Source organism: Sarcophilus harrisii, chromosome 1 (assembly GCF_902635505.1).
Source record: "Sarcophilus harrisii chromosome 1, mSarHar1.11, whole genome shotgun sequence".
NCBI classification, from domain to species: domain Eukaryota; kingdom Metazoa; phylum Chordata; class Mammalia; order Dasyuromorphia; family Dasyuridae; genus Sarcophilus; species Sarcophilus harrisii.
Genome location: NC_045426.1, coordinates 356,491,829 through 356,563,917, shown reverse-complemented (window position 1 = coordinate 356,563,917; position 72,089 = coordinate 356,491,829). Strand labels below are relative to the sequence as shown.

The window sequence follows — 72,089 nt, the reverse complement described above, 5'->3', positions numbered from 1 at the left end:
CTGATATATTTGATGCAAAAATTTTTCCTAGTTGAGTTTTTTTAATCCTATTTGTATTAACTTTATTCATGCAAAAACTGCTCATTTTTATGCTATCAAAACTGTCTACTTTACTTTTTATGATCACTTCTCTCTTGTTTAGCTAAGATTTGTTGCCATGGCTATAGTTGTGCAGGAAATTGCTCTTCATTTTCTTTTCTTTCTTCCTTCCTACCTTTATTTTTAACGCTGTATTTAGAACTTGCAGTAAATGGCATAATATATATCATACATATATACAAATACCATATAGATAGGTATAGAAGATCAATATTTTATATCATTTGCCATAAGTATATAAGCGTGTATATACAAATACATCCAAATGCATATGCAGTCAAAATGCTTTCAAGATTTTCCAGCAGCTCTTCCTAGAAAGGAATTGCAGGGCAGATAGAGAGGCGATCTTTAAGTCAGGAAGACCCAAGTTCAGGCCCTGCCTCCCACACATACTGGCTGTATAATATTGACCTGAATTAATAGAAGCCTCTTCAGACAGACGTTTCTTATATCAACAAAATCACAAATCTAGTCCTATTCCAATTTTCTAAATAGATGTTCCTTCCCCAAGTAATTGAAGTTTTTGGATTTATTGAACTCTTGGGTGTTCAACTGTCCCTGAATATTGCTTATCTTGTTTCCCTTGTCTGCTTTGATATGTTTGAACCATTTTGAAGATTATTACATTACTATATAATTTGAAGTGAGAGAATGTTTTCCTTCTCTTCTTTCCATTTCTGTTTCCTCTTTTTCTTGAGATTTTAGACCTTTTGTTCTTTTATGTGAAATATTTTGTCTGGTAGCATAAAGTAAACTCTTAGTCCACTATCTTTTTTTCCTCTCAACTTCAAGCCCAAGTCTTAGTGATTTCCCCTTCAAGTTTTAAGCTGCTGTGCTTTTCTGTGATTCCCCAAACTCCAGATGTATTGCAGAAGAAAGAATACAAGGGTTTCCACTGTCTCCACTCTTCTCTACTACATGGTAACTAAACAATAATTGCTTAGGTTACTTAAAAGATTTTCTATAAAGCACTACAAAAATCATAACATATGAAGATGTCATGGACTTGGGAGAAGGAAGGTATTCAAAAACACAGAAAAAGATAAACATTTAAGTTTGTAAATAGTTCATGTATTTTAATCTTGGTTCTCAATAAGTGCCAATTCTTCCTAGTTCCTGTCTAAATTTTTTTCAAGATCAAGGCCTTGATTAATTCAAACCCATTTTTATCATAATGGGATTATCTGAACTGGTAATTATAGGCCTCTGGACTCTGTAAAGTCCTAAAAGGACAAATACAATTCTGGAGCCTAGAATTTTTCTCTTCTGAGGACATGAGATTGACCCATGGGCTATGTTTTCCATATACCAATCAATCAACCAACAAGTATTTATTAAGCACCTACTGGCACACAAAACTGGCATACAGAGCTCTGTTTGCTCTAGCTCTTCTGGGGACTGTTCACACTCTTCTTTCAGCTCATTTTTCTGCCCTAAAGCAGATTCTGCAAGCCAAATTTTTCTTTTGGCATTTTAACCAGATGGCTCAGTGTATATTATTAGAACTAAAGCCAGGAAAACTTGTTTGAAATCTTGTCTTAGACCCTTACTAGCTGTGTGACTCTGGATAAGTCCCTAAACCTCACCCTCAGTTTCCTTACTTATAAAATGTGTGCTATGTGTCCAGTCCAAATCCTCTTATAATCACAATGTTCTTGAGCTTTTTTATGCCAATCATATTTTATGCACAGTTTTTTGGTGATATGCTGCAATCTATTGAAAACAACTATGGAATTTTCATTCCCACCTTGTACCATCTGCAATTTTGATTTGTTTTGAATTTGGGATAAAAAAAAAAACTGGGTTCAGACTCAGGGTTTTAATACTTATATAATTTGAACAACTTTGGGGAAGTCATTTAGTGTCTTTAAGCCTCAGTTTCCTTATTTGCAAAATAAGACAATTATACCAGATAATCCATTGCTAAATCTATGATTCTATTTAGTGACAAGCTTTAAGTCATCATAATCAACCATTATTGTTTGTTTGAGAGATAATTGCACAGCCACTGGTTTTTTATGAATAAACAAATATGTATTTTTACTATTCACTATGGACTTTCATTGTAAAAGTGAGAATGAGAAGGATGGTGAAAACTGTTAGAATCAGGATCAAGAAATACTGACCAAAAACCCAAAGACTATTCAGAAGCCTCATGCATAAACATTTTGAATCTATTTTTTCCAGTAACATTCAGAAAATGGTCACAGATATAGCAATTATTTCAGAATTTGATAGCCATTAAATAAATGAATTAATACATTACTAAAATGTGACAATATTCCATTCATAATGAAATAATATATTACCTAGCATAGTAGGTTAAATATTAACTAAATTTAGTTAATTGCCTCAAATAATAAAAATTTATTCAGAGAAATTATCCATTTATAAGTTCACTTACAAAAACATCAATAATTGCATAAGAAATAATTATGCTCCACTTGTTGAAGTATTTGGGTTTTTACAAGTTCAAAAGGGAATGTCATTTGCAAGGTATAAAAGATGTAGTGAATTACATAGTAACCTAATTAAAGTAAGTTCCTTATGCAAAGAAAAATTAGCCAAAGGCTCAGTGAAGCACAATATACAAACAAATCTAGCAACTATACCAAAAAAAAATGTGGTATGTTCACTTGCACAGAATTGTTTCAATTTAAAAACAAAATGTAATTTTATATTTTGTTTTTCAATGTATTAAAACCAATCTATAATCATTAAGTCAATAAGCATTTGTTAATCACTTGCTATAGAGATTGTTTTTGCTTTAAACACATATGTATAATTTTCTGTACTAAAATGGAATGTTTAAAATATTTCATATATTAAGAATAAAAGGGGAACTAAAAAGAAAATGTTTTATAAAGTTATTAATTGTCTACAAAAGCAGAGTATTTGAAAAGAGTATTCTTGGAATATTACTCACTTTTAGAAAAAATCTTCAAACTCTTCAGAATGAAGTAGAGCACAAAAAAGCAGATTTAATAATAAGCTATTGTCAAAATCTCCAGCAAAATTCACTTTGTACACTTTGTAACCCCACAATAAAACAAAAATCAATGAAACTAGATAGTAGAAAGCAATTATCATTTCTGTTGACAAAATGTTCAAAACTGAACTCATTTTTCTCCTTTAAACTCTCCAATCTTCTTACATTTCCCTATTAATTTAAGGGTTTCTACTGTCTTCCCAATCACCCAGGCTTGCAACTTGGTATCATTCTCAGCCTCTTATTTTCTCTCAACCTCCTTTCTCTCAATATACCCAATCAATTACCAAGTGGTGTCATTTCTACCTAAGGGAACAGTATTACCCTCTACAGTAAAAGAGAAGGTAGGTGAAGGGATTTGAAAATTATCCGCACAGAATTGGTAATTAAATCCATGGGCACTGGTGAGATCATCAAGGAAAATAGTATAGAGGGAAAAGGGGAGAGGGTCCAAGACAGAACTTTGAGAAATACCTACAGTTAGAAGGCATGATCTAGAATGGAATCCAGCAAAGGAGCCAGAGAAGGAGTGGTCTTGAAAGAAGAGAAGTGCTGTCTTGAAAACCTGGATAGAAAAGAGTGATCAACAATGTCAGTCCATTTTTCCATGTCTACCCCGCCTCACTCCCCCATGCCTAGGATGCTGTCCAGCCTCATCTTTACCTCCAGGCTTCCCTAGCTTCCTTCAACTATCGGCTAAAGTCCTACCTTCTATAAGAACCCTTACCAACAAATTGTAAGAACCTTTAAAACAAGGACCATAATTTAAACTTTTGTCTCCTCCTCACCACCCAGTATTGTGCTAGCCTCATGTAAGAAATTCAATAAATAACTGTTGATTGTCATTCCCTTAACAGAGGATGTTATAAATAATCAATACACACAGTGCTTTGAGGTTGTACAAGTGCTTTCTATGTATCACATTTGATTCTCACAGAAACCTTGGAAAGTAAGTAGTGAAGCAGATTACTGCAAATGTGCAACCAGTAATGAATGGGCCCAACCTCAGTGAAGGCTGAGTTGAGGACTGGGTTTGGGGTGAGGATTTCACCAGATTCACAATCTGGCTCTGGCCTATTTTTCCTGAATAACACACTCTTACACATCAGGTACTCTGCATTCCAATCAAATTAGACTACTTTTTATTCCACAATTTGGCATTCCACTGTGAGCCACCATTTCTTTTCAAAAGGAGAAACACTCTAAGGAAATCCTTAGTGTGACTTACACTATGTTTGTTATGCATAATTTCCAATGATAATTGATAATATGGTAGCATATGTATAAATCAAAAGGCAACATGATGAAAAAAGAACTAGTTTTAGACTCAGAATACCAAATTTTAAATATCAGCTTGTTCTGCCTCAGTTTCCCTGAATTGTTCTACCTCAGTTTCCCTGGTGGCAACCCCTCTTTCCTGGCCATTAGAACTGAGATAATTAGCGCTGTGGAACTCTGCCCATTCTAACATTCCAAAGAGTCATAAAACTCCAGATGGAGTATCTCAAATGCATGAGCTGCGCCCAAACTTCCTGTCTCCTAGCTTCTTTACTCCCAACTTATCAGAATTTATGATCCTTCCTTCTTCACCCCCAACCTGTCAGAATTAAAAAGTTATGGCCCTTCCTGGAGTTTCCACTCACCAGTTCTCGGCTCCCCCCTTGCCTTTGTTTCCCTGATCTTTGGAGCCCTATAAAAGTCTCTGAAATTACTCGCTTATCTCTGAGTGCTTTGAGAGAAGAGTCTGATCCAGCTGGTTAGCTATGGCTATGGTTAGTATGGCTGCCAGTCCAACTTCTCCACTATTACAATATTAAAAATCTCTAATTTCTGTCTTGCCTCATTTTCACCAGCATTACAAGCTGTGCTATGTGGATTCAAAATAAGCATTTATATGGCACCTACTACGTGTCAGACACTGTACTAAGTGCTTTACAATTATCTCACATGAATAAACTATTCCCCAATTGATAAATGGTCAAAGAACATAAACAGGTAGTTTTCAGATGAGGAAATTTAAACTATACATAGTCATATGAAAAAAAATTACTCTAAATCACTATTGATTAGAGAAATGCAAATTAAAATAACTCTGAGGTACCACCTCGTACCTATCAAATAGACTAATTTAACAGGAAAGGAAAATGATAGATGTTGGACAGATGTGGGAAAACTGGAACACTAATGCATTGCTGGTGGAGTTGTGAACTGAGCCAATCATTCTGGAGACAACTTGGAACTTTGCCTAAAGGGCTATAAAACTGTGCATACCCTTTGACCCAACAATGTCAGTACAAGATCTATAACACAAAGAGATCATAAAAAGGGAAAAGGACTCCACATGTACAAAAATATTGTAGTTCTTTTTGTGGTGGCAAAAATTTGAAAATTGAGGGGATGAGTTAAAGATAAAGTTTTGGAGATTACTAGTATAGAGATAAGAATTGAATTTAGAGGCAACTAGGTAGCTCAATACTAAATTGAGTACTAGACCTGGAAAATACTCATCTTCCTGAGTTAAAATTTGGCCTCAACACTTATTAGGTTCTTTGTTCTAAATAAATCACTTAACCCTATTTAACTTTGTATTCTTATCTATAAAGTGATCTGGAGAAGGAAATAGCAAACTACTGCAGTTTCTCTGCCAAAAAACAAAACAAAACAAAACAAGAAAATGCCAAATGGGGTCAGACATGACTAAATAACACAACATCTAAATATTTAATCTGGAAGAATAACTAAAAAAATCCAATCCAACAAGCATATTATTAAGCATCTGCTACGTTCAAGGCATTATTCTAGTTCATGGCAATACAAAGATAAAATGAAAAAAAAAAAAAACCAAAAACCCTGCCCTTGAGTAGGCTTGCATTTTATATGGAATGACAACAATAACAATAATAGTTAACATTATGTAACCCTTATTATGTGCCAGACAGTGTGCCAGACAGTACTTTATAATTATCCCATTTGATCATCAAAACAAGCCTGGGAAGTAAGTGCTATTATTATCACCATTTTACAGATGAGGAAATTGAGGCAAAAAAAAGTTAAATGATTTATATATGTCACAGAGCTACTAAGTAATTATCTGAGGTCAGGTCTGAACTCTAACATTCTTGATTCCAGGCCCACCACTCTATCCGCTGTGCCACCTAGTGCATTTTATTTTTTAAATGTTATTTTAAGGGGAAATGTGATAGAGAAATGTAACTCACCAACTAAGGAGAAAAGGAAAGGCCTCTCAGAGGAGATGGCTCATAACCTCTGAGTTTTGCAGGAAGCTAGAAGCAAAGATGATCAGGGAGTACATTCAGGTATAAGAAATGGAAGCCATAGATCAGATGATCATTTAAGCCAAATTATATTATGAGTAACTGCATATCCTGAGCTTCCCAATTCCCACAACTTTGCTCCCAACATTCTCTCAAGTCTGAAATATCCACCTTCTCTAATTTCTAAAAGATGAAATAGTTCTTATTTTCAAAGTTGCCTTATATTTCATGACCCCTTAGCTAAAAGTGACTTCTGTCTCTAATCTAATAGAACTTGGTTTATGAGCTTTTTGAACTTAATCAGCCATTCTGTTTTATTTTATTTTTTTTAATAGCCTTTTATTTACAGGTTATATGTATGAGTAACTTTACAGCATTAACAATTGCCAAACCTCTTGTTCCAATTTTTCACCTCTTACCCCCCCCCCTCCCCCAGATGGCAGGATGACCAGTAGATGTTAAATATATTAAAATATAAATTAGATACACAATAAGTATACATGACCAAAACGTTATTTTGCTGTACAAAAAGAATCAGACTCTGAAATATTGTACAATTAGCTTGTGAAGGAAATCAAAAATGCAGGTGTGCATAAATATAGGGATTGGGAATTCAATGTAATGGTTTTTAGTCATCACCCAGCGTTCTTTCTCTGGGCGTAGCTGGTTCAGTTCATTACTGCTCCATTGGAAATGATTTGGTTGATCTCATTGCTGAGGATGTCCAGGTCCATCAGAACTGGTCATCATATAGTATTGTTGTTGAAGTAATATAATGATCTCCTGGTCCTGCTCATTTCATTCAGCATCAGTTCATGTAAGTCTCTCCAGGCCTTTCTGAAATCATCCTATTGGTCATTTCTTACAGAACAATAATATTCCATAATATTCATATACCACAATTTATTCAGCCATTCTCCAACTGATGGGCATCCACTCAGTTTCCAGTTTCTGGCCACTGCAAAGAGAGCTGCCACAAACATTCATGTACATACAGGTCCCTTTCCCTTCTTTATGATCTCTTTGGGATATAAGCCCAGTAGTAACACTGCTGGATCAAAGAGCCATTCTGTTTTAGTTAATTGTGCACCTTTTCTTAGAACTTCTAAGTAATAGACATGAAAATAACTAGAAGAAATGTCACTAAATGTCAGAATAAAGGGACAGAGAAGGTTGCAATTCACACAGCAATGAAATCCACCATCATATCACTCATTGTCAAGTGTGTGGATTCATTTTGTCTTCTACTAGATTTTAATCTCTTAGAATATAGAGATTTATCTTTTAGTTTGTTTTTGCATATTTATTATGTATCTATTTATCTTTGTGTATTTCTTGAAATGTTTATTAGTTTAGATTGCCTATCTTTTTCTGACCCTATGGTCCCAAAACAATAAACACTGATTATATTGTAGAGAGCTGGAAGGTTTAAATTCTTTTTCTGGCTCTTCCTTCATCCTAGCTCTGTTGGCAAATCACTCTTACTTTTTGCTTTAATCATAAAAATAAACTTTTAAAAACCAAAGCCTGTGAAATCTCAAAGAATTTCCACAGTGCCTATATTTCCTTTGTGTAAAGAAGATGACAAAAGGAAGAAGAAGAAACATTTTTTTTTAAAAGAGGAAGGAGAAGAAGAGGAAGAACAAAAAGAAAGTGGTTCAGCGAAGAAATGGGAAAAGAATGATGAGGGGGAGGTAGCTAATTCTTATTTTGAAAATTTCCAGAGATGAAAAATGCTCTCTTAAGGGGCTAAATTTACCTGATGTAGAAAAATCAGAGCTAGAGCTAAACTCAAAAAGTAAATTTGAGGCAAAGGTATAAATTTATCATTTAAACTCAGAGATTTATAAAAAAAGAATCCCAAAGAAGCAATAAACTGGGAAAATATTTTTACAGTCAAAGGTTCTGATAAAGGACTCATTTCCAAAATATATAGAGAATTGACTCTAATTTATAAGAAATCAAGCCATTCTCCAATTGATAAATGGTCAAAGGCTAGGAACAGACAATTCTCAGATGAAGAAATTAAAACTATTTCTAGCCATATGAAAAGATGCTCTAAGTCATTATTAATCAGAGAAATGCAAATTAAGACAACTCTGAGATACCACTACACACCTGTCAGACTGGCTAGAATGACAGGGAAAGATAATGCAGAATGTTGGAGGAGATGTGAGAAAACAGGGACACTGATACATTGTTGGTAGAATTGTGAATACATCCAGCCATTCTGGAGAGCAATTTGGAACTATGCTCAAAAAGTTATCAAACTGTGCATACTCTGTGATCTAGCAGTGTTACTACTGGGCTTACATCCCAAAGAGATCATAAAGAAGGGAAAGGGACCTGTATGTGCAAGAATGTTTGTGGCAGCCCTCTTTGTAGTGGCCAGAAACTGGAAACTGAGTGGATGCCCATCAATTGGAGAATGGCTGAATAAACTGTGGTATATGAATATTATGGAATATTATTGTTTCATAAGAAATGACCAACAGGATGATTTCAGAAAGGCCTGGAGAGACTTGCATGAACTGATGCTGAGTGAAACGAGCAGGGCCAGGAGATCATTAGATACTTCAACAACAACACTATATGATGATCAATTCTGATAGACCTGGCTATCCTCAGCCATGAGATGAACCAAATCAGTTCCAATGGAGCAGTAATGAACTGAACCAGCTACGCCCAGTGAAAGAACTCTGGGAGATGACTAAAAACCATTACATAGAATTCCCAATCCCTATATTTATGCCCACCTGCATTTTTTATTTCCTTCACAGGCTAATTGTACAATATTTCAGAGTCTGATTCTTTTTGTACAACAAAATAACAGTTTGGTCATGTATACTTATTGTGTATCTAATTTATATTTTAATATATTTAACATCTACTGGTCATCCTGCCATCTGGGGGAGAGTGTGGGGGGAAGGAGGGGAAAAATTGGAACAAGAGGTTTGGCAATTGTCAATGCTGTAAAGTTACCCATACATATAACCTGTAAATAAAAGGCTATGAAAATAAAAAAAAAGAACCCCAAAGCTAGATATTATAAAATAAACTGTCTTATCTTTTGACACAGAAGAAATAGAAGTGCTTATGGGCAAAGACAAAATTGATGCCAGTGGGTTCTTCCACATAATTGTTACTTGTCCTTCCTTTTTGAAGAGAACTAATATCATTACCGGATGATGTCTGGACTCTCAAATGCATTAGTTTTAAATGAAACAGAGTTGCAAAAGTCATAAACCTCTCTCTTCCAGAGTCATCAAAGTCAGTGGCAAAACAAAAATCAAGATAACTAGCAATAACCTGCAATGTAGTGGAGGACCCTGTTATCTTCAAAGTATGACCAAGCTCTAATTGCTCTGTAACACCTGCTTTAGCTGCCTTCATGGCTATTGGAAAAAACTGTTTTCATATGCCCACCACCAAAAGTAGATGAACAGTTCTGGAAAGGCTAGGCAGGCCCCCACACCTGAGGGACTAGTTTTCCCAGAAAATCCAGAATGCCTCAAATAACTGGTCTGGAGGGGAAAGAAAATAATGTAAATAATAATGATTCAAATATATACTGTGCTTTCCTCTCTTCAACCCTTAGAGGTAATATTATTTCAGGTATTGTTATTCTACTTAACAGATCATGAAAAAAGGTAAATTATTTGTCCATGTTTATAAAGCTAGTTAAGTGCAAGAATTAACATTAGAGCCTATTTTCCCTCACTTTAGATCTAGCAGCACACTTTCCTCTACATTAGTATGATTATAGTTTTTCAAAATTTAATAATTCTAAACAGCTTCTTCCTAAAAATTAACAAGTGACCATTACTTGACCAAGAAATTGCTCTACAATATTCCCAATATGTGGCTGTCCAGTTTCTGCTTGAACACTAGAAGTGAGGAGGTACTCACTATCTCTTGAAAGTCTTAGAAAGGGAATTAACTTCTATCTATTGCTCCTAGTCTTCCATCAAGGGGCAAATAATCTTTTCTTATTTAATATGTCATGAATATTTTTTCTCACTTTTGCTACCAGTCAGCCTCCATGTACTCAATGATTTTTTAAAATCATATACAGGTGTATGCTGGAAAATGGTTAAACAACCAGCTCTCTGGATTTAATTACACCATCACATTTTAGCCCTTCAAAAATATGGAAGAAGCTATTATATCCCTCTTAAAATTCTTCTCTAGGTTAACTACAACTATCCAGTTCCCATTTCTCTATCCTATAAGAATAGGAAAGAAGCCTTTGTCAAATATTTGCTAAAACAGAAATAGACTCTACAGCATAGCCTATTTAGTCTATTTAATCTAATTAATTACCTAATTAGTCTAATTATTTAGTCTATTAGTCTAATTACCTTGTCATAAAAGAAATAGTCTGGTATGATTTCTTCTAGAGGAAGCCATGATAACTAATTATCAACCATACTTTTAACATCAAGTTCTAGAGTTTATCAGGAATTAAAATCAAGCTCCCTATCCCATAGTTTATAGATATTACCTTCCCTCATTAAAGAAATTAAGACATTTTGTTCATAATAATAAACATGTTCACCTTTCTTCCTATAAAAACCTCTTCCATTTTTATTGATTTTTCAGAAGTCACTTAGAATGATTCTGAAATCATTTTCCTTAATTCTTTTAGCAACTTAGGGTCTGGTGATAAATTTAGTTAGGTGTTATTTGACTATATTCCTACTTGTATTAGTTGTTTCAACTCCCTAGAAGCCATTTTAATTATGTACTTCTGGTTCAAATGATGTTTTCACTGGCAGAGTAGACAGAAACCAATTAAGATTTGAACGTTTCTGCTCCCTCTCCATCTTATCCACTCTACTGTCCTATCTTTGATCCTCCATCTTTTCCCCAATCTAGTTAAATCACAGGTCAAGGCCTTCTCTATCAATTTTAGCTCAATAATCTTTAGCAAAACTGACACAGGACCATGTTGAGCTTCTGAATTAATTTTCTACTACATTCCTTTACTTCTATCTTGTGTATCTTTTTTTAATCTAATTTTGTTACTGTCCTTAGGCAGTGAATCCTTCCTTATAACAAAAGAAAAATGTTAAAGTAAATTAACAGATAATAGTAAATGAGTAAAACAGTATGTAATGTTTTGCATCCATAGTCCCTCAATTCTTTTATTATTATTATAGCTTTTAATTTACAAGACATATGCATGGGTAATTTTTCAACACTGACCCTTGCAAAACCTTCTGTTCCAACTTTTCCCCTTATTTCCCCCACCCCCTCCCCTAGATGGCAGGTAGTCTTATACATATGTTGGATTCAACATATACTTTGTATACATAGTTATACATAGTATACTATGTATACATAGTTATCTTGTTGCATAAGAAAAAATCAGATTTAAAAAGAAGATAAAAACAACACGAGAAGGAAAATAAAAATGGAACCAAACAATAACAGAAAGAGTGGAAATGCTATGTTGTGGTCCACACAAACTTCTCATAGTTCTCTCTCTGGGTGTAGCCAGCTCTCTTCATTACTGAACAATTGGAACTGCTTTGAATCATCTCATTGTTGAAGAGAGCCATGTTCGTCAGAATTGATCATCATATAGTCTTGCTGTTGCCATGTATAACAATCTCCTGGTTCTGCTCATTTCACTTAGCATCAGTATTTATTTAAGTCTCTCCAGGCCTCTCTGAAATCATTCTGCTGATTGTTTCTTATAGAACAATAATACTCCATAACATTCATATACCATAACTTGTTTAGCCATTCTCCAACTGATGAGCATCCACTGTTTCCAGTTTATGGCCACTACAAAAAGGTTGCCACAAACATTCTTGCACATACTAGTCCCTTTCCCTCCTTTAAGATCTCTTTGGGGTATAAGCCCAGTGTTACTACAACAATGTTGTCGGTCAACACGGTTCAATAACTTTTTTAGCATAATTCCAAGTTGCTCTCCAGAATGGTTGGATCCCTTCACAATTGCACCAACAATGTATCAGTGTCCCAATTTTCCCACATCACCTCCAACATTCGTCATTATCTTTTCCTGTTATCTTAGCCAATCTGAGAGATGTGTAGTGGTATCTCAGAGTTGCCTTAATTTGCACTTCTCTAATCAATAGTGATTTGGAACACTCATATGACTACAAATAGCTTCAATTTCTTTGTCTGAAAATTGTCTGTTCACATCCTTTGACCACTTATCAATTGGAGAATGGCTTGATTTTTTATAAATTTAGTCAGTTCTCTATATATTTTGGAAATGAGGCTTTTATCAGAATCTTTGAATGTAAAAATATTTTCCCAGTTAATGCTTCCTTTCTAATCTTGGCTGCATTAGTTTTGTTTGTACAAAAACTTTTTTTAACTTAATATAATCAAAATTATTTGTGATCAATAGTAATCTCTAGTTCTTCTTTGGTCACAAATTCCTTGCTGCTTCACAGGTCTGAGAGGTTTTAAACTATCCTATTTTTTATAATTTATTTATAATCTCATTCTTTATGCCTAGATCATGAACCCATTTTGATGTTATCTTGGTATACATTGTTAAGTATGGGGTCAATGCCTAGTTTCTGCCATACTAGTTTCCAATTTTCCCAGCAGTTTTTGTCAAATAGTGAATTCTTATCTCAAAAGATGGGGTTTTGGGGTTTGTCAAACACTACATTGGTATAGTTATTATTATTTTGCCCTGTGAACCTAATCTATTCCACTGACCAACTAGTCTATTTCTTAGCCAGTACCAAATGTATTGATGACCACTGCTTTATAATATAGTTTTAGATCTGGTACAGCTAGGCCACCTTCATTTGACTTTTTTTTTCATTAGTTCCCTTGAAATTCTTGCCTTTTGTTTTCCCAGATGAATCTTGTTACTTTTTCCACGTTAGTAAAATAGTTTCTTAGGAGTTTGATTGGTATAGCAAGAACTAAAAGGATTAGTTTAGGTAATATTGTCATCTTTATTATTTTCACTCGACCTATCCAAGATCAGTTAATATTCTTCCAATTGTTTAGATCTGACTTTGTGTGGAAAGTGCTTTGTAACTTCGCTCATATAATTCCTGACTTTCCCTTGGCAGATAGATTCCCAATTATTTTATACTATTGATAGTTATTTTAAATGAAATTTTTCTTTGTATCTCTTGCTGTTGGATTTTGTTAGTGATGTATAAGAATGCTGATCATTTATGTGGATTTATTTTGTATCTTGCAACTTTGCTAAAGTTGTAGATTATTTCTAATAGCTTTTTAGTAGAATCTCTATGGTTCTCCAAGTATATCATCATATCATCTGCAAAGAGTGAATTTGGCTTCCTCATTACCTACTCTAATTCCTTTAATCTCTTTCTCATCTCTTATTGTCAAAGCTAGTATTTCTAATACAATAATGAATAGTAATGGTGATAGTGGGTAACCTTATTTCACTTCTGATCTTATTGGGAATGGTTCCAGTTTATCCCCATTACATATGATATTTACTGCTGGTTTTAGATAAATGCTACTGACTATTTTTTTTTTTAATTTAATAGCCTTTTATTTACAGGATATATACATGGGTAACTTTACAGGATTAACAATTGCCAAACCTCTAGTTCCAATTTTTCACCTCTTTACCCCCCCCACCCCCTCCCCTAGATGGCAGGATGACCAGTAGATGTTAAATATATTAAAATATAACTTAGATACACCAATAAGTATACATGACCAAAACATTATTTTGCTGTACAAAAAGAATCAGACTCTGAATTATTGTACAATTAGCTTGTGAAGGAAATCAAAAATGCAGGTGTGCATAAATATAGGGATTGGGAATTCAATGTAATGGTTTTTAGTCATCTCCCAGAGTTCTTTTTCTGGGCATAGCTAGTTCAGTTCATTACTGCTCCATTAGAAATGATTTGGTTGATCTCGTTGCTGAGGATGGCCTGATCCATCAGAACTGGTCATCATCTAGTATTGTTGTTGAAGTATATAATGATCTCCTGGTCCTGCTCATTTCACTCAGCATCAGTTCGTGTAAGTCTCTCCAGGCCTTTCTGAAATCATCCTGTTGGTCATTTCTTACAGAACAGTAATATTCCATAATTTTCATATACCACAATTTATTCAGCCATTCTCCAACTGATGGACATCCATTCAGTTTCCAGTTTCTAGCCACTACAAAAAGGGCTGCCACAAACATTCGTGCACATACAGGTCCCTTTCCCTTCTTTATAATCTCTTTGGGATATAATCCCAGTAGTAACACTGCTGGATCAAAGGGTATGCACAGTTTGATAACTTTTTGAGCATAGTTCCAAACTACTCTCCAAAATGGTTGGATTCGTTCACAACTCCACCAACAATGCATCAATGTCCCAGTTTTCCCGCATCCCCTCCAACAATCATCATTATTTTTTCCTGTCATCTTAGCCAATCTGACAGGTGTGTAGTGGTATCTTAGAGTTGTCTTAATTTGCATTTCTCTGATTAATAATGACTTGGAGCATCTTTTCATATGACTAGAAATAGTTTCAATTTCTTCATCTGAGAATTGTCTGTTCATATCCTTTGACCATTTTTCAATTGGAGAATGGCTTGATTTTTTATAAATTAGAGTTAATTCTCTATATATTTTGGAAATGAGGCCTTTATCAGAACCTTTGACTGTAAAAATATTTTCCCAGTTTATTGCTTCCCTTCTAATCTTGTCTGCATTAGTTTTGTTTGTACAAAAACTTTTCAGTTTGGTATAATCGAAATTTTCTATTTTGTGATCAGTAATGATCTCTAGTTCTGCTTTGGTCATAAAGACCTTCCCCTTCCACAGGTCTGAGAGGTAAACTATCCTATGTTCCTCTAATTTATTAATAATTTCATTCTTTATGCCTAGGTCATGAACCCATTTTGACCTTATCTTGGTACGGCGTTAAGTATGGATCAATGCCTAGTTTCTGCCATATTAGTTTCCAATTTTCCCAGCAATTTTTATCAAACAGTAAGTTCTTATCCCAAAAGCTGGGATGCCACTGACTATTTTAAGGAAAAGTCCATTTATTCCTATACTCTAGTGTTTTTTAACTCCTTGCTCTTTTGTATCTCACACATTCAATTATGTGACAAACTTTGCCTTTTCTACCTCCACACTATTCCTCCTACATAAACCCTTCTCTCCCACTTTTCTTTAAACCCTCTATCACCACATTCTCAGATTATTACAGCAGCCTCTGAATTGGCTTTCTATCTCAAGTCTCACCTTCAAGTCTATCCTACACACTGTTATCAAAGTAATTTTCTTTTAAGAGCTGAGATTTAAATGTCACTCTCCTATTCAATAAACTGTAGTGGCTGCCTATTACCTCTGTGATAAAATATAAGTTCCTCTATTTAAAATTCTTTTCAACATTGCTTCAACCTAACTCTCCAACCTCAATGTATAATTGCTCTCTCTTCTGTATACTGTAATCAAGCCAAAATGGCATTCTGTTTATTGCATATTGTAATGTCCAGGCTAGTTTTCTGAAGGTCCTTCGGACAGGCCTTGGTCTCAGCAGGATAGACACCAGGAGAATGGTCAGGAATAGAGTCCAAAGCCTTTATTGTCTTCTTCACAGTCTGTCTCCTTCATAGCCTGTCTCTGTCACAGTCTGCCCCAGTCTTGGTCTTAGTGAAGGAGTGCAGGAGGCAGGAGAGCCACCAGGAGGATGGTAAAAAATGGAATGTCTCTTTTCCAGTTTTCCCAGCCCTTAAATACCCTAGTAAATTACATCAATACATCGTACTGATTATGTGTGAACTAGAGAACCATTACATCACCATGCTGAGTACTAAGTATATGTATAGTAAAGAATCTCATCAATTCCACTGAGTTAACACCTTGTAGTAAGTATCCTTGTTTCATGCATACTTCTCCAGAGTTCTGGACCCCACACATATGATACTCCATTTTTCATCTCTATGCATGGTCATTCTCACCAGGAAGGCATTCCTTCCTCCCCTCCACTACATTAGAATCTCTCTCTTCCTTCAAGGCTCAGCTTAGGTACCACCTTTTACATGAAGCCCTTCCTGATTTGCACAATGATACTTTTTTTTAAAAAAAGAAATATACCAAAAAAATCAATAAACAAAAGACATTTGAAAAGACAGAGACAAATCTTGAATTCAAGAGTTTAGAGGGTGGGACAAAACCAGGAAGGGAAAGACCACTAAACTTACTAGCTTTCCTCCCAGATGATATTCTAACGAACTACTATATATTTACTCTTTATTATTACATGTATACTTCTTGTTTGCTTTCCTAGAACTTAAGTTCCTTGAAAAAAATACTTCAACCATTTTGTTTGTATCCCTAGTATCTAGAAGAGTAGCTGGGATGTACAAGGTGCTTAATAATTGTTGACTGACTGGCTAGTTCTAGGTGTTTAGTCTATGTCTTTTCAAATCCCTATTTCTGTATATTACTTTCTTTTTTTTAAAAAAAGGCATAAAAATTATCAATCATGAGATGTCAGATTAGAAAAAGAGGTAGGTTATTATTATAGTGAGAAGGACAATAGCTAGACAACTCAAATGCTGTGCTGGAAGAGATCACTTAGGTCATTTGATCCAATATCATCACTTCATTGATGAAGAAACTGATTCTCAGAGAGTTAAAGTTACTTGCCCAGTCACACAAGCATGAAGATGCAAAACTGCAATTTGAACCCAGTCCTTCTGATTCTAAATCCAATATGTTTTTTATTACACAGAAGTTTATAATATGTTGGGTAGATCCCCAGTAGAGACTCTGGGGGAAAGATATAGACAAAGACTGGTCAGGAAGAGATATGGATGGACCCACACAAATGAGATCATTATTCACTGAAGTATTAAGTACGTATAACTGCCTAAAGAGGAAAATTCAGATTCTTTTCTATGAAAAGAAAAGAAAAGAAAAGAAAATACCCAAACATATCTTTGAATTTGCTCCAGAAAAAAAAGAATTCATGCTTCAGTGAACTTCATTTAAGAAAATAAAATGCTGATTTGCTTCATAAATACTACCTTTCATTTTCTAATCTCAAAGCTGCTGACAAGCATTATGTAGGAACAAAAATTATATCTGGCATTTTCATAGATCAAGAATGAAGGCTCCAAAGGCTAAATAAATAATTTAAATTAGATCAAAGAACATTCCAGTGGCCTAGCCAAAAACCCTCTCAAACTTTCCTAATTCCAGATTTTTGTTCTACTCTGTTTGGCAGTGAGCTTCCTATAGCATTGAATCACTAAGATTAAGCCTACTGCCCAGTCCCCAAATAATCAGCTAGGCTGGTCAAGTACAATGTTTTTTAATAGTTTGAATGGATTTTAGAATCAATTTTATTTCAACGAATTCAGTCTTCGGGAAATAAAAATATTTCTTTAAATTGTCAATGTTCACCATATTAAGGCTATGAGAATTCTTAACATAAGAATTACTAATAAATCAGTGTTCAATTCAGATTAATACAACTTAACCTTATGTTACATTTTATGTTAAAGTGTGCTAAGCCAACTAAACTTTACCCTATAAACAGTGTATATTAATTTGTTTCAACACTACTTTAAGACAAGGCTTCATGTTTCATGTATCATCATATTCTTTTTCCATGTTCAAAGGGAAAAAGGCAATTTAATAAGGTTAGATGAAATAAGAACTCTATTAATAAAAGTAAATATATTCCAATGACACATCATTTTCAAAACCTTTATCTTAAGTGTAAATAACAAAGAAGGTACACAACGGCAGTACTATATCCATAATCCAAATTCAAATCTATCAGCCATGTTCTCAATAGATTGAGAATATCAGAGATAACTTCCCTTAGTTCTTGTGATCCTCACTACAGTTCTGTCTGTACCTATACATTCTTCTCATCCTTCAGAGGAAGTATAGCTATTCTTTGCATAAGCTTGACCACCTATTTCTTTGCTCCTATCTCCATCTGATTTTTCTGGACCTTGGCTCCACCTATTTTCTTTTCTCAAAAATTTTAATCCATATCCTTCTAATAAACCTTTATCCTTTTGCCTAAGAGGCTCATGTTTGCTTTCTCCTAAATGGGCCTGCTCTTCACTTTTCTCCTCAATGACTATCTACTCATTTATGACTCCATCTGCCTTCTCTTTCATTATCAAACTTTTTGAAAGTTCTGTCTACATACTGCTTCCTCATTACATGCTTGCTCCTCTAACCTTTGTCTTCCATCCCTTTTATTCTAATAAAACTGCTTTCTTAAAGATCATTCAGTGACCAAAATGCAATCAAAGGTCACCAACAGCTAAATCCAGTAGGATTTCCTCAGATATAAAGCTCCATAATTATAACAAAAATCACCTAGAATTGAATCCTCAGAATCCCTTTTTTGAATGAAAGTATTAGATTATCTAAGAGAAACAATCACCTAGAATTGAATCCTCAGAATCCCTTTTTTGAATGAAAGTATTAGATTATCTAAGAGAAACACTCAACACTATAGGAAAAGAGTATAAGTAGAAAGAGACATGTATGCAGATATTTCCCTCTAATCTGTTTTGCTTTTTCTGAAGCTTTTTCTTACCCTAACTTTCCTTCCATGGAGGGCATACCTTCATTTTGAGCTCTGGATAGGCTCTAATATATTTAGACATAAGTAAATAAATAAATAATCTAAATAAATAAATGAAAAACCCCATAACATCTTGTTTGGAGGTACTTCTCTTTTGTGGGGCTCAAGCCTCTTTACATATCACAACTATTCCTCTTGCCAGACTTTGCTTCCATGCTTCTCCCTCTATGCTAACCATAGAGCCCCATTCTCCTATTAGAGATTTCTTCTGGAATCTTCATTTTGAGGAAGGGTCCAGACCAGCCATGTTTCACTCTCCAGTCACCATGCCCTTAAGTACTTTTCCCTTCCCCTTTTCAGTTCACTTTTATGTGCTGTCTTCCCTCCCTTCCCCATTATAATGTTGGCCTCTTTTTAATTTTTACTAACGAAAACATGCTCTAAATCACTATTAATTAGAAAAATGCAAATTAAGACAACTCTAAGGTACCATTTAACACCTCTCCTATTGGCTAAGATAACAGGAAAAGATAGTGATAAATGTTAGAGGGGATGTGGGAAAACTGGGATACTAATACATTGTTGGTGGAACTGTAAAATGATCCAACCATTCTGGAGAGCGATTTGGAACTATGCCCAAAGAACCATAAATTTTACATACCCTTTGATCCAGAAATGCCACAGCTAAGTCAATATTCCAAAGAGATCATAAAAAAGGGAAAAGGACTACCCACATGTACAAAACCCATTTGTGGCAGCCCTTTTTTGTAGTGACAAGAAACTGGAAACTGAGTGGATGCCCATCAATTGGGGAATGGTTCCATAAGTATATGAATGTAATAGAATATTATTGTTCTATAAGAAATGATGAGCAGGCTGATTTCAGAAAAACCTGGAAAGACTTACATGAACCGATGCTAAGTAAAGTGAACAGAACCAATAGATCATTGTACATGGCAACTATATGACTATATGACGATCAATTCTGAGGGAACTTAATTTTTCTGTTCTCTTCAACAATGAGATGATTGATGCCAGTTCCAATGGTCTTGTGGTGAAGAGAATCATCTGCACCCAGAGAGAAGACTGTGGAGACCGAATGTGGATCACAAAATAGTATTTTCATCTTTTTTGTTCTTGCTTGCTTCCCCCCCCCCCGACTTTCTTGTTTTGTTTTTTTTTTTTAAACTTTTGATCTGATTTTTCTTGAGCAACATGACAAATATGGAAATATGTCTAGAAGAATTTTACATGTTTAATCTATATCAGATTGCTTCCTATCTTGGGGAAGGGGAAGAAAAGGAGAAAAATTTGGAACACAAGGTTTTGCAAAAATAAATGTTGAAAACTATCTTTGCATGTATTTAGAAAAGTGGGATACTATTTTTTAAAAAAGAATGTAACTTTCTTAAGGGCAATAATTTTCTTTTTATTTGTATTTTTATTCCAAAGGCTTAGCACAGTATCTTACATACCATACTCAATAAATATTTGTTGACTGACTGATTTACTTCAGATCATAACTTTCAAAACAGAGGAAAAGAGATTTTCAAATGAGTAATTTTCTTAGAGCAGAAATATTTAATCAGATAGCTTATATCAAACCATTTTTGAACTTCCATTATTTCATCTAGTCAGATGAGTGATAAAAAAGATAAAAGATTGAGAATAATAATAAGTGACAAGGACAGTAATAACTTTAAAAGGACCTTATGATGTATGACCATTAGAATTAGACCATATTCTAATCTTAAGAATCTAAGTGCTTTTGCATAACCTAATTATGGAAAATCCATCTCTATGTCTATCACTTGACATTTCCAGAAGGATTCAAAAGTATATAAAGTTAACAACAACCCAAAATATCTAGTGTCACCCCAACACTTTGTACCTTATAAAATACCTGTTCTAGTTAATTATCTGAGAATTCCCTATAATCAAATGAAATTTAAGTAGTACTTGAAGCACATTAATCCAAAAAGCTATTAAAAAGAACATACCACTTAAATGTACCATAAATTAAATCATGTCTTAATATACTTTTCCAAGACTTACAAAAACCACTTAGTAAATCATAAATGACTAGTGAAGAAAACACCTACTTTTTAGGAGACCTATAAAGATACCATGGGCATGTAGTAAAATCTGCTTTTTCCAGTTCTGTGGCTGTGTAAATGAATGGCAAAAGACTACTCTGAAAAACAGTCCTAGGTTTCATCACAGTAAGTAAACTAAAAAAAGAAGATGTCTCCTTCCTTTCATTTTTTACTGAAAAGGCAGCAAAAATCTTCTCTAAAATACTTGATGCCTTACAACAAGTGAAAAAAGGAAGAGGAAGAAGATATTTTAAAGTTTTAAAAACAATTTGGAGAAAATTTGAGATTTCAACTGCTCCCTCTTCTCTGGAATGAATTCTGGTAAACAAGAATAAACTTCCTAGTAATAAGTGTGCTACTGGGTTACTTGCTAACTTTGGATCCAGAATAAGGAAACATAAATAATCAAGAATAAAAAAATGGAACTCAAAAATAAAAGCCCAATCATGTGATTGTATATTTAGAAAGACAATGTTAATCAGTGAAATGGGCATGAAGTTCTAGTCTGGGTTGTCTTATTAAGTAGGGGCCAGGTCTTCAACAGGTCATTTGATGTGGTTATACTTTAGTCCTTTTATTAATTAAGACATATCTATTCTACTTGCTTTATAATATATTCTATAAAAGTAATAATAGCTTTTTAATTTTTCAAAATATATGCAACACTCACCTCTGCAAAACCTTGTGTTGCAAATTTTTCTTATTCCCTTTTCACCTCTCCCTTCCCCCTAAACAAAAAGAAATTCAATAAAGGTTAAACATGTTTGACCCTTCTAAACATACTTCCACATCTATCATGTTGCACAAGAAAAATCAGATCAAGGGAAAAAATTAGAAAGAAAAAAACAACTTAAAAAGAGGTGAAAATACTGTGTTGTGATCCACATTCAACTCCTTTAATCCTTTCTCCGGATGCAGATGGCTCGCTCCCTCACAAGTCTATTGGAATTGGCCCAGATTACCTCTTTGTTAAAAACAGTCCATCGCAATTGATTGTCCCAATCTCATATGGTTATGAGACCATAAAATGGTCTCACTTCACTTAGCATCATTCATATAAGTCCAGTTCTTTCTGAAATCATCCAGCTGATCATTCTCATAGAACAATAACATTCCATAACATTCATATACCATAACTTATTCAGCCATTCCCCAACTGATGGGCATCCACCTGGTTTCCAGTTTTTTGCCACTTCAAAAAGGGCTGCCATAAATATTTTTTATACATGTAGGTACTTTTCCTTTTTTTATAATCTCTTTGGGATACAGACCCACTAGACATACTGCTGGATCAAAAGATATACACAGTTTTATAGCCCTTTGGGCAGAGTTCCAAATTGCTCCCCAGAATGGTTGGATCAATTCACAATTCCATCAACAATGTACATAATATAATTTTGAGGATGAAATGAAAGAATAAATGGGAAAGTATTCTGAAAATCCAAAGGTCTACAGTGTTATATAAATAGCAAGTCATAAAGTTTAAAATGTAGCATCAGGAATCTTAACAAACCTAAAAGGAGAACTTTAAGACCATCATAAAATAAAGGGAAAGGCCTTGTATTTGTGTATCTAAACAGACCTTATTTAGTTAAGTCCAAAGTGTTGTTTAATTTGGAGCAGTACCAGGGTCATACCGTGAGTGGATTTTAGGTGTGGGGCAAAATGTCACTGGGGAGATGGAGAGGCACCCACCCATATCAACATTTTTCATACATGTATAATCTGAGTTATAATGAATATATGGATGTCACAGAAAAGCCTTATAAATAAATATTGGCAGAAATATTTCAGTAGAGGGTCATAAATAGTTATGAATGAATGAATAGCAGAAGAAATATTTTATATTTACAGAGGAAAATGTCTAACAATTAGAACTGTCTTCTATAGATTGTTGCAAACAACTGGAAACTAAGTGGGTAACTATCAGTTGGGAAATGGCTAAACAGTTTATGACATGTGAATCTAGTGGAACATTACTGCATCAAAAGAGATGATAAGGACAAGTTACTTATACAAGTATGAAGATTTGTATAAAGTGATGCAGATTAGAGTGAGCATATCCAAAACTAGTTATACAGTAACACTATTAAAAAGAAAAAAATTAGCAAATCTAATCAAATAAGCAAATATGACTCCAAATGATTAATTATGATGCATAATGCCTATCTTTTTATAGTGATCATGGCTTCAAAAGTATAAAATGAAATATCATATCTAAATATGGTCAATGTATTTATTTTGCTTAACAATGTATATTTGTCAAAAAGAGTTTTGATTTTCTTTCCTTCCCCCAATTTTTAGGGAGCTGAAAGGGAGAAGGGATTAGCAATAGTTTTGTCAAAAAAGGGAAAGGAGAAAAAAAGAGGATCATTGAAAGACTTAAAAATACACAGAAATTAATAGGAAGAAATTCCAAAGGAAACAGAGATGAGCAAGACAACTTTGAAAGTAACATCAAATTGATTATATATCTGAAAAGAAAAACAAATTGTGCATAAAACCAACCAAACTGGAACTGGTTTCTGACTTGTGCTTAGCTGGAGCTGCACAAACAAAAGTTTAATTAATTCCAGAGTAAGCAAAACAGCACCTGTAGGTGAAACACCTCTTATCTCTCCCATCTGCCTAAGAGGAAAGCTTAAAGCTGTTGATACTGGGACCACTTATATACACAAAAGGAGTTGGCCCATGGAAGAGGTTAGATCTTGAAACAGTTCTCAAGGCTCACATTTCATGGAACAGTACAGGTGTTCTTGGGTCCTGTGGAAACAAGTATTGTTTCAAGTTTTTGGAGGTCATAGCCAAAAACCAGAATTGTGTGATGGCAATAGGCGTGCAGTACCTGTCAGTGACAAGGAATAGGCATTATAAATATGTGATGGATGGCCCTGAAAAATAAGGCGAGCTAAATACTTCAGTGAACACTTGGGGCTGGTTCAAGCAATACACATTGCCAGAGGGTGATGTCACAGAATGCAAAGGATTATTGTTATGTCAAGCCCAGGGCACAGTCTACTTGCTAGGTCTTAGCTCTGGAAAATATTTTGACAGTAGAAATTCATTATTTCATGTGTGATCTTCATTATTGCTTCTACTTTATATATAGAAATGCTCATTTTATTTGATGGTATTAAGTTCAGGAAGAAAAAAAAATTAAACGAACAATTAGAACTACCTAAGAGTGAAATAGATTGTCTCCAGAATTTTTGAATAACTCATCTGGTACAAAACAAATGTTACTGAATATGTGTTTTCCCTCTCTCCTTTCCTTCCTTCTTTCCATTTGTCCATCCATCTGCTATACAAGAAAGGCAGCATGATGCAGAGGATAGAGCTCTGGACCTGGAAGTCAGCAAAACCATATCTGACAGTTTTTGTGTGATCCTGATCTCTTTGACTTCAATTTCTTCATCTGTAAAATAAGAGAATTGGAGGCAGCTTCTCTTTGAATGGCTATTTCTATTCTCTATTGAAGCCTACTTGGGAAAGATTTTATAAAAGATGTTCTGTTCATGAATTAAGTGGATCAGATAATTTCTGGGGTCCCTTCTACCTTTCAAATTCTAGAAAAGAGCTAAAAGTATTCTGAAAAAGTCACAACAGTATATAATACTAATTTCAACAATTCTAACTAGTTTCTTGTCATGTGTCATCTCTTAATCATGGACTACTTTCTGAAAGGGTTAAAAACGAAATATTCGAATGTCATCACAAAACTTACCAATGATTTCTATAAGTGAATGAAAACTTGTTTTACAGGTATGGGCCCAGCCCCCAGCTAATTTAATTTAAGACCCCACCATTAGAGTTAAGTTTCTGGAGAGCCTGTCCCTATTTTTTATTCCTAATTAGACAATTCAGAGACTTTCATGTCACCGGTACAGTCTATCCCACTGCCTTGACTCACTCTTTCTTTAAACCCTTTATATAAACTTAAATGGCTTGGGGACCTCAGATCAGAGTGCTCATTCTATTTCATTCTTGAACCATTGGATTCCTTGTAGGTTAGGAAAGAGAGGAAGGTCACTTACCTGTGCTGCTCCCCACTGGCATCTGTTTGCCTCCTATGGCTGCCCATCCTCATGTGGCAGTGACTCTTCCACTGATACAGCTACCTCCCGTTTTGCTCTGCACTTTCACCTAAAAAAAAAGAAAAAAATTATGCTTAACATATCTTAACATTTACCTTAAAGAGATAATATTTTGCGCTTCAGTGGATCCTAGGAAAACACAATGTCCTCTGTTAAGCATTTAAAATCCTTCATGATCTGGTGCTAATTTGTTTTTCAAGATTTACTTCATGTATACATATATTGTATTTAACATATACTTTAACATATTTAACATGTGTGGGACTACTTGCCATCTAGGGGAGGGGGTGGAGGGAAGGAAGGGAAAAGTTGAAACAGAAGTTTTTGCAAGGGTTAATGTTGAATAATTACCCATGCATATGTTTTGTATATTGTTATGAACCAGAACTTGAAACAAGGTATTAAGTCACTAGAATTGATAGAAACAATGCTTAAAATTTACACCTTTGAGAGTTCACACATTGGTTCACACATTGGAGTTCACAAGTCAGGAGAAGTTTATACCTCCCACAATCCCACTCTTGCAGAGAAGTCAACCTTTGGGTTCACATATTTAAGAGATCATATATAAGAAGCTCTCAGTCTCAGCGAGGGTTAGTTGGGAGACTGAAAAGCCAGGAGTTGGGGTTGAGCTAAAGGCAAAGGACTAGCAAAGAGAGCTCTTGGAACCAAAGAAAGCTAACTGGGCTATTTTGGAAGAGACAATAAAAACTTATCAGCTGGCTGCATTTGAGGTGATTATTGATTTGAACTGAAACCTCCCCAAGAAACCTGCTTCCTCCAGAGAACCATTATATTTTAGAAAAGAAGAGATCACCACAGTATATAAAAAGCTATAATTAAAAAAAAGATTTATTTCATATTATTCCTCATTACCCATTCTATGATCCAGCCAAACTTACCTCCTTGTCATTCTACATATATAATCTTTCTGTCAGTCACTTAGCACAGGATGCTCCCTGACTTTTGATGGATTCTCTTTTCTCACTTCTAGATACTGCTTAACTGCATTCAAAGCCCCCCATGTGGTACCTCATACAAGAGGTTTTAGCTAATGTCCCTAGTTGCTCTCTCACTCTTCAATTATTTAATTTTTTTTTTCTGTTTATCTACCCGAATACATGCTTTTGAATTTCCTCCCAGCAGGAATTTAAGTTTTGAAGGAAAGAACTGTTTTCATTTTGTGACTAGCACAGTGATTGGCACATAGAAGGCACTCAATAAATGCTAGTTAGATTGAATTGAATATAGCATCATAAATTTGGGGCTAGACAGAAACTCAAAAGTTACCAAATATAACCTCATCATTTTATATTGGAGGATCAGAGGCCCAGAGACATCAACAGCCAATGTTCTATCCTCACCTATGAATTAGAAGTTACAAATTATTTAAATTTAGTTGATTTTACTGAGAGAAATAACCTGGGCATTCTGATAGAAAGAGTAAGGATATTCAGGAAAGGAGTAGTCTGGAAACCCCCAAAATGATTTGTGACTTCATGAATTCTAGTGTAATAATCAAAAGAAATTTAAATAAACAGGCTTAAAAATTGCAAAATCTAACGATGATGATAATAATAAAAAACCTCAAATGTTGCTAATTTAATTTTCTAAAAAGTCTCAAGAATGAAAGGTTTATTGATAAAAGATCTTTCTCTATAAGCAAGGGCTTTGGGGCTGCATTTTTGATTAAAGGTATGCCCTGGGGCCTTATTCTTGGCAAGAGTCAAAATGAAAAAAGAAAACCTATTCCTTATAGTTAACTCTGCTGGCCTTTTGATAAGTTCTACCATCTTTCTTTTCCTAGGGTTACATAAAGATAATAACTTCTCTGGAGAGTACCATAACACAAGAGCCGATCTAAGTGATAAGCCCAGGGCACATTGAGGCAAATAACTACCTCTTTAATCCTTCCAACTTCTCTCTCTGGTCAGCTTAAAACAGACTTCCTTGCCTATTGGGCTGAACCCTGATAGACAGCAGTTACTTATTTTCCCTTTTTTCTCCCCCAAGGTATCAGTTAGGTTGCCAAAAAGTTTTGACTTCATTATCTAGGGGAAAGAATAGGCTGTTTTCAAGTTTCCCAAATCTGCCACCAACCCCACTTATCCACATTTTATTTTATTTTATTTATTTTCGTTTTTAGGCTTCTTCCTGGCTAGTCAACAGTTTGAAGATTGGGAGACAAACTCCATAAACTTTGGTCTGAATGATCTGTGTTGATTTTTCAATTGTTATTATTCCCCAAGAATTCATTCCTTTAACAAATATTTATTGGCCACCTATGCTGAATCATTTAGATACTTCCTATTGCCAGTGATATTTCAGTAATGAAATGCTCATAAGCAAATATTTGATTATTACCTTCCCAGAGTCAAAGACACACCTGTGAAAAACTTGCTTGTTATGGAAGTCATTTCCACCAAAAGAGGAGCTCCCACAAAAAGACAGACATGGATTTAAAGCCAAAAGAAAAAGGAAGGACAAATCGGACTAGGCACTAGATTTATGGAATTGTGCTTAAAAGACACCAGAAGAAAGAGCTGGTTGACTATCGAGATAATTTAGACCATTATAAAATGAACCTTTCTGTCTTGAAGAGAAAGATAAATATGGTTTAGGTGATTTCCCAGTTTACAATTTTTTTTCCCTTCAAGGTAAAACAAGATCTAGAGCTCAGTTTCTCATTCATCAGTTAAGAATTCTCAGGAAAGACCTCGGGTGATTGATTCATTGCTTACTTTAGCAGCATAATATCCTCCAACTGAGGGCCTTTGTGTAGAGTATACTTCTATCTAGTCTCTTTGGGCCTTATTTGTTTCATATAAAAATAATGAAAGGGTAGGAATAAATGACCTCCAGGATCCCCAGCTCTAAAATCTATGATCCCAGGCCCCTTTCTCCCAAGACAATAGGGCAAAAGCCAGAAGATCACAAAGCTGACATGCCAAACAAAAAGGAAGATAAGAGTTTCTGTATTCTTTCTGGGATACCTATCACTGCTAAGAGGTGTTTTCATTTTCATTAATGTTCTCCCCAGCTTTTTCACTCTTTCCTCTAAAGTCCAGAACTCTGCCTGCAGAACATTATGCAAAAGCTGAATGCTCAAGTTAGGCCATCAAACCCGGGTTTGAGAGTCCACTGGCTCAGCTATTTATTAGTTGTATGTTTCTGGGCGTTCCTTTCTACTCTAAACCCATGATCCTATAATTTATTTCTTAATCTGAAAAATGGAGATAATACCCAGAAAACTGATCTACTTGTGATCAGTAATTTTGCTTGTAAATCTTTTATTGTTATTTAGTTGTGTCTGACTCTTTGTGACTCCATTTGGGATTCTCTTGAAAGGTACTGGAGCAGTTTGTCATTTTCTTCTCCAGTTCATTTTACAGATTAGGAAACTGAGGCAAACAGGATTAAGTGATTTGCCCAGGGTCACACAGTTACTAAATAAATATCTGAGGTCTGGTTTCAACTCAGCTAGCTGCTCAGCTTAGCAACTATTAAGTACTACAAAGTAAAGCTACTTCAAATGTATATATTCAATTAATTCTAATTCTAATTGCTAATAGGTTATATTTATATTATTTAATAGTTTAACTGACAAATTTTTATTACGAATATATCCAAAAATTAATTTGCTACATATATTTTGGAGGTAGCCTTACTCTCAGGTTAATGAGGGCTTGACAAGGAATTAAAAAAAAAAAAAAAAAAAAAAAGGAAAATAGGTGCCTCATGCTTGATTATGAAACTATTGCTTTTGAATTAGGAAAAAAAAGAAGAGGCAGAGGCAGTATGGGAAAGTGCAAACTCGGGAGAGTGCATTTTAGGTTCAAATTTAGTATGGATTTAGTTATACCTATGTAATAGACAAGATATCCTATCCCCCTTCCAGTTTTAAACCTATGTTTCTCTGAACAGGATATAAGGATATAAGAGTTCTAATATGGATGGTATAATCTACAGTAGAAAGAACATGATGACCATGGAATCAGGAGATCTGGCTATTCATCTGATTATCTGGTTGACATAGGGGAAAATCATTATTAAAGTATATCTATCCAGGAGTTTTAAAAAAATCTCATCAGAACTGTTGGCTCATTTTCCCCCTTTTCTGCCTCTTCTCCATAAGCATTTATCCTAACACTGAAAAATTGTAGGGAAATTGTCATGTTAGGAAGAAAGCATTTGGATTTAAGTCCTCCCTCAGGGCAGCAACCATGTGAAGAGAAATAAATGGAGTCACATGTTGGCATTAAAAGATAAGGTTCAGGCACTGATGTAACCTTGGGACTTCAAAGTCATAAAATAGCTTTTTAAAAAAGAATCTATAAGGAGAATGAAATTTACAAAATTGTTTGATAGAAAAACTACTATTATTTAGCAGGTAATATTTATTAGGACACTGAAAGTAATTTTGAGATTTGCACAGAAAAGTTCCAAGACTCTCAATACCATGTACTGATTCAAGGTATTGTGGGGATTAAAAAGATGGTTATTAGTGATCCTAATTAGTAATTAGTAAGGCAACTGAATGGTGTAATGAAGTAAGGATGGTCAGGCTTCAAAGCCATGCTCAGCTGTGCGACCCTATTCAAGTCATTTGAAGTAGTGACATCTGTAAAGTGGGAATAATAGCAGCTACTTCCTATGATTATAATATGTATAAAGCATTTAAGTACTATTATTGTTCTAATATTTAAAAATAATACATCTGACAAAATCTGATCTGACAGTTCATAAAGAATTCTACCTTCCATTTCCTCACCCTCCAACCCACTCACCTTTCCTAGAAAGAGGGAAGTGTTTCATTATCTATGCCCTAAGTCTAAAATTATTTAGTGCAATTAATTTGAATTTTTAATGTTTTTGTTTATATGTTATAAGCATTATGCAGGTTGTTCTTTTGGTTCAACTTTCTTTGCTATGCATCAGATGATATTAGGTTTCCCATGGTACTCTAAATTTTTCAAATTCATAATTTCATGTATTCTGTTAAGCTACTACATTTCCCGCCCCAAGTCATTTCCCAACTGGAAGGATATTCCATTTCAGTTTTATAGAAGAGTCTGCAAACCCTAGATCCAGACTCCCATCCAATGACACAGGGAAGGAAGACTTTGTCAACATCTTGAGAAAAGTTTGTACATGTGTGTTGGGAGTAGGGGGGAGGGTTTGCATATCTCATGCATATGTAATTTTGAGTAATATTCAATTTAACATTGAGCAATTTAAATCAGGTAAGTGGTACAGCAGAAGGAATACTGAACCTAAAATCAAGAAGACTCATTTTTCTGAGCTTAAATCTCAGCTACTGACTGTGTGACTCTGGGCAAGTCACTTAACCTTATTTCCTTCAGTTTCCTCATCTGTAAAATGAGCTAAAGAAAGAAATGGCAAGTCATTTCAGTATCTTTGCCAAAAAACAAACCAAAATAAAAACCAAAAAATCCCCACCGAAATGGGGTCACAAATAGCTGTATACAACTGAAAAGGTCTGAATAACAATTCAAGTCAAATACAATATTTTCAATGTTTCAAATACAGTTGGGGGGGGAGAATTAAGTCACTGAAAAATTCACCTACTCTTAACTTAGAACTTCTAACTTTGCAAGCTAGTAATGCATTATGATTTTTACTTTATGACTTTTTTTTTCTAGTATTCTGATGATCCCTAATAATTAGTGGATACAAATAAAATTGCATGTTGGCAAAATTGCCTCAGATGGTCAGGTTTTGAGAATGCCAACTTTTAGCTTCCCTGGAGTTGACATAAATATTATGGAAGCAAAAAATTATAGTCATTTGTAAGGAAATTGTGTGTTTAATTGCCAAGTGAAACAGAGGAAAAATAGCAGCAGCACTCATCACATATCAGTTAATGTGAGTGCATTATTGCATGGTACAACAGGGTCTAAAAGGACTTCAATGGCAAACTAGAAGCAAAACTATTGTAAAGGATACCATCTGTGAAACCTCCAAATATGAGGCTGGTTTACTCATTTCTTTTTTTTAAAAAAAATTACATAACTAAATATGTTAACAGTGGATGGAAAAAAATGAAATCAAAATGGATCTTGTCTGGTGGAAGTGGGTTTATTAACATATTCAGCTTGTTTCTGAAATACACACACACATTTATATACAGAGAAAGAGAGATCAAGACTAAAAGACAGAAGGTATGTATCTCTTATCTTCTATAAATACTTGATTACACATTACATTGTAAAAAACATACAATTGATCTTCCCTTTTGTATTAGCATTATTTGTAATTGTTAAAATACCAGCACTAGTAGTAAAATGATTTACATGGATCTTCGCTTCAATGAGCACACTGAAAGTGAATTGAGCTTCACATACAATAGAAATTTTTTCTTCAAAAGTCATCATTGCTTCTTTGTGACAACACCAAAGTAGTCAGTTTTATCTTTATTTTTTTTCCCCCATTTCTGTTCCATATGACTATTCTACTTATCTGCTCTATGTATTTACTGTGGTAGGTTATGAGAGAAACATGGAATTCAATCAAAGTTTCTGCCCTCACAGAGTTCACAATCTAATGGAAAGAGAAAATACATTTACTCAAAGTTGAATACGATACTAATGAGAAATGGTACATTCTTAGGAATATACAATTCTTTAACAGTCAGATGAAGGAGATATAACTTCTAAATGGGGGAATTAAAGGGAGGCTTCATGAAGAGGATGTGGAAATAAAGGAAAGGTAGTTAGAAAGCTAGTAGAGATCATGATGAGTGGGGAGGCCATTAGGAACAAAGAGCCAGAAAGCATCAATGAGCTTGTAAGATAGCAGTGATCCAGTTTAACTTGAGTGTAGCATAAATGAAAGGAGTTTATAAGTTTATGAAATTTGGAAAGGCAATTTGGAGTAAAATTATGTAGCGTTTGAATGTCAGGATAAAAACTATGATTTTATTTGGCAAGCAATAGGGAATCATCATCAATTCTTGAGTAAAAAGACATTATCAAATTTGTCTAGGAAGGATAATCTGGCGGTAGCCAGAATGGATTAGGGGAAGATGAAATTAGAGACTTATCAGGAAGCTATTCCAACCCACTAAAAGATAGATAATAATGGCCATATTTGGAACAGTAATCAACAAGTATTTATTGAGCACATGTACTATATGCTAGATAATGGGAACATAAACACAAGGAACCAAACAATCCCCACTCCTAAGCAGCTTATATTCTAGTGGAGAAGCATATACATTTTTGTTGTTCTGGGGTTTTTTTCAGTCATATCTGACTTAGAAATTTATTAGATATGTGATGTGACCAAGCAAGTGACCTACTCTGTCTAATCCAATCCATGCCTGAAAGGAATCTTTCACTTTACCAGCTCCTGAGAGAACATTTCAACAGCTCTGGAATTCTTTCCAGATATTTAATTTAGATATTGATTTTTGCTACTTCTACCTATAATTCCACGTTTTGCCTCCTTCAGACAAACAGCACGTTGTTCCCTCTTCCACGTGAGAGCTTGCGATCACCCAGGGAGTTAATGATAGATGTTCATGTTCAGTGCCTTTAATATGAAATGATGCTGTTGCTATAGAGGTGATTCATGGAGAGAAGAGCCTCCTGTGAAATTCAAAATGTTAATTTTTTTCAAAACTTGACTATTTAGAAAGATTTGTGAACTCAGAGGTACAGAGTGAAGCTTCTCCTTAGTTTCTCACTTTGTGTGATTTTGAGCCAATGTTCTCCCTAGTTTTTTTCACTCCTTCCACCAACTCTTCCTCTCATTCCTGATACATGATGAGATTGGGTGTCTCACATTTATTAATTTTGGATGTCTTAATTATAAGAGAGCAATTATAGTGCTTTAAGGTTTGCAATCTTTTCCTTCTGTCACTGTGTCACAGTTAGTCTCTACCCATCTGTCTTTTTCTCTCCCTCCTCTTTTCCTTCCTCCCCCTTCATTTCTCCCTTTGTCAATGAAAGTTGTTGACTAAGCAATTGGTGAGCACTTGCTATGTGCTAGGCACTGTACCGAGTACTGAAAATATGAAATAGTCTGTGCCCTTAAGAAGCTGATATACTAACAAAGGACACAGGTATTTATGTGAATATGTGCATATATTCTTAAAATGTTAAAATTAATTAATAATTTTGGAAGGGAGAGCAACTCAGCCAGAATCAGGAGCCGTGTCGTGTAGGAGGCACTTAACCTGAAATGTAAGGGAAGGCAAGGTGTCTGAGAAAGGAGAATCATAGGTTTGAGGGACAGCCAATGCAAAAGCACAGAGGTGGGAGAAATGGTGTTATGTATAGGAACAGCCAATTTAATTGAATGGTAGGAGTTTTGAGGAGGAAAAAAAAATGAATTACAATAATGGAAATGTTGAAAAAGGTCAAGTTGTCAAAAAGGTTTAAAGGCTACATAGTTTTTTCCCCCCTACAGGTAATAAAGAGATGTTAGAATTTACTTAATATAGAGGTAAGGTAAGATCTACATTTTAGGAAATTTATTTTGGTGGCTCTGTAGAAGATTTGGAAAAAATTAAGATTCAGTAAGATACACTGATTTGTCCACAGCCATAGAGGTACAAGTAAAAATTCAATATACCTCATGAAAGCTTTCCTTCCCCAGACTCAACCGTCACTGGTTACTATTTTCTAAATTCCTATAAGTATTCATCTGTGCTAATTATTTGGGCACTACCTTATATTTTGTATTGTTATTAATCTTTTTCTTCACTATCTCCTTAGATTATGAGCTCCTTAAGTTATTTCTTATCCTTCTTTATAGCTCCCTTTATGCTTTATGCCATAACCTATATATAGTACTCAAATATTTGTTGATGGTATTAGTAAAGAGTTTGGTGGCACAGTCCTGTTCCTCACCAACTTTGGTAGTTGATTCCATGGAAGGACAAGGATCTTCACAGCTCACAGCAATGATGAGTCCCACCTGGGCTCTGGGAAACAGTTCTACTCTACATCTTTTACTTCTAGCTGCCTAGATATATCCTTTTTATTCAGTCACTTTTAAACTTAACCACATAGAAGGCACAATGATTTCACATAACTTACAAATAAAGAATGGGAACAACTTCAATAACACCTGCCAGAAAGAACATGCACTATTAGCCCTGCCACTCCAAGTCTGTCTTAAGATTTCTCCCCTAAATCCCTCCCAAAATTAATCTTACATAAATGAGTATTTACAAATTGTTTACATCATAGGAATATAGCAAGTCATAACTATAAATTCTTTAACTTTTCAGATGTGGAAACCTAAACACAAAATATTAAGTGACTTATCCAAGAACATGAAGCTTAAGTGTTGCCAGTGGGAGATACTAAAGCCAGGTCTTCCGACTTCTAATATGGAATTTAGCATTGGTAAGTCTACAAATAATTTCACAGCATATGGTTGCCTTCTCCCACTTTCTCTTCCAAGGGTTCAACTCTTTCTGTGCACTTTACTGCTGTTTCATTTGGCAAGGAAGTGAAAACAGCACACTTTTGGGAGAAGACAGTTCTAACTTGGTTCCACCACTAACAAGCTGATTGAGTCAAGACAAGTTCTTCATTTTCTCTATGTCTCACTTTCCTCATTTGTAAAAAGGAACTACTGGTACACCTTGGAAGGCACAACATAAAAATATAAAAAGCATTGAAAAGTGAAATGTAAATGCAAGATTTCATCACTTATTGACAAGTAATCCAAATTCCTGTTAACCCCACCTGATTTCTATGCTTTATTTAGTAACTTTCCCAACTCTCCCCATTTCAAACTTAGTTTTTTCCTGGGGGGAGGGGGAGAGAATGAATAGTTCAGTATCCATTAGCCACATCTGAGAATACACAGTTTCATTACGTAGCTCTCGTTCAATGCTTCGATATCAAGGCATGCTTCATCATCAGTTTCCTGAAGTGCCTATGGTTTACTACTTTGATTTTGGGGCTTTCTAGGTTTTTTCATGTTGTATCAGTGTAGCTGTTATCATGTAAATTGTCTTGTTCCGCAAAAGTTTCTGCAAATCTTCTCATGTTCCCCCTCTTCCCCCCTGAATCCATCCTATCCATAATTTTGTGTGTAGTTATTTTTGACAAACTGGTCAACATGAAGTAGAACCTCAGAACTCTTAATTTTTTATGTTTAATATTCTATTAACCATTGCATATATATTCATATACATATATATACACACACACATATATATATATATCAGTTATTAATCCCATTCCTTTTATTTTTTGAGAAAGTTCATATAGAAATAGTTTTTAATATTACTCCAGTTCTAGTAGGGTTTATTGGTTCAGTTTTCAACAATATTTTAAAGTTTGTATTTGGAGGATGGGAATTTGTTATCTATAACTCAATAAAAAGAGCAAACTTGTGTGATTTTACTTCAGTTAATATTTTGCTAGGTATTCAGTAGATGCTTAAATTTTGCAGCCTATAGTTATATTTTATACAACTTCTACTCTTTAATTGCATAATTATGTTTATTACTAAGTTCGGGCTCTTTAAAGATAATCATTCTGTAATTTCTTAATTGCTATCATAATTCTATCCATTAACAAACAAATCTGCTTGACTTGGTCATTTGTTTAATGCTTTTTTAATGGATATAGTGTTGGCTGAGCTGGTGTGGCCGTCACCCATGGTGGGTTTTTAAATCTCAAATCTAGATCTTAATGGTTTTATAGACTTCATCCAGAGAAAGAATATATTCTATTACTTGGGATGTGTGGGTGTTCAAGTATTGCAACTCTTGCCAGACGGATCACCAGAGGGATCACTGAGCAATTCAGAAGAGAAATGAAAAAATGAACTCAGGTGGGATTGCTAATGGGATACTTAGAGCTGATTATTAGAGCATCAGACAAAGCTTATATAGCAGAAAACCACACAACTTACATATGAGAGACTAGTTTGAGATAGTGAATGGCTACTTTTTTTTTTTTTTGCTTATACAATGCTTTTGCCTCACATCCATGTTTTTATTCTATGTTCCTAATCAAGGAAGTTTGCCCAAGGCTTGTGATTATCTTGCACAATGCAAATCAGAAAAGAGTGGTCAGTGGAAAGCTCCCTCAAGAGATACATAAGCACGGAATAGGGCTTGCTGCCCTTTCTCTGCATTCCTCTTTAGCTCTCCACACTTAACCATTTTTTGTTTTGCATCCACCAGACTCTCACAATGTCCCTACTATCTATCCTCCATGTGAGAAACAGCACTTTGAACATCTTTAAGGTAAAGCTCACACTCAATCACAGCAAAGATGAATTTTGAAAGAGGTAGACAGCACACAGATAAAATAATCACAATAAAAGAAAATGTTAATATAAATATTATGTATCCAAGGCCCCCAAATAGATGATGTTAACCAAACAATTAATTCAGTTTTTGAGAGTCTTTCTTGAATAGCTGTTTATGTCACTTATAATCTCATTGAGGTCTTCTATATCTAAAGCTATGGAAGTATTTTCCAAAACCCAATCTAGATGATTTCTTATTTTAATCCAATTATATTTAGAATCATCCCGCAGTGTAGATGTGAGAGAAAAGAAATTTGATAATCACATTTCATTAAAGTTGTACTTTCAAGATTTTTACTTCATCTACAATTTCTACAATTTCTTTTAATGTATTTAATATATCAAACATCTTCATTATCTGTTTTTGAAAAACTATACTAACATTCTGAGCTAGCTATTCTATAAATTTTTCACTAATAATTCATCTACACCTGTCTGCCATGGCTTTCTAAATGGAAAACTCAATTACATATGTTTTTGTTTTCGTTTTTACAGTGAGGGACACTGCCTTCATAATAGGAAAAAAAAAACAATTTCAATATTCCAGGTAAGAACAGATTTAAAAAATTATCATGACAAGTATAACAAACATTAATACATCATGCACCCATGCCCCCAAGATTGCTAGATGTTTTAATTAGCTAACAATCTTTTCTGCAGTTTTTGAAGATATCAGTTCTTGATCAGTGGCATCATGTATATCTTTTGCTATCTTATATAAATCTTCAATATCAAGGATTACATCAGAATTTCCAAAAAGACCATTCAAATGATTCCTAGATCTTATGGCACTCCCAAAGAAGTGTCATTGTATTCAAATTTTGTCACACAGAACTGATTATACCTATAATCACAGACAAGTATTTGTCTAAAACTTAACATGTCAATCTCATCTCTCATGGCTACAATATTGTAGCCTTTTTAAAAAATTGATTAACATCTGGAAAAACTTTTTATTAATTTGAGCTTGTTTTCTGAATCCTAGACTAACATTTCTGCTTAACTCTTCAATGTATTTAGCCTGTATTATCTCATTCTGAATAGTGGATACAGACATGGCAGTAGTTATAGAAGAAGTAATCAAAGAAACAATCAGTATTCCTAGCACAACACAACTAATAACACCTTTTATTCTTAAAACCCCCCAAAAATTCTTGCCTTTAAACCAATTCACTTAGTATATTATCAACTCATGTTCTGTAACATCCTTTCATTTTTACTGAAATCAATGTCTACAAAGGCCTACTAAGGATAAATATCAATTTTTTTTGGTCCTAGTCTTGAAATACAATTGTAACATTGCAGTCTTTACAAGTAACACTGTATGAGCCCATAGCATTAAAAGAACCTGCGGGACCCTGTGATCCCAAAATGCTAACAGATGTTAAATCTTACCATAAGGGACAGACTCTTTTAGACAAGCAAAGAATGTCAACTCTTGCCACCGGTTGTCCCCCTACTGGTATTGTGGAACCGAAAAGTGACCTTGTCCATGACCACTAGAATCCTCCATGTCTATTGATCAGCAGGTCCATCAGGAGGTGTCCATGTGGGAACTAGATATTCATGACAGATGGGAAAGTCCTCAGAGATATTATGCCAGCTCTGCAAAAGGGTATTTTGATCTATTGCAGGGGTCCTCAAACTTTTTAAATAGGGGGCCAGTTCACTGTCCCTCAGACTGTTGGAGGGGTAAACTATAGTAAAAACAAAAACTTTGTTTTGTGAGCCTTTAAATAAAGAAACTTCATACTTACCCCCTTGGGGTGAAGGGGATAAATGTCCTCAGCTGCTGCATCTGGCCTGCGGGCCATAGTTTGAGGACCCCTGAATTGAACAACAAGTCCATTTTGGAGTTCTACAGTCCACAGAGGGTGGGTCTATGAGGGCATTATCCTGCAGATAGTGGTAGAGTGAACTTATTCTAATCCTTTACAGGTTCATTAATAAATTCACATGAATAACCCAATGCCCCATACATTTGTATAATGTAATCCTGTAGTTGTTCTAATTTCATTGTCCCTTCCCCCTCCCTTTCTTTTATATTTGAACATAATATGATCATCCCCTAAAGCCTGTACTTAATGTTGTGGCCATTTTTGATAGGTGCCAGGAGAAGATAAAATTATTGGAGGGGTAAAAGCTAACCCTGATAAATTAAAGCCACATAGGTATGATTTTCTATTTTATGGCGCTTGAATTTTCTGGAAGATGTTCCCCCCCCAAGTGATTCACAGTGGATGGAAGACAAAAGTAAGCCATCTATGTAGGTGGGCTAAATCAGGTTAAGGATAACTGATGGGTCACAAATAAGTTGGCAAATTAGGGTGTTTACCCCAAGCAAGTAAAGACTTTGGGGGGGGGGTGGAGAATGGGTGCATGAGAACAATTTGTTCCAACAGCCATGAAGATGATTGAACAAGAGCTATGGAGTGTTTGGAGCTTGGTCAGACATCAAAGATGTCATCCACTGCATTTCAGGCCATAGCTAGTAGTCCCGACTTTTGTCTTTTCCATAGACTTTAAAAGTCCAGTGAAAAGTAAGGCTGAAAATTTTGTGCAACTCTGCCTCACTTAAATCCAATTCACCCTGTGATGTCACTGGTCCTCCAAAGAACACATTCAGTTACAAAAGACAATCCAGTGTCATTTATCTATTTTTCCTCTACAAACATTCTTCATAATTTTTTAAAAACTTAATTCTCATTTTCTCTAAAAACGCCTATCAATCTTTTACGGCAAAAAAATGTTTATCTTTCTGTAGTAGCTTTGAAGCAGGAGTTTAAGCTGGGATCTAAAAAGTTATTTTAATAATTATATTTCAATGTAATTGATTCCTGTTGTAATCCTTTATATTTAATTTTATACATTTAAAAAGAAAAACTTTTGAGAAGTCTTTACCAAAAGAGGTCCATGACATGACGTTTAAGAATATCCACATTAAGGTAATAGGCACTATTTTTCTTTAATAGTATAAAGATACCACTTGGATTCTTTAAATCTATATTATGGTCCATCTTACAAGTCCTGTACATTAAGACTGATATTGTGAAAGCTGTTATTGTTTTGTTTAGGAAAAAGAAAATTAATACAATTAACTTCACCTTCTATGTAACTTTTTTTTTTTTTTTTTTTTAAACAGCTAGAGACTGGGGGTCAAGCATCATATTAAATTTCAGAGCTCTTCTTAACTGGAAATGGGGAAGGGAAATGTATTTGATTTCTTTTGGTTGCAGCAAGTAAAACAAGACTATTTCTTTTGAAGGGGGTATATTTGGTGTTAAGAGCAATATTATTCTGTTTACTTGAGTACTTTAGTCCACACCAAATACACTGTGGTGAATCAATACTCCTACCCAAATTTAGTCCTACCCAAATCTAAAACTATTAATTGTACTGAAAAATGTTGGACTTAATAGAAAATTCAGACAGTTCTGAAATCCTTGTTGTTGTGTGTCCTTTTTAGAAGGGACCATGACATTAGGAAGGTAATGCCATGACAAGCCAGTAAAATTGAATTTAGGTGAGGAAAAGCACTATCTCCTCTAAGGCCATCTGGGTCCTCTGGCAAGATATAGATCAAGATGACTACTTACATCAGGAAGAAGTTAAAGAGGGAATATATATCTAGAAAGGTATAAATCTCTCCAAAATTTATAAAGAAATAAAAGGGAAGGGAATAGGATAAGATGGAATATAAAAGAACAAACCAAGAAAAAAAAACATCTGATACAATATGCAATGTTCCATACTCCTGCTTCCTTACTTCAAAAAAGTGAGGAAAAAAATCTTCCACGTCTTCTTTGAAAGCTAGATGTCAAAGATAAACAGCCTCCTCACACACCGATTTACTAGCCTAGGTCTCTGCAAGCTCGCATATGATTAATACTCTATGTTTGTTAGATTAATTAACAATGAGACAAATAATTATCAGGAAGAAGTTCACTTTCTTGAAAAGAAAAAATTGAAATTGAAAAAATTTCTACAGATTTAATTATTTCTATGCAGATGACTCAACTCTACCTATTCAACGCTAGTCTCTCCCTAGAGACAGACTCATATTAATGTCCTATAATACATCTCACTGTACATGGCACTGATGATGTTATCAAGAAGGAGAAGCAAAAAGAGCCTAAGAAAGAACCAGAAAGAAAGATGGTTAAGGAGACATAGGTTGAATTACTGGCTCCGATATGACATCTTGATCACATATAATCTTTCTAAACCAGTTTCCTTATCTATAAAATAAGACTAGGTATATATGCTTCATGAGGGTTTGAGACTTTACTCTGCATTGTTCCAATAAAAGTATTGTAGATTTACTGTGTAAGTTATTAAATGTTATATAATGATCATTTTATGATTACAGGAGATACAGCGATACAGCATGCCATCGTGGATAGAGACAGCCTTGGAGCCAGGAAAAGATGGGTCCAATTCTGGTCTCTGATCTACATTGTCTCTATGACTGAGGGCAAGTCAATCTGAGTACTTAAGACTATGAGTAAATTAATAATAGCTACTATACTATATTAGTTATTATTATGGTATTTACCAATATCATACCACCATACATAAGTACTATAAATAATGGTATTTATACAGCTAGGCTGGTTTCTGATTAATTCCAATAAAGAATCCCCTGATGTAGTTGCATTATTCAAAAATAACACTTACACATTTCCATTGGATTAGAAATAAGTACCATATTTTACTTAATTATGAATTTGAATACATACCACCACTTCAGAGGATTTAGTATTAATTAGAACACAGCTATATTATTATAGCATTTTAAAATTTGCAAAGTGCTTTACAAATACCCAACTTATTTCATTCTCAAAAATAATCCTGGAAGGTAGGTGCTATTAAGGTGCCCATTTTATAGAAAAGGAAATGGAGGCCAAGGAAGGTTAAGTGACTTGCCCAGGTCACAAAGCTGCTGAGGCAGAATTTGAACTCGGGTGTTCCTGACTTCAGGTTCATCAATCTATCCTCTATACCACCTAGAGAAAAAAAAAAAAAAAAAAAAACTGACTCGCATAGGTAGAGCAAAGTTCCTTAAACAGAAGTTTGCTATACTAATGAAATCAGAAGCCTAGTCCCTTTCATTATAATTAGAGAGATTCAGCCATGCTGATCAATAACCACAAGCATTAACCTTGATAACAAATGATAATTTTTTAGAATTCAGTAACTATCATTGGTTCTTCTACATTTCTCTCCAAGTTTTCACCCACAAATGCTTCAAGTATTTAGACTCTTGGCTCTACCAAGCAGATTCTACTAAAAACTTTTCTACTATAGTTCACTTAATACTTCCTGTGACAACTAGATAGGGCAAAATGAGAGCCCCTTCTCCATGGAACTCACTGGTACTTTTGAAGCCATATCTACATATTACTGTGATCATTTGTCAGGCTGATAGTACTAGCACAACTGGCACTACTTCAAAAGTTTATAACACTGATTTCCTATTGTTGACTGTCAGTCATATCCAACTCTTTATGAGTCCACAGACCATAATACATAACACCCTTTTATCTTCCACTATCTCTTGAAATCTGCCCAAGTTCCTATTCATTGTTTCCATGATACCATCTAGCTATTTCATCCTCTGCTTGTCCTCCTTTCCTTTTGCCTTCAATCTTTCCCAACATTAGTATCTTTCCAAATGACTCCCCATCTTCTCATTATATGTCCAAAGTATTAAAACTGCAGGTTCAGCATTTGACCTTCCAGTAAATAGCTTAATTTCTTTTAAGCATTGACTAATCTAATCTCCTTACTATCCAAGGGACTCTCAAAAGTCTTTGCCAGCATCACAATTCAAGTGTCGATTCTAAGGCTCTTAGTTTTCTTTATAGCACAACTGTCATACATTGCCACTAGAAAAACCAAACCATAGCTTTGACTATACAGATCTTTGTGAGCAAGGCGACGTCTGATTTTTAGTTAAGTTGTCCAGATTTGCCATGGCTTTCCTTCTAAGGAGCAATTATATTTTAATTTCATGGCCACAAGCCACTGTCTGCAGTGATCCGAGTCCAAATATAACATCTGACAGTAGTTCTATTTATTTTCCCTCTATTTTTCAGAAGTGACAAGACCAACTGCCAAGATCTTTGTTTTTTGATATTAAGTTTCAAGCCAGCTTTTACACTCTCCTCTTTAACCTCCCTCAAGAAGCTTTTAAATTATTCAATTTCTGCCAGAGTTATATCATCTGTATATCTGAGATTATTATTATTTACCCTGGAAACCTTAATTCTAGCTTTTAATTCAACCAGCTTGGCACTTCACATAATGTACTCTGCAAATAAGTTCTGTATTTATTTCTAACTGTTGCTTCTTAGTCTGCATACAGGTTGCTCAGGAGACAAGATCCATTACTCCCATCTCTGAAGACGTGTCACATTTTGTCATGAAAGGTTTTAGTTTGGTCAATTAAGCAGATGTTTTTCTGAAACTTCTTTGCCTCATTATTGACTTTTCTACAAGGCAATGATACAGGAGGGAAATGCAATTACTTTTCCTTTTCTCACTACAATTATTTCTTACATTTAACTCCAATTATAACTAACTTAGGGTTGTTTCCAGGATAAACTTTACTAAGATCTTTACCATGACATCTGATTTTTACAAAAATTGTTCAATCATTTCAATTGTGTCTGGCTCTTTACGACTCCATTTGGAGTTTTCTTGGCAAAGCCAAGAGATTTGGACTCAGGATGAGACTTCCTGTGTCCAGGCCTGGCAGTGTAGCCATTTTTATGTACAGTGCTTTTAGGACTCTTAACCATAGATGCTCTGGATGCGATTGGACCTCTGAATATTTTCTCTGACAAAGAAATACCTAGCAATAGCATATCCATTTCTACTATTGTTAACACTGATAGAGCTGGAACTGACAACATCAAGAGCTGCTGACTTCATTCCCCCTTAGTACCTCAGGAATCAATAAGACTAATGCTTCTTTTGTGGTTCCTACCCAATTCTTTTCCTCAAACTACTTTTATGATTGCTGCTCCTTCAGCACTAGATCCTCTATCTTCTCCCACCATTATTGTATAAGACACTTCTTTTACAGGCTCTCCTAAATGCCTCCACATTTACCTTACAAGGTAACTACAATGGCTACAAATACTGTGGGAATTTCTGGTGTTACCTATGTAGAAGTACCCACCACATTAAAAAAAAAATCACAGCAACATCCATGACTTATATTTCCAGTGATAATAGGATGATCACCTACTCTTATCAATTAGCAGCAGTTTCCACACACACCTGGAGGAAGAGAATGCCAGAGGTAACTTATTCTAACATTTCTATAAGTATCTCAAGAAGTAAAAACCCTCCTACTTCTTACAGATTCTGCATCAATTGTTTTTTTTTTTTTTTTTTTTTTGCCGGAATTACTTCTCACACACTAATCAGATCTGCACAACTCCTAGCTAGCACTGTTGTCAATTATTGCCCCTTCTTCCAGAAGAATTTCTCCCAAAATCTCTATAATTACATCTGGCTAGCAATTCTAATAACCATAGCTGATGTAACTAGTAACCACAGCTACTGAGAACAACATTGAATCTTGGACTGCAGTTTCCTGCCCCGAATTCCACCAGTATCTGTCATACTTACCTTAAGATACCCAGTAATTCCGAGTATAGCCATTCTTATCACTCTAATAGTGCTGATGCTGACTCTAGAGGGAGAGAGAAAAGGAAAAAGGCCAAGAGGAAATACAATTATTAAAGGTCTACTATATGCTACTATGTGCTAAGTGCTTATGAATAGATCCCTTTTAATCCTCACAATAACTGAGGTGGGCGCTATCAGCATTGTCATCCCCATTATATATGGGGAAATGAAGTCAAGTGAAGTTGAAGGACTTGCCTACAATCACACATCTAATATGTGTCTAAGGTAAGATGTAACCTTATGTGTTCCTGACTCCAGGCCCAGTGCTCTGGTCTCTGTACAACCTAGCTGCTAGGGATCCCAATGATGACCACAACTGCTGCTTCTAGTTCAGTCCTCCATTTAATACCATCACTACTTGTTTAGCTTCAGACCTTTCTCCTACAAACAATTAGTTTACTTTGGACTCTAGTTACAATAGCTTCCACCCACTCCTGCAGTGGTGTCCCCAAGGCAAATTCTACCAAAAGTTCCTACCACAACTCAACCAGATATAATGGAAACTTGCATGACAAACATTCCTGCCTTTGAAACCAATGTGTTCTGCAACAGTCCTCCAGTGTGAGGAAGTCCTTCCTGTTGCCTACTGAACCCTCGCTTTCTATAAATGAGTTGTGTTATATTCCCCCAATATAGGTACAGCTATCAGTAGGTTAAGTCCTTGTTCCAGTGCCAAGTTTATGTTTAAGAAGAAACTCAAGGGCCATCTGTTGGGGAAAATAGTCTAGGAAAATGAGTGTAGATGCTGACAATAACATGTAAGACAATGAGGATCGATTCAATGCAAAGCTTCATTGCAAGCAATACGAAAGAAATTGGAGTGGAAAGGAAGAAAGGGACCCAATTGATCACTCAGACATACTAATACAGCATAACTCATAATGATGGTGCAGAGTCAGGGAACACAGACATGCAGAGGTATTCAGCATGAAGGGTGTAATCCAGTGGGAAAACTTCTGCTAGAGGGAGGATATGCCGAAGAGTGGGGCTCTTACACTCTGATTTTGCCCCTCTTAGAGCTGGCCAATTTGCATATGGAGTCAGAAATATCCTTGAGATTTTTCAGGGAGAAAAATAAGCTGGTGGTAAACAAAATATTTTAGACACACAGCTGTACTAACCTTTGAAAAACATTATCAGTATTTTCCCATATCAGTATTTCCCCATTTTCCCATAAAAAGCTTAAAAGCCTCCCACAAGGGAAGACTATTCAGGATAGTCTTAATTAGATCAAATCTTGTATACATTGCTAGACCCACTAAATGTACTTCTAGTAACAATAGTATTACAGCAACTTTTTTTTAAAACTATATCTCTTATCAATAATTCCAACACAAACTGATACCATAATAATGCCTACATTTGTTTATATCCAGTTAATTTTATTTAGTAAATCAATTAAAACATTAACATTTATCTCAAGTATTTAATAGATCAATCAATAAACATTTAGTAAGTACTTAGTATATTCTAGGCACTACGCTAAGCACTGGAAATTCACAAAGGAGCAAAAAACAGTTTTTGTCTCAAGGATTTCATGATGTAATGGGGAGACAAGCAAATATGTAAAAACAAGCCATATACAAAATAGGAGATAACAAATATAAAGAAAGCATTAGAACTGAGGTATTGAAAAGGCAGCTAATTAGTATAAGGTGGCCCATTACATCTTCTAGATTTACTCCCAGCCATGATGTGAATGAACATGGTACTACTTCCAGAACAATTTTTACTGTATTACAATATTACAGCTGTTACTACAACTTTAATAACTATATCTGCTCTGCAAATAACAGTTATTCAGTGTGTCAAACAGTTGTGTCTTTCAAGGCTTTCTCCCTTGACTTCTACAACAGCAATCACCAGTTACACCCAATGAAATTAATTCTACAAACACTCTGCTTTTTGCTCCTGTACTCCTATTACCACCATCATGTCCGGGACATATACAAATACTGACTCGGATCCTTTACTTAATAACTCGATCAATACCATTATTACTTGTTACTTCACAATTTCCCCCCCAAAACTACTCCCACGTTTCCTTCCACCACTACTGCCCATTTTGGTGACACTTCCAGGATAAGCCCTACCGCAAGTTTCTATTTAACAGTTTGCTTGATGACTACAGTTGGTCAGGACACAATATGATCTCCCAGGATTACCTTCTTCATGGAACCCACTGCCACGTCTGAAGCCAAATTATATCAACAGCCAATACACAAATGGTGGATACTGACAATAATAACAGGTACTATAACAGTGCTTTAAGTTGTTGAATCTAACTGACTTTAGAAATGGACTAGACTCAGAAGGACCTTCTAGTGTTCCTTCCAGAGTACCTACCATCTTTAGAACCATAAAAAATTACCAATACACTTAGCGACATTGGCACTACATTTACTTTACAAATTACAAATGCTACTGCTACTCCCATTGCTATTTCTACATTAATTGCCAATGAGACTGGTAGCACTAGTGTTACTTCCAGGAGAATTGATATTGAAACTCTCCCACTACAACTAACTATATGATGCTGATAACTATACTGTCCTAGACACACTAAAGTCTTCCAGGATTGTTTCTACCAGCATTTGAAACTATAATAGCTACTTCTATCACTCCAGTTTCCATTAGTGATAAGTGACTACTATTAGAACTTGACTACAGCTGCTAGCTAAAGTTTTTATGTAGCTTTAAGGGCAGTTAATAGTGCTGAGCCAGGAGTTGGTTCAAATCTGGAATCGGACATTAGCTATGTCACCCTAGTCAAGTAACAAACCCGTCTGCCTCAGTTTCCTCAGCTGTAAAATGAGGAATCCCAAGGCTGTTTATGATTAAATGAAATTACAAAGGGCTTAGTAGTATCTGGCACATAGAAAGTGTTAGATAAATGTTAGTTACTGGATTGAAACATCTGTGCTAGACTGAACTGTACTAGCCACCCCACATCAAAACCACTATAGCTACTCATTGCTATTATTCCCACTAAATATTAACATCAACACCCTGGTCTGGTTTAGAGGGTAACTTACTCAGATGAAGGTTAGATGAGACTGGTCATTTTCAACTAGGATTCCACATTCTCTCTTCACATTTTGCTTGCAGTGTTGTGGCGTAACAGAAGACCTTGGGACCAAAACTACATATAATACAGTTATAAAGCTCAGGATGTATAAAATATTTCATTCCATTTATTTGTAGTTTACCCATACTGGTAACTCACCAACTATTTGGAGTTCTAGCTCAGGATTTCATGGTCCTTTCAGAATTGCTTAAGTATCTGACTTGGCAAGAAACCCTATCAAAATCCTAAGTTGACTATAAGAATGTCCATCAACAAAAATCTGGATTTAAACCTGTTTTGGTTACCTTGGCAAAATTACTCAATATGTGAGCTTTAGTTTCTTATCTAAGATAAGGGTTCCTTCTATGCCTAATTTTGTGGCCTCCACTGGAATCACTAATATTAAGCCTCAGCCACTCTCATGTCAAGCACTAATTAGTTGGCCTGCCTTGACAGAATGGAGAAACTAGCTGCTTCACTCATCATGATCTAAAGCCAATTTTTTTTTTTAATTCTCAACAATTGCTTTTAACAATAAGTGCTATGAGTGGCCATTAGATGGCACCTGAAAACCAGACAAATATGTGACAGGTACTTAGTAGTATAGAGGAATAGCAAAAGATGTGAAACAGCATAACTGATCTCTGCACATTCTTGGTCTGACAAGGTCTCAGACCTTGTTCATACTCTTGCCCATCTTTTGTTGGAACTAGCCCTGGCTAACTCCTAGAAGTGGAAGGACTGTTAGGAGCTATGCCATAGTATAGTACCATGTTAAATATAGTGAGAGAGAAGAAGTGAGAGTCTGTCCCCTTTTCACAATCTACGTCTATGTATGACATGGCAGTGAATAGCTACATACTTAGAATTTTTCTAGTATGGAGATAGTCAACTGATTCCCCTCCCCAACTCCTTACATGCAGGCAAACCTTACCTGCCATATCTTCCCATAACTAAAACAAATATCACTTTTTAAATGAAAATTTATTAAATTTTTTAATAGAAGTAACTTTTAGGCTGAAAGTCAAAGAGGAGACCCCAGAACTGTGGCTTGGAAATGGTCTTTCTGAATGAAAGATGCAGAACCCCTTTTCTCAGGGTAGGGCCCTGATGAAAATACAAACTGTTTGCCTGCCAATCGTTTCCAAGTTCACTGGCATCAAGAACTCATGTCAATCCTTTCAGAATGGCCCCCCAACAGAGGGGAAAAAAATAAGAATCAGATCACAAATCATGTATGTCTATAGAACTAACAACAGTGCCCTTTTCTCTGGAATGTTTAAAGAGTCCTTGCTGGTTGTTTGGATAATACATTAGTGGCATATTAAAGCTTCTAAGTTCCTCCCAAGAAGCTAGTTTGAGCAAAATGTCCAGTTTTATCAGTCTACTCATTTGATATATCTGAAGTACATTATCTCTCTAGTGAGAAGATGAGAGGGAAAGCCCCTACATATACACCAAAAAAAAAAAAAATAAATAAAAAAAAACCTTATTTTGGTATCAAATAACTCAGTCCAATGATCTATTTAAGATTTACTTCCGAAGGAGAGCAATGGAGCCTTCTCGGAGAGCTAAAGGGATTTTTCAAAGGACTAGAGCTGTCTCAAATGCTACTGACGCTGAATTGGTCATTTCATAGGACAGTCTCAAGTCCCTTGACATATTAGGCATACTTTTCTTGGGGATAAAATAAGGTTACTTTGATTGATCAACTAGGACTCCATCAAGAAGTAAAGATTAGCAAAGGAGTGAAGAAGGGAAACACCAAAAGTCTTTATTGTTGCACTCTGCAGTTCAAGTAACGATGACGTTGCTTCTGAAATCATTTCCCATGTTCCTTCTCCAGTAGGACTGTTTTCATAGAGATACTTTTTCTTTGTGGTTACAGATTAAGAATTTTTAAATCTTAAACCCTGATAGTCTTCCAGGCTCACATCAAGATCTGTCATGGTGGAAATCTTCACCCCATCTTCTGTTATATATATTTCTTTGGTTACAGGAGTGATGCTAGTTCAGTCCTATAGACATAAAAATCCCCAGAAAATGAGAAAACTGCAGTACTTTGAAAGAGAGGCCAAAGATGTTTTTCTAATTAGTTCTGAACTTAAACAGACAAAAACCATTTTCAGGTATACAGCACAAGATACAGAGAATTCACCATTAAACCATGAATTCACATTCACTTTTGATTTAAAAAACAAACAAAAAAAAAAACCCCAAAAAAACCCAATTCTTAAAGAAATGCTTCCTTTTAAGTTATCCATTCTCTCCTATGCACTTTACATTTCTTCCTTCCCTTCCCTTCCCATCCCATCCCAACGATGTCTCTCATTATGTAGATACATTTGTAAAACTAATCTGTGCATATGCCACTTCTCTGTAAGCAGAGCCATTGCCATTCAAATTGCCTACAAAAGACATAACACTTGACATATTACCATTAATGTATACAAAACTTTGTTTTGCTCATTGGTTTGTGCAAGTCTTTTTCCAAAATAGAACTCATTTCTTATAGTCGATATTCCATCCTAATCCCATACCACAACTTTAGCCATTCCCCAATTGATGGGCATCCCTGCAATTTTCATTTTTTTTTTTTTTGGTAACCTCAAAAAGATGCTAATGAATATTTTTGAAGACATAGAAATTTTCCCCTCTCTCATCTTTGGAAACATTGCTACTAATTTAGCAATATTACTTGATCAAAAAGGTACAGACAGTTTTAATAACTCTTTGGGCATAATTCCAGATGGCTCTCCAAAATGGTTGCATCAGTTCACATTCTACCCCCCCCAAAAAAAAAGTGTCCCAATTTTTTTTAATATCTCCTATAATATTTGGTTTCCCCTTCTATCATTTTAGCTAATCTGATAGTCAATAAGAAATTTCAAGATTGTTTTAATTTGTATTTTTCTAGTCAATGATTTAGAGCCTTTTCATATGACTAAATTATTTTAATATTTTCAAAAATTGCCTGTTCATATGGCATCATTTTATCAAGTTATCAAGTTCTTCACATATTTCATGAGACTTTTCCCCATTCATAAAAATTCCTCTACCTTTCTGCTTTCCTTTTGATCTTGGCTATGTTTGTTACATTTGCATAAAAACCTGTTAATTCAATATAATCATATTTGCCAATTTTATATCTTTCAACGCTCACATTCATAAATTGTTCATTTATCCCTAAGTCTGATAGAAAATAGGGTCTCAGATTTTCCCCATTTCTCTTTTATGTGTTTTAAAAATCAAACTTTTAAGATCATGATTGCTATCCCTCTTTCTCTCTTTATCAGCTGAAAGGATTCTATTGCTGCCCTTTATTTTAACTATTTCTTATAAACTTTGATTCCAAATTACTCCTACCTCCTCAATCTACACCTCTTAAAAAAAATCGCTCCTTTAAGTTGACCACATCTATCCCACTGTCTTGCCCTCTATAAAATCTAGAGACCTTATACCTAGATATTTTCTCTTTAACACAATTCTGATGAGAATAAGGAAGGGTAAACCACTACCAGCCTTCTACCCCCACCTTCTTTGTATCCAGTTTTTCCTTTCGTGTTTCATTTGTATAATGCTCAGCTCCTTTTTACCTCTCCCTACCTAATTTCATTTATTTATTTTAGAATCAACCCATCATACAGCTCACACCACCCCTTATGCCTGATCTATATTTACCTTGATTGTCTTGGATCTTAGATATCAAATTTTCTATTGAAGTCCTGGTCTGTCACAAATAAGATTTTTTCCACAGTTAATATCCAGATTTTCCTCTGTTCAGGATTATACTCAGTTTTGCTTGATAAGTTATTTTTGATTACAATCTTGGCTCTTTTGCTCTTTGAAAATGTCCAAAGCATTGCTATTTTCATGTAGAAGCTGCTAGATCTTACATTATCCTCAGTACACGTTTCCCTTATGTTGCTTATAATATTTTCTCCTCAATCTGGAAGTTTGAAACTTGGCTGAGTTTTCATCTTGGGATCTTTCAGTTGACCCAAAAAAAAAATACTCATAAACCTAATAGTATTTTCTGACAAAGACAATTACTAAGCTGAAGTTCCATCTCATACCCTGCAAAATGAACAAAGATTGCAATTGTTAGAAGTGAATATTAAAGGATTTGTGAGAAAATGGGCACTAAGACATTGTTGGTGAAACAGAAAGTGTGAATTAGTCCAATATAATGTATTATGCAAATAACACACATTAAAGTACTGATTCTATCACTCAATACATACTTCAAGATCAAGGATCATAAAGAATCCAATTTTAGATATGGATTCAGGTGGATTTTTCTTGTCTACTTCAACAAAAAGTACTACTCTCAATCCAAACAAGTCTGTCTTTGACCATTTATCAATTGAGGGATGGCTTGTATTCTTATTCATTTGAGTCAATTTTCTATATATTTTAGAAATGAGGCCTATCAAAAATCCTGAATGTAAAAATTTCCTCCCAGTTTTCCGCTTCCCTTCTAATCTTGGCTGCATTGGTTTTGTTTCTACAAAAGCTTTTTAATTTGATATAATCAAAATTATCTATTTTGAATTTCATAAGCTTGTCCAGTTCTTAAGTCAGAAATTCCTTCTTTTTCCACAGATCTGAGAGTTAAACTATCCCTTTTCTAAATGTGCTTATAGTATCAACCCTTTATGTTTAAATCATGACCCCATTTTGACCTTACTTTTGTATATGGTATTAGATGTGGGTCAATACTTAGTTTCTGCCATACTATTTTCCAATTTTCCCAGAAATTTGTCAAATAATGAGTTCTTATCCCAAAAGCTGGAGTTTTGGGGTTTATCAAACACTAGATTACTATAGTAATTGACCATTATGTCTTGTGAACTTAACCTATTCCACTAATCAGTTACTCTTATTTCTTAGCCAGTACCAAATGGTTTTGATGACCATTGCTTTACAATACAGTTTTAGGTCTGGTAAGTTATAGCCTAGCTTCCTTCACATTTTCATTAATTCCCTTGAAATTCTTTACCTTTTGTTCTTCCAGATGAATTTTGCTATTACTTTTCTAATTCTATGAAGTAATGTCTCAGCAGTTTGTGTCCCTGAACAAGTAGATTAATTTAGACAGAATTGTCATTTTTATTTTATTTTTTATTATTTTTTTTATTATAGTAACTTTTTATTGAAGGAATCCATGCCAGGGCAAATTTTTTTTTTTTTTTAAACAACATTATCCCTTGCACTCACTTCTGTTTCGATTTTTCTCTCCTACCCTCCACCTCCTCCCCTAGATGGCAAGGAGTCCTATATATGTTGAATATGTCCTAGTATATCCTAGATATAATGTATGTGTGCAGATCCAAACAGTTTTCTTGTTGCACAGGGAGAATTGGATTCAGAAGGTAAAAATAACCCGGGAAGAAAAACAAAAATGCAAACAGTTTACATTCATTTCCCAGTGTTCTTTCTTTGGGTGTAGCTGCTTCTGTCCATCATTGATCAATTGAAACTGAATTAGGTCTCTGTCAAAGAAATCCACTTCCATCAGATTATATCTTCATACAGTATCGTTGTTGACGTATATAATGATCTCCTGGTTCTGCTCATTTCACTTAGCATCAGTTCATGTAATTCTCTCCAAGCCTCTCTGTATTCATCCTTCTAGTCATTTCTTACAGAACAATATTCCATATAACATTCATATACCACAATTTACCCAACCATTCTCCAATTAATGGGCATCCAGTCAGTTTCCAACTTCTAGCCACTACAAACAGGGCTGCCACAAACATTTTGGCACATACAGGTCCCTTTCCCTTCTTTAGTATCTCCTTGGGGTATAAACCCAGTAGAAACACTGCTGGATCAAAGGGTATGCACAGTTTGATAACTTTTGGGGCATAATTCCAGATTGTTCTCCAGAATGGTTGGATTTGTTCACAACTCCACCAACAATGTATCAGTGTCCCAGTTTTCCCGCATCCCCTCCAACAATCATCATTATTTCTTCCTGTCATCTTAGCCAATCGGACAGGTGTGTAGTGGTATCTCAGAGTTGTCTTAATTTGCATTTCTCTGATTAATAATGATTTGGAACACTTTCATATGAGTGGTAATAATTTCAATTTCATCATCTGAAAATTGTCTGTTTATATCCTTTGACCATTTATCAACTGGAGAATGGCTTGGTTTCTTATAAATTAGAGTCAGTTCTCTATATATTTTGGAAATGAGACCTTTATCAAAACCTTTAACTGTGAATATTTTTCCCCAGTTTGTTGCTTCCCTTCTAATCTTGTTTACATTAGTTTTGTTTGTACAGAAGCTTTTTAATTTGATGTAATCAAAATTTTCTATTTTGTGATCAATAATAGTCTCTAGTTCGTCTTTAGTCACAAATTTCTTCCTCCTCCACAAGTCTGACAGAAACTATCCTATGTTCCTCTAATTTGTTTATAATCTCGTTCTTTATGTCTAAATCATGGACCCATTTTGATCTTATCTTGGTATATGGTGTTAAGTGTGGGTCCATGCCTAATTTCTGCCATACTAATTTCCAGTTATCCCAGCAGTTTTTATCAAATAATGATTTCTTATCCCAAAAGTTAGGATCTTTGGGTTTGTCAAACACTAAATTGCTATAGTTGACTACAGAATTGTCATTTTTATTATATTAGTTTGGCTTACCCACAAGCACTTAATATTCTTCCAGCTGTTTAGATCCAAGTTCTTTGCGTAAAAGGTTTTGTAATTGTGTTCATATAGTTCCTAGCTTTGTTTTAGCAGGTAGATTCCCAAATATTTTATAGCAGCTATAATTATTTTAAATGGAATTTATCTCTTGCTGTACTTTTTTGGCAACACAAATGTTGATAATTTATTTGGGTTTATTTCATATCCTGCAATTTTGCTAAAGTTCTTTCTAGTAGTTTTTTAGTTCATTCTTTATGATTCTTTAAAGTATACCATATCATTCACAGAGTCAATTTCATTCTCTCGATATATATATTCCAATTCCTTTGATTTCTTTTTCTTATTGCTAAAGCTAAGATTTATAATAATATTACTGAATAGTAGTTATTAAATGCTAAAAAATACTGGTAATAGTGGGCAATCTTGTTTCACCATGCATCTTACTGGGAATGCTTTTAGTTTACATTACATATTTATGTAATTACATATAATGCTTGCTGATGGTTTTAGATATATGCCACTTATTTTAGGGAAAACTCCATTTATTTCTATGCTTTCCATTACTTTTAATAGAAATAGGTGTTGGATTTTGTCAAAGGCTTTTCCTGCATTGATTTAATCATCAGATTTCTGTTCCTTTGGTTATTGATATAGTCAATTATGCTAATAATTTTCTTGATAAGGAACTAGCCATGCAGTGCTGGCATAAATCCTACTTGGTTACAGTGTTTTATGCTGGGTGATAAATTGCTGTCATCTTTGATATTTTATTTGAGATTTTTGCATAAATATTCATTCATTAGGGAAATTTGGCCTATAATTTTCTGTTTTGACCCTTGCTGGTTTAGGTATCAGCACCATTTGTCATAAAAGGAATTTGGTAGGATGACTCCTTCCATTATTTTTCTAAATAGTTGTATAGTATTGAAATAATTCTTCTTTACATTTTTGGTAGAATTCACTTGTAAATCTTTCTGGCCTTGGACATTTTTTCTTAAGGAGTTAATCACTTGTTCAATTTCTTTTTCTAAAATGCCTCTATATGGATAATCTATATTTTTCTAAGTATTCATCATTTCACTTAGATTATCATATTTATTGGCATTGGCAGTTGGTCAAAATAGCTCCTAATTATTGCTTTAACTCCCTCTTCATTGGTGGGAAGTTTACCCTTTACATTTTTTATATGGGTAATTTGATTCTCTTTCCTTTTTCCTAATCAAATTAACTAAAGGTTTATCTATTTTATTGGGTTTTTTCATGAAACCAACTCAGTTTTATTAGTTCAACAGTTTTATTTAATTTCTTTATTTTAGAATTTCAAATGTGGTATTTCATTGAGGGGGTGTTAAATTTGTTTTGTTTTTTAGCTTTTTTCTGGTTGCATGTCCAGTTCATTGATTTTTTTCTTTCTCCATTTTATTCATGTAAGCATCTAGAGATAAAATTTCCCATTAGAACCGTCTTTGCTGCATCCAATAAATTTTGTACATTGTCTCACTGTCGTTCTCTTGGATGAAATTATTGATTGTGTCTATGATTGTTGTTCCATCCACCCATTGTTTAGGATTAGATTATTCAGTTTCCAATTAATTTTTGGTTTATTTTTCCATAGGCCTTTACTACATATAATTTTTATTGCATGTACTATATTTCTGCATTTGATTATGAAGTTTTTATGCCCTAACACATGGTCAAATTTTAGGACATAAAAACCTTACAATCAAATGCAAAAAGGCAGAAGTATTCACCCCCTTTTGTAAAAATTTGATCATTTTCCCATTTAAGACAATAAGTTTAACAACATTAAGTATCTTATGATTAGCTTTTTCAATTACCTTCTTTTGTTTCTTCTGATTCTTACATTTCAAAATCAAATTTTCTGTTTAGGTATGGTCTTTGGAAATCTGAAAGTCCTTCAGTTCAGCAGAGGACACACTGTACTTCTGCACTCATCTAAGAGCTGGAGAAAAAAAGTCATTCCTTCCTCAAAATAGAACTAGGTTTGCACCCATGTTTAGGGACATTCCCAGACCAAGTTTTCAAGGAACTTGAGAGAGAGAAAACTCTGCTACTTCCACACAGCTGCTTTCTTCCACAAGTCTGTTGAAGTAGAAGGGTCCTGGAATGGAGATTGTAAAACTCAAAAAACTCCCTGTAGTCTGGATAGTCATCCATCCTTCATCTTCACTATTCAATTCCATAATCCTTCCATTCTCATGCTATTATAGTATCCTAGGTCTGTAGATAAATCCTAAGTTCTACAAAACTCAAATATTAAATGATTGTCTTACTAGACTGTTAATTTAAAAAAAAAAAAGCTTCATAGAATCAAGACTTGCAAAACCATTTACGACATCTCTTTTGATCCTCCTGATAACTCTGGAATAGATGCTACCATCTCAGTCTTATGAGGAAACCAACTAGCCTAGTCAAATAGCTGTCAAGTGGGGCAATTTTAATAAATGTTTTTTAAGACATGGATGTAGCAAAGCATTTCACCAGAAACTCAATTCAGCAAACCCTAGGATTATTTCGAGTCAGGCACCAATTAACAGCTAAAACCACTAATGTGCTAGAATCTAAATTGCAAAGATCTGTGACCCCATGGACCAAAGCACACCAAGCCATCTCTTCTCCACAAAACCTCTGTTCACCTCCATTGCTTCTCTGACATTATTCAAATTCTCTCCTATCCCTTTATCCCTTAACCTTCAATCTTTCGCAACATCAGAGTCTCCTCCATTGAATCCCACTTTCTCCTTATGTGCCTAAAGAATTTAGGCTTCAAGTTTTTGTCCTTCCAATAAGTAGCTAAGTATAGGGGTTGGGAGTGCAACCTCTATGTTATATTCTCTCTAAATATATTCTTAAAAGGAAGGGGCTTAGAGAAGCCATAACTGGCTTTTGGGGAAAGGGAGTCCCCTTCAAAGTGGGGGCAGCTTGATGAGCTCCAGGTTTGGCATTCAATACTGGGTTTCAAAAAAAACAAATTCTATTTATTCTTTTTTTTGTCAAAGTGGGCAAATCACTCATCACTTTGTTCTCCATTTCCCATCAGAAAGTGGGGCGGGAGTGATGAACCTGAGAGTCTCCAAGGTCCCTTCTACTTGTGGATCTGCCAATTCTTTAGAAGGGTCAATTAGATAATTAACTCTTCCTCCCAATGGGAGACAATCTGCTTCATCTAACTCTGATTCTTAGCTCTAGACCTTCCATGAATTGTCCAGAGCCACAAACAGTCAGCATTCCTGGGCTCCAGGACCTCCTGCCTGAGGCATGTTTTCTAAGTGGGAAGTACAAGAAGGCTAAATACAAACGCAGTTATGCATCCTACATATATTCAAATTTATGGATATAATTACTCATTTGCAACATACGCACATACATGAACACGGATCATTTTAAATGCGAGAATATAGTTTTACTAGTCAAAGACACCCTTCTTCCAAACCCCATGGAGAAAGAAACGAGGTTTCTTTGATCATCTGAGCAATAGAGCACCGTATCCCTGCCCTCAATTAACCTTGATTTCCTTTTACCTGGAAAAGGGGAGCCATGTCTTTCGAGCAGCCAGATTTTCTGATTTGGGAAAGTGTTAACGCTTTTATAGAGCCATTTAATTCTCTAATGCAGAGAAGGAGAGAAAACATGGAAGAACTCGAAGAGAGGGGAAATGGGCAAAAGGGAGGAACATGAAAGAATAAAACAGCAAGGGATTCTTGTACAAAGGGACAAATTAAATTTAAAGCAATACAAGGCCCCAAACGGAGGTACCGAGATACAAAGCGAATTAAGACTGAGAGTAGAAGTTCTAATAGAGAGAAATAAGGAAAGAAGTCTATCCCCCAGGAGGCAGCGCTGCCCGAGGCTTTGGTCTTACCTTCACTTCGCTCTGAGGGTTCCACCCCGGCTCCCTGAAAGCCCACACTGTGTTGCTCAACTTCCCCTCCTTACAGCTTAAGCCAGTAACGTCAGGACAAATCAGCCCGCACAATCTTCTTAAATTTACACCTCTTCCTCTCCCAGCTAAAATCTCAATAGGATTCTGCCGCCTCCCCAGAGATATATACCGCTCCAACTCCTGCAGCACGTGTATTTCCTTCACGTGCTTGGGTTACTCCGCCCATGTGATTTGGCCGCAGGTGTTCTGCTCTCTTGCCTTCTAGCTGCACCGGATCCTTTCCCCAGTCCTTCCCACCTATTTCTGCCCGCTTGGGCTTTCGGTGCTTTAGGGAATTTCCAGGTTCTGTTTTGTATTTGTTTGTCTGTTTGTTTGTTTGCAGACTGGGGGCAGGAGTGGGATTATTGTGGTCCTCATTTTAAAAGAATTCTTAATTTTGAATGGGAGTTACTTTGAAAATATATACATCTAGGAAGTGGATTTCTTTGACAAAGAGACCTAATTCAGTTTCAATTGATCAATGATGGACAGAAGCAGCTACACCCAAAGAAAGAACACTGGGAAATGAATGTAAACTGTTTGCATTTTTGTTTTTCTTCCTGGGTTATTTTTACCTTCTGAATCCAATTCTTCCTGTGCAACAAGAAAACTGTTTGGTTCTGCACACATACATTGTATCTAGGATATACTAGCTCATATTCAACATATATAGGACTGCTTGCCATTTAGGGGAGGGGGTGGAGGGTAGGAGGGAAAAATCGGAACAGAAGTGTATCCCACAAGGGATAATGTAAAAAAAAATTACCCTGGCATGGGTTCTGTCAATAAAAAGTTATAAAAAATAAATAAAAAAAGAAAAAAACAAGAAAACATATAAATCTAAATTTATATTTCAATATAGATTACATATTTCAACATAGATTATATAATCACAATCCTATGTATTTAATTTTTTTTTACAGTTAAATTATTCAAAGAAGGGGTTAGATACAAAAAATTTAGGAATTTCAAGTGTGTATATGTATGTGTTTTGTAGGCTGAGTGAACACAACAAAACCAATCTATAATAATTCTTGCTGAAAGTTCAAATGTAAATACAGGGTGATAATCTATCTTTGGGAACCTGCTATTGTGAGAGCAGCTGGCTTGAGTAAGCTAACCCATAGACAGTGCCATGTGTGAGGGGTAAGACATCTATCTATGTGTGTATATATACACACGTGTGTATACATACATACATAGTGTTATGTGTGTTTGGTAAGTGTGTTTATGTATATATGAAAGTGTGTATATGTGTATACATAGTATAAACTGAGGTAAACATTTTCTTGAAGAAATTTAAATATCTCTTTCCCCAAAGGGAAAGATGCCTGTAGAACTCTTAAGATTTAAATTCCTTTTTTCCCTAAAGGGAAGAACACCAGAGATGATACATATGAAATTAAAGGAAGTTTTTGTTTTGTTTTTTTTTTAAAGCAGGGAAAGTAAAAACATACAACATGGGGAACTATCAACTTATGCTTACAGCCCACCAACTAATGGAGGAAGAGAATTAATATCTCTTTTTAGACAAAGCAAGGCAAGGAATTTTGGGGAAAGGTGGACTTTGAAAGGAATGAGTCAGTAAACCCCATCCCCAAAGGAAGGAGTGAGGAATTCCAGGTGTCAGTCTTTGATACATGAATCAGAAGACATCCTTGGTGATAAACAGTTCATAATTCAAGAGTTGATAAAGAGATGTCTCAAAACCAAGATAATTCCAAGAGCCATTTTCTAGGTTTAGAGGAGGTTGTCTCTAAAATTCATAGTCTTTGAAGACAGGAATGTCTCTTGAAGGTCCATAAATCATCAGTGGCACAAGGTCTGCTTCAAAGTTGAATTTACTTGGGTTCAAAATTGCAGATTTTCCGCATATTCCTAGTCCAAAGATTGTTGGTATGTCTAGTCAATATAGCCAAATCTCTTATAGTTTTTCTGGTTACCTGGATGATATACATATGTGTGTATGTGTATATATGTATATTACATATGTATACATATACACACATGCATACTCACACATATAGGTATCTGTAACATTGTATTGGGAGGAAGGCTCCTCATAAACCCCTTTGTCTGTACCTTCACTATAACATCATATTTTGTTGTACTATTTTGTCCACAGCAAGGGATGCCTCATACTCCATGCAGATACCCACATTTATTCATCTTACACAAGTTGCATTATTCTTTTCTTTATTAAGACAATAATCCACAATCTTGTAGTCTATTGTAGTTCCGTGTAATTTTTACTCTTCAATTTTTTCCTGTTCCTTATAGAATTTGGTTCCCAAGTTATCAAGTGTGAAATGGCCGCATTGCCAGGCAGACTATTTTCCTAACCTTATTTCTCTAATTCAGCTTCTTATTAAGTGTGGCTCCAGTTCTCTCTGGCCTCAAGTCACATAATCATTCTTTTATAACTAGATCTGTGCATAACTTGTTTCTATTACACAATTAAGTTGATTCAAACAAGACTACACTGGGATGCAGCCAGTCAAACTTTCCCTACTATAAGAAAACAGATATCTAAAAATATATACTTTTGCTCCCTCACTACACCTCCAGGAAAGGGGAAAAATTTCCCTTTGTCTCTCTGTCTACAATTTTAATTTTAGACCTAAATTGGATTGAGAGAAAAACTGTTCTTCATTTGAAATTGCCATCAGTGACTGTTCTACCTTCAAGGTTGAACCAGCCTTTGCCTGGCAGCCATATAAAAAAATCAAAATAAAAAGTCATAAAAGACAAAATAAACAAATGTCTAGGGATCCTTGGTTTTCTAGGGCTCATGGTCAGTCTAGTAAAATCTGAGAGTAAAACTCTCAAACTGAGAGTAAAACAGTTAAAAGTTCTTTGATTCATAAGCAATCTTTTCTAAAGTGGGGCAGGTTGTTATTGTTCACTTTTAAGTCCAAATCTTTGTGATCCTATTTGGAGTTTTCTTGGCAGAGAACAGGAGTGGTTTACTGTTTCCTTCTCCACCTTATTTTACCAATGAAGAAATTGAAGCAAAGTGGGTTAAGTTAAGTGAGTAGCCCAGATCCTGGTACTCTATCCACTATGGTCTCCAACTGCTCCTTTACTTTTCCTTTCAAAATTTTATTATTATTTGGAACTTGGAACTTGCCAAATACCAACAAATATAAACTTTTACATACCAGAAGCACCAGAAAACCAGGATTGTATATGAAACTGAAAAAGTTTCTATTATGAATAACTTACTTTTAAAAATAGTGAATTTTACATAAGTTGCAAAGCTGTCCTGTTTGTATGTTTTCTTCCAAACTTCTTTTCTGTATGATTAACAGAATGCTTTGATTACCCTCTTTTCTTTTTTAAACACACTTCCCTCATCTTTCCTCCTTTGTAATTAATAATCATAGTCAAGCAAGAGAAATTTAAACTTGAATCATATCCACTTTTATCTCCTGTGATCTTTCTCTAGTTGTTCTCTAGAACTCAGGTTAGCACTAATGTGACTTCTGGTTTTCTGAGACTGTTGTGGGATAAACATTGCTGGTTCTGAGTTGCCCAATCTCCATAGTTAAAACAGGTTTTGGCCCTCTCTGGAATGACTCCCACATATAAGCACACAGAGCTAGATGACTAGATCATTATTTGATTTGGTGTTCTTTCTTGATCCTAGCTCAAACATGTTGTGAGAACTGGGGTTGTAGATGAACAATTCATATATTACTGATTGAAAATCTGTGCAGTTTCCCAAATGCAAGTCATATTCCTCATATTCAATTCTGGGTCCAATTAGTTTATTGTCTGTCTTCAGTGTCCATGAAGGTAGTTTTGCTGATGTTGGACTCAATGGACTGAACATCCAGCTGCATATCATATCATGATGGGCAATAGTTATTCTTTATCCATTTTTTTTCCTGTGTAATTATTTAGACTGATCTTATGATAGGTCAGGTATTTTGTTGTAGAGTGCTGGAGTGTTCTAGGCTTCTAGGCCAGTGTGCTGATAAATTAACTGTCTGAAAAACATGTATCTTGCTAAACTTTTTAGTTTAATTTGAATTATTATTTTCTCCACATTTACTTAAAATTTAACAATCAATATAATAATAAATCAAGCCCTGATTTGTACCATTTGTTGATTTCTGAGTTGCAAATGAAAATTTACACTGAAAATTTAACAGTTCTGTTGAAGCTGGTTTCAGCACATTGCTCATTCTAGGGTTTGAGTATATGGTACAATGATTTCTACAAGATTCCTTTTCTACTTAGACTCAATGACAAAAGCAATGTCATTGGAGTATATGTGTCTTCTTGTTTTAGTTCTTGATGTCAAGACAGAGGATCTTTGAAATTATTTCATTTCCCCCCCAAAACTAGAGCTTATAAGGCTGATTTCTGAAAAGCTTGGAAAGACTTAAATGAAGTGATGCTGAGTGAAATGAGCAGAACCAGAGAATATTGTAAATTGTAATAACAAGATTATGTGATGATCAACTGCAATGGATTTGGCTCTTCTCAACAATTCAGTGATTCAAAACAATTCCAACAGACTTGGGATGGAAAATGCCATCTACATATAAAGAGAGGAAAGTTTGGAGACTGAATATGAATCAAAGGATAGTATTTTCACCTTTTTTTATTTGTTTGCTTTTTCTTTCTTGTGTTTTTTCCCCTTTTGGTCTGATTTTTCTTACACAACATGACAAATATGGAAATGTTTAAAGAATTGAATATGTTAAACCTCTATCAGATTGTTTGCTGTCTTGAGGAGGGGGAGATAAGAAAGGGAGGGAGAAAAAAATTGGAACCAAAAGTCTTACAAAATAGAATGCTGAAAACTATATTTATATGTATTTGGAAAATAAAATACTATTGAGAAAACAAACAAGCAAAAAAAAGATGAGATGCTATATAATCCAGCAAGACACCTTGTTGGAGGAAAGTTTTTTAGGTGACATTGTCTTTTCTACAGAGTTCAGTATATTATAATCAATAATTCATGAACAATGGGATTTTATATTCCCTATACCTGCTAGTTAATGACTATAAAGATTTGATCTATTATAGAAAATCACTTTCAAAAGTCTATTTCCTCATATCTCAAAAAGGATATTTCCAATCAACATATAAATAACTTTCTTAAAGGTTTTGTTGGTACTAGAAAACAGACTTATGGGGTCCTCAAACTTTTTAAATAGGTGGCCAGTTCACTGTCCCACAGACTGTTGGAGGGCCCGACTATAGTAAAAACAAAAACTTTGTTTTGTGGGCCTTTAAATAAAGGAACTTCATAGCCCTGGGTGAGGGGGGATAACCATCCTCAGCTGCCGCATATGGCCCGCGGGCTGTAGTTTGAGGACCCCTGGATAGTAAGTGATAACTGCTTGATTGCTTTCTGAAGGCATAAATCTCATTTGTTGTTTTTGCCAGTCACCTTAATTTCCTTCCCTTTTACGAACATCATGAAATTGTAACACTTGTTCTTATCAATTTCATTTTCTGCCAATGTATTAGATATTAAGGGTTAAGTCTGAAAAATTTCAATAGACATTTAGTCATCTGGTTTGTCATAATAATGAAAATAAGAAAAAAGATTGATGAAAATAGTTTAAGAAATATTGACAGATCTTTTCCATTTATTGTAACAATAGCATCTAATATGTCATGAATGCTGAAATGTCTCTTTAAAAATATTGACAGATTTGTATATTTTTTATTATCCTATTTTCACAATATTTTAGTTCCTTTTCAAATCAAGCTTTTTGAATATTCTTTTCTCTCCCTCCAATATTCATTGCTATCTTTTAAAAGCAACATTTCTTGTAATCTACTAACTCCTCTGATCTCTGTAATTCTGGGCAAATGAATTTTTATTTAGAAAATCAGAGTTATGTTTGTATGTCACATCTCTTTCTTAAAGGAGATCAAAAATTTCTTGCCTTAGGTAGTCTCTGAACTCTTTTAGTATTCTGACGATGGCAAATTACTTTACAATAATTACAGTTTTCTTTATATTCTTGTTGTAATAGTAATAATGCCAATTACATTTGTTAAGGAAATTATGAAATTATCTATTTCTTGTTTTTTATCCATTTCACATTTGGAATATCAGTGACTTGTTCGTGTAGAGAACATTGGGGGGTACTGGAATCACCTGCCACATTATCTTATTTTTTAACATTTTGTTTGATGGTAAGCCTATGAACTAAGTGGTTCATGGTCACAAAGCTTGCAGACAGATAATTGAGAAACTGATTTCACATAACATAACTTAGCAGTTATTTCCTTACTACTAAAATATAGTTAATTTTATTTAAAGCCATCAATTATTCACTATTTGCTTTGCCTTTTTTCCATCTTCTAGAAAAAAATATCCATGATATATGGACAGAAGGCTTCTCAATAATCCATTTTTCTTTTTCTTAATTCTGAACTATTTTTTGCCACATATTTTTCACTATCATTACTGTACATTATGATTTGACTTAGAGTCAAGGAATATTTTGTTGGATGTTTTTCTACCTTTTCATCATATATTGTCATGTCCCACAACTGTTTTCATAGAGATCATTTTTCTTATTCTGAGTATGATGAAAATACCAGATGGCCAAATGACTCTTGGAGTTACTTCTTGTTATTTTTAAATGTACACCAAAAATTCCCTTGTATGCCTTTCCAAGGAGAACTTAAAAGCCAGTCTTCCATCCAGTTACAACTATTTTTTTTTTGTATGTGGCAAGAATGATTTTGGCAACATTAATTTAGAAAGTAAACATGCAAAATAGTCCTTGTAAGAGACTACTTTTTCTATATACTTTTAGAAATAAGTCATTTTTGGAAAATGAAATGTTCGTAAAATTGCTTTCCAAATTCCATTTTATAGTGACTAGAAAATCAGTCAAAAGAGAAAAACTATAAATCATATCTAAAAGTTGAACTAGGCTTGATATCTCTTATATGGGTAAAAACTAACTTACATATTTACAAATTGTCTTTTTTTAATTTTTTTTGTTTCAAATATTATTGCTTAGGAAAATCCCCCAATTTTCATTGCTGTCTCAAACAAATAAAATCGTTCATGGAATTATAGAATATAAGCTTTAAGGGACCTGAGACACAATCTTTCCCCTTCACAATATCCCCAGTAAACAGTTTATCTTTCAGAATTTCATTCAAGATTTATAGGAGAATCAGCAGACTGCACATTAGCTGTTCTGCCAAATAATTAGCAAATGCATGTCCAGAAAAGAAAATGTATGCATGACATACTTAAATTTAATCTGAAATGATTAACATTTTCCTTATCACTTTCTTAAGTTTAGACAGGCAATAAAATAATAAATCAAATCCTGTTTTGTAGTATTTGCTTATAGCTTAGATAGAAAGTGCTCACACTAAAACTTTTAACAATAGACTCTCAAGATCTGGTCTGAGTTGGCTGCATCCTACCTCTAACATCATTAAATTGTACATATCCTGTGATAGTTTTAATATATATATATATATATATATATATATATATATATATATGTATTTCAAAGAGATCAAAGAGAAAAAAGGATCTATTTGTCTGCCTATCTATCTATCTAAAAATATTTATAGCAGTATTTTAATAGCAAAAAACTGGAAGCAAAATAGATGCCTATCAATTGGGAATGGATGAAAAAATTGAGATATATGAATGTCATGGAATAGTTTTGTTCCATTATAATGAGAAATATGATGGGTTCAGGGAAACAAGGAAAGACTTGTAAAAAATGAAGCACAATGAAATGAACAGAGCCAGGAAATCAATTTTTACAATGAGTACAAGAAATATATGAAGAAAAACATCTTGGAAAAACCTCAGGTCAAAAAATAAGCCATAATGATCTTGAGATAGGATAAAACATAGTTCTCACTCTTTCTTTACAAAGAGGTAATGGACAAAGGATACAGAATGAAATAGGAATTCTCAGACATAACCAATATGTTAATTTATTTTGTGTGCATGCATGTGTGTGTGTGTGTGTGTGTGTGTCTATGTGTATGGATGTATGTATATGGATATATATATTTATATATATATTTATCAATTTATCTACATATACATTTTTAATTAAGGAAGAATTGTAACTGGTAGATTAGTGGGTTGTGATAGACATGTTAAAAATTAATAAAACACTATAAAACTACACAGAAAAATACAGAAAAAGATACTTTTTTTTGTTCTTATCTGAAAATTATATATACATATGTGTGTGCATATATGTATGTATATATGTAAGGATATATATTATATATATATAATACATATATATCTTAAACTAGACACAAGTGAAATTCATAATTTCTTAAGTTTTTTATATTATAAATTATTTGTCATTGATTGGTAAATTGACAATAAAAAAGAAAATAAAAAATATATACTCCAATTGGATATAACCAGTAACTCCTCAAGTATTCCATCTACTTTTGGACAGTTTTTATGGTTAGTAAATATTTCCATACATTGAGCTGAAACCTGTCTTTTTGCAATTTTTTACATTGCTCCTATTTCAGACTTTTTTTGTTCACAAATTTAATTCTTCCTCCAGCTTCCTTTCCTTCCTGTCCAATTGTCCATTGTCTTCTCTAAGTTAAACAATTGCAGATTCTTTATCAAATCCAGTATAATGTTGTTGTACTTTATCTTTCTGATAGCTGCAATGTGGAGCTCCATACTTTTCAATATCCTTCCTATAATGTAGCACCTATGGAAGACTGTTTCTTAAAATATGAACTCAATATTTTAATTATGGCCTTATCAGAGTAGAATCACCTGTGTTCAAAATATTATGCCTTCATGACCAAGAAATTATTTTACAGATCTAGAAAAAATAATAACAAAGTTCACCTGGAAGAAAAAAAGGTCAAGAATTCCAAGGGAATTAATGAAAAAAATGCAAAGGAAGGTGGTCTAGTTGAACCAGATCTAAAACTATATACTACAAAGCAGTGATCATCAAAACCATTTGGTAGTCGATCAGTGAAATAGGTTAGGTTCATAGGACAAAATAGTCAATGACTACAGTAATCTAGTGTTTGAAAAAACCCTAAACCCCAGCTTTTGGGATAAAAACTCACTATTTGACAAAAATTGCTGGGAAAATTGGAAATTAGTATGGCAGAAACTAGGTACTGATTGACCCACACCAAACACCCTATACCAAGATAAGATCGAAATAGGTTCATGATTTAGACATAACGAGTGATAGTATAAGCAAATTAGAAGAACAATGTATAGTTTACCTCTCAGATCTGTGAAGAAGAAAATAATTTGTGGCCAAAGAAGAACTCAAAATCATTATTGAATTAAAAAATAAATAATTTTAATTATATTAAGTTGAAAAGGTTTTGTACAAACAAACCCGATGCAGACAAGATTAGAAGGAAAGCTGTTGTGATATGGGAGCTATTTGCCATTGGCTGCTGGAAGTCTAACAGACCTGTAGAATGGATCTCTTCATGTGAGAGGATGATGATGATACAAGAAGACTGAGAGGCAGTTGCGTTCTCTGACCTCTCTCCTCTTCCCTCTGCCTCCAATTTATTTCATTCCCAATCCACAAAGAACATATGCAAAGGCTGCTTTGCAATTCCCTTAAGTGTTATGATTCTCAGCTTTGGAGGCTCTCAGAGAATTGACCTGCCCCTTCACCTAGGCATGGTCCTTAACAGGAAGCAATAAAATGGCGGGGGGGGAAATTTTTAAATTCAAGGATTTTGATAAAGTCTTCATTTCTAAAATATATAGAGAATTGACTCAAATTTATAATAATTCAACCTTTCTTCAATTGATAAATGGATATGAACAGATAATTTCATTATTGATTAAAGAAATGCAAATTAAGACAACTGAAATATTACTACACACCTCTCAGATTGGCTAAAATGACAGGAAAAGACAATGATGAATGTTGGAGAGGATGTGGTAAAAGCAGGGCCCTCAAAAATTGTTGGTGCAATTATGAACCAACCATTCTGGAGAGCAATTTGGAACTATGACCAAAGGGCTATCAAACTGTGCATACCCTTTGATCCAGCAGTGTTTCTATTGGACTAATATCCCAAAGAGATCTTAAAGGAGGGAAAGGAACCTATATGTGCAAAAACGTTTGTGGCAGCTCTTTTTGTGGTGGCAAAAAATTGGAAATTAAGTGAATGCCCATCAGTTGGAGAATGACAAAGCAAGTTATAGTATATGAATGTTATGGAATATTATTGTTCTGTAAGAAACAATCAGCAGGATGATTTCAGAGAGGCCTGGAGAGTCTTATATGAACTGATGGTAAGTGAAATGAGCAGAATCAGGAGATCTTTGTACACGGCAACAAGAAGATTATGCGATGATCGATTCTGATGGACTTGGCTCTTTTCATCAGTGAGAAGATTCAGACCAGTTCCAATGATCTTGTGATGAAGAGAGTCATCTACACCCAGAGAAAGGACTGTGGGAACTGAGTGTGGATCACAACATAGAATTTTCACTCTTTTTGTTGTTGTTTACTTGCATTTTATTTTCTTTTAAAATTGTTTCTTTTTGTTTAACTTTTCTTGTGTAGCAAGATAATTGTATAAACATGTATGGATATTTTGGATTTAATATATATTTTTTTACTTTCCATTTTTTTTGTTTGTTTTGTTTTTGCTGAGGCAATTGGGGTTAAGTGATTTGCCCAGGGTCACACAACTAGGAAGTATTAAGTGTCTAAGACCAGATTTGAACTCAGGTCCTCCTGACTTCAAGGCTGGGGCTCTATCCACTGCACCACCTAGCTGCCCCGGATTTAATATATATTTTTACCATGTTTAACATATATTGGATTACTTGCTATCTAGGGGAGGGGGTGGGAGGAAGAGGGGGAAAATTGGAACACAGGAATTTTCAAGGGTTAATGTTAAAAAATTATCCATGCATATCTTTTGAAAATTAAAAAGCTTTAATAAAAATGAAAAAAAAAATGACTCCTCCTATTTCAGCCTAAAAATTGAGCTAGCTTTTTTGGTTACCTTGTTACTATTGCCTCCAATTGAGTTTGCTGTCTGCTAAAGTTCCCAGCTCTTTTTCATGCAAACTTGGATCAAAACGCTCTTTCCCCATCTTGTACTTTTGAGAGCAAATTTACTCAGATATATTATTTCACCTTATTAGAACCAGCCATAACTTTCGGAATCTATAAATTGCAGAGAAGATATTAATATTTACTGGTAGAGGAAGTTCCTCCTGGGAATTCCTTACATAGATGTTCTGTTCTGTTCTGTTTTGTTCTCCTCCCTTATCTTTCTTCCCCCATACTTGCCCCATTGATCTCTCACTTTGGGTGTGTATACATACATATATATATACATACATACATACATACATATATTCCATTAGAGGCTTCCTTTCAAGCTGATATTGACCCATTAAAAATATTTGTTGGACTTGAATATCCAACCAATTTGAAATCCACATTATTGAATTATCTGGCTATTTCTAGCCTGAGTTTGAAAGACTGTTGAATTCTTTGCAAAAGTCTAGGTGTTCTCAACACTTCTCTAGTCTAGGAGGCCTGTTAAAAAGGATATTATTTTCATCTGACATGTCCTATTCTTGATGAAGACATTCTGACTCTTTATGATAACAATTTTTCCTCTCTTGTGTCATGTACTATGCACATGATGACCTCGATACATAGCCACACATCCCAGATGCTTCACATATCTGGAGTAGATTTTGTTTTCCTGATTTGAGAGGAAGAGAAGAAATCATCTCTTTTCAATTTTTTATGTTTTCCAAAGAGTCAATTTATACCTCACTAGTTCTTTTTAGTGGAAAATTTATACTATTTTATTCATATCAATTTTAAATATACTGACAAATCTACCTGTAGGTTATAAAGTCACATAAATAGTAAAACTAAAGCAAACTTACAATATTTAAATTGGTCTGATCTGACTTCATTGATTAATGGCTCTGTTCTATCAGAGATAGCTGGGTAACATTATTTAAAGCACTTGTATGTTTATTTTTTATGGAATAATCCAATTCTATTTGCCTAAGATTCCTGTTAATGATCCAGTTATTCAATCCTAGAAGAAATTCAATAGATTTTCTGCATAGATTTTTTTCAAATAATTAAGTGAATGTAAAGGTCCTATATGTCTGCCAACCAACACTCAATTTTTCAATTGATGGTCATTTAGAATTCATTTCCAGTTTATTGATGGATCTAGTAAGTTTTAGAGAAAAAAAGTAGTTAGTCATATATTTATAAATAATTTGCATGTGTCTGAATGTGTTTTTAACCGATTGTCATTTGGAGTAAAAATGTTCCAAATCCTGTAATTAGACTTAAGGAGCAATTTTGAATTCCTAACAGATGCACATGGCTAACTTTGTAACACCCATTGAATCTCCAATTCAATTTACCAAACAATTCAATAGCAACAGACACTGGAATTGTGTGAAGGCTTTTAACTCCCACGTGATCTTTATATTCGTTCTATATCAGTAGATATAGATAGGCATATAAAACAAAAAAATGAATTATAATAAAAATGAATTGAGATGAAAATGTGGTATAATAAAGAAAGCATTAGAAGAGAGTACTTTCCAAACTAATTTGGCTTTGGAACACTTTTGGCCTTGAACTATATTGACAAAATCTATAAATCCTGGTTAAAGAAGATGTGAAGGATAAGATTTAAATGTGTACGAAATATTCCCAGTATAAAGAGAAGTTAGGGAAATTTTGAAGCTAAGTAGTAGGATTTAAGTCTACTTTACTGCAGAAAATTATGCATTTAAACTATTTTATGTACATGATTTAAAATGTAATATTTTAGCAGGACAAATTATAGTAGCATTACAATTTTCTAATAGAACTCCTTTTTATTTCACATGGAATACTTTCTATAGACCCCTATTAGGAACTAGTAGGCTATTTTTCAAAAGGCTTAGGTTCCAGTTATTAGACATATTATTAATTAGCTTGTAATGTTGGATAATTCACTTGGCCTTTCTGTTCCCAAATTTTTTCATCTGTAAAATGGGGACAATAATACTTGTTTTGCTTTTCTCAAGGCTATTGTAAAGGTCAAAATGAGAACTCACATATGAAAATTTTTGAAGAGTTATGATATCATATGCATGTAAATTATTATTTTTTGAATTCAGGAAAGATGTATTTTAAATTCTTGCAAGAATGGGGGCCTAGGTTAGTAGACACACCTTTGAAATTCCAAAGGCAGCATTTTATTTCCTATCTTGAAGCACAAATTCCTCTCCTGATTCCCTATTAATTGGATGTAACAGAAGCTACACCACATGAATCTCCCTCCCTCATTACATAGCCAGTTCCTACTCCAAAGGAGCTTACATTCTAGAAGGGGGAAGATAACTGAGGAGGATTTGAGTGAAGAACAAAAGATGCTTTTCAAATCTTAGGCCATCATCCAGGGTTACAAAAGTTAGTCCCTACCCCCAAAGAGCTTACATTCTTACAATATTTTTAGAGAAGATAAATGTAAATTACTATTGTTTTAAATTAATATTGTTAATAATTAAGTGGCAGGAAGAGGCAGCCTGTGTCCCTTTCGTCTTTAGTCAGAGCAGAAATGAATAAAATGCACAGGAAATCCTGGCTCCTTTGGTTGGGGGAGGAGGAAAAATTCAGAGAAACAAATTATTTCCTTTTCTCCTTCCAGCAACACTGCCCTCCTTTAATAGCCACACTCCACACTTACTTTGTGTACAATCACATAGATTCAGACCTCCCATAAAAGAACGGGTATGGGCTTTCATTTCCACCCAGTTTTCTTCTTTCTCTAGAATCATCAGATTTGGTATAGCTGTTTTACCACATCTATGGTCTGGGGAAAGATATAAGAATACCATAGAGAATTTTATGTTTCATGTATATTGATTTTTAGAATGTATGGTTTCAAGGGCATTGGAGATAAGCTTTCTAGCTTCTGATCTAATTATGGGTTCTACAAATTCCTCAGAGATGGAACAAAGCTTTCCACATATCCCTAGAAAAAAAATCCCATTAAATTCAGTTAATTTCAATTAATTTATTAAGCATCTATTATGTGCCAAAGCAGAAAATAAACAATTGGAAGACCAATTTGACTGGAATGTAGATAGGGTAAATTTAGGGGCATGGGGTGATACTTAATTAGGCTGAAGAGCTAAACTCCAATCAGACTGTGAAGGGCATTCAATGTCAAGCAGAGGATTTTGTATTATATCTTAAAAGGCAGAAAGAGCCACTGAAATTTTCGAGTCAAAGAGCCATTGACCTTTTTTGAGCCTTTTGACTTCATCAA

General features: G+C 34.6%; 1 long non-coding RNA gene across 1 annotated transcript; it reads right to left on the bottom strand.

Annotated features, from left to right (window-relative positions):
- Positions 1-46,973: 46,973 nt before the first annotated feature.
- LOC116420510 lies at positions 46,974-57,860 on the bottom strand. Its single transcript, XR_004230851.1, has 3 exons — positions 57,720-57,860; positions 50,852-51,247; positions 46,974-49,188 (listed from the first exon to the last, which is right to left on the bottom strand). It is a non-coding gene; the product is annotated as an uncharacterized LOC116420510 (long non-coding RNA).
- Positions 57,861-72,089: the final 14,229 nt, after the last annotated feature.